We start from the raw sequence: 72,089 nt of genomic DNA on the forward strand, positions 1-72,089 counted from the left end.
AAAAGATATTAAATTATTAAGAGTTTTGAAATTGCATAAAGTATGCATGAGATTAAAATATAACAAATTAAATTAAAAAGTGAAACGAAATTAATTTATTAAAAGTTTCATGGTTGCATGATGCGTGCATGAGATTAAATTTAGTAAATTAATTAAAAGAGAAGTCAAGTAAAAAATAAATAAAATTATTTTATAATTCAATAAACATGCATGGGAAAAGAAAAAGAAAAGATTAAGAAAAGTTAATAAGACTTGAAGTCTGTGAGTAGAGAGTTCTCTCGGGTGATCAAACAATTAGTGCCCCAATTTTAGGAGAGAACTCCATATCACCAATTGAGAGTTCATTTTTTAGGAACCACGAATTTTGGAAGAGGAAGGAATTTTCAGAAAGAAGAAGGTTCTGAGAGGAGGAACTTCTATACAATTTTTTTGGGCGTAGCGATAGCATCAGTGCCCAAGTAGACGCTTGTGATTCTTCGCCAAAATTTATTACGCTCTTTCTTTCTTGTCTTCTTCGTGTCTATTGAATGTCTATCTAAATACTTCTTGTGACGGGTGCTTTCAATTCTGTTAATTTCTAGTATGCATGTTTAATCCTCTGTATACAAAAGATTAAAAGATTAATGCAACTCTTTTCCAATAGTTTTAAAATGGGAAATTAATCAAAGAAGGGTTTGGATTAAAATAGAAATTTTAAATTAGAAATTTGAATGGTTGTCTATATTTTTCCTATCAGACTAGAATTGCAAATGTTTATAAAAAAAATATTTTTTAAAATATTATTGGGGGTACCGTTTTGAAGCGAATGCTATTATTTTAAATTTTAAAAAATATATATATAATAAAAAAAATTAAGAAATTTTGATTGGGGGGGAGGCAGGCTCCATGCACCACCTCCCAAGCCCTCGCAGCTTTAAAGGCTGCGGTTGCTACTCGTGGTAGTGTTGCGGCAATAGCAGTAATAACTGCTACTGTCGCAGCACGGCCACAGTAGTAGCCATGACTCATATGGTCAGCGGGCCTTAAAATGCGATATGTTATTAAGTTTTTTTTATTTTTAATTTAATTTAAATAAAGTTTTAATTATTATTTAGTATTAATTTTTAATATTATTTTTAATAAAATTTATTAAATAATTAATTAAAATATAATTATTTTATATATATTTATAATAATTAATTAATTTAATTTAATTTAATTAATTAATTTAATAATGGAATTCATCTAATAGAAAAAGGAGATTTATTTAATTATTTTTAATCTTGATTTCAATAAAATTGTAAATGATTTTATTTTAAATCAATGCGAATTAGTTTAATAATTTAAATAAATAAATAATTATCCTTTGATTATTTTTAAAAAATTGATTTAAACTATAGTGGGGGGTAATTCTATATTTGAATAAATGAATGGGTTAACTTGTAGGATAAACTAAGAATCTTTTACTTGAAAACGTACATTGAAATGCAAAGACTGAAACCTCACATTTAACTCATCAATATGTTTTCAAATCAAACCAAACTATTAGACTACTCTGTTTGTGTGTGTGTCTGTGTTTTGGGGTTTGGGTTGACTAGAGTGTTAACTAGTTTAGGACATCTACCAAAGGCTTGGGAGTTATGTGATTGTGATGATATGATGAGTTGTTCTCAATCTTTTCAAACCCAACCATCATAATGTGATTAAGTACGCTCTATGATGGGATGTATTTACTATTTGTTATTGTTTTCCAGTCTTCTTCTGTGAAGCTGAGGTGTATGTTTATGAGATACTTGACTTAACCATTTTGAGTCTACGATCAGTTATTTTTGGGATGCTTTCCAATTGCTCGTAGAGAACGAATGCGATTATTGTGAATTATCTTTTGATTCTTTCTAGTCACTTGTATAGGACTAAGGTGATTTTATGTGATTCTTGATTTACATTTTTATGAGCCTAGGGTAGTTAATCTATATGTAATGTCGAGAAGTGGCTTGCAATGGAGGTTGAGGCCCTAAGTGGCTGCCAAGGTAACCCATTGTAAGTTGTTTAATAAGTGAAAATACTATACTAAATGGGAATAAAATGAACCTAATAAGAGTCTTTGTGTGTTCTTGCCCATGCCTCGAGTGCTAGTACAGACTAGGATGGGAGTAGATAGAATGTTTGGTTGTGACCTTGCATCCGTAGTATGCCTTGTCAGTACGAGAGGATACTAGTGGCCACATAGGGATCAATAGGGGGTCAGGGTCCTGAGAGACTGCCAGGGTAACTGTAGTGTGATTCGTGCAATGACACTTACCCGCTTACATAGTAAGTTTCCTACGTGTCTTTGTGTGCCTCTGGGTTTAGATGTCGATCTATCTTAGAACCTTTGAGTTAGATTGCTTTTAGGGTTTCCTGGACTTAGAGAGTACTTTTGATATTTGGTTTGATATCTTGTTTGGGACTTGAGACTATCTCCTCAGCGCAATGGGAGTGGGCCATTTAGATTCCACGCAGTCGAGTGGTAGTGCTTTTTACTCTTACCATTGAGATTCGTCTATTGCTACCATGGTTGGAGCTTCCTTGTCTACATTTCCTTTTTATTCTACCTTTGTATCACTATGATAGATGGTTATATCTTATGATGGATGTTTATATCTTTTATGGTGGATGCTTTCATTTATTGTATTGTACTTTGTATTATGGATCCGAGGAGGATGATGTATTTCTAGTTCTACATATGTATATTTGTAAGAAATGATAATGTTGAGCAAGGAACGAGAAACAATCCAAGTAAGTTAAGTGTGAAACAATGTTACCATAAGATAAGCAACTCCAAGAGCATACACCAAGATGGTTCAACAATGGAGACAAGGATTTATAAGGGGAAAGAAAAGAAAACCCCTTGTGAGTATTATGAATGAAGGCAAATGCCTAGAGAAGAGAGAGAGAGAGTGTTGGAGCAAAAGTAGCTCAATACAATAACATCAAGTGCTAAGAGTGTTGTGAAGAAAGAAGGAGGAGCATCTCTTATATAGAGATGAGAGAGGAGTTGCATTTGTAACTCCCATTTCTATGAATGCCACATTCATAATAGGTGTGTGCAAAGTGTCACAATCCTCTTAAGGAGGATAAACTAAATAAAGAAATAAACAAGAGTTGTCCTTACATGTGGAATAAAGGACAAACAATGACATGTCCTCCACATGTGTACAAGTGGACAAACTACATGTAGGGACCCTTGGAATATCCCAATTAAAATATATATCCAAGGAAAGATTAACCTTTCTAACACCCCCCCTTAATCTTTACTTGGGGAGTTTACTTCAACGGGTTGTAAACCCAAATTTTTACAATGGAACTGAAACTCTCTTTAGAAAGTGGTTTGGTTAAAATATCAGCCACTTGATCTTCTCCTTTACAATAAAGAAGAATAATTTGATTGTCTTCAACTTGTTCTCGAATGAAGTGATGTTGAAGTGAAATATGTTTGGTGCGTGCATGATAAACTGGATTCTTTGCCAAGGCAATAGCACTTTGATTGTCACAATGTATAGGTGTAGGTGATTGTTGAGGTAGACCCAAATCGTCAAGAAGTCTTCGAATCCACAAAGATTCCTTAGCTGCATTGGTACAACCTTTGTATTCAGCTTCAGTTGAGCATAGGGAAATAGAGTGTTCTTTTTTGCTTTTCCAAGAAATTAGACCTGAACCAACAAAGAAAAAATAACCACAAGTGGATTTCCCATCATTGGGATCTCCACCTAGATCGGAATCAGTATAACCATGTAAAATAAATTCAAAGTTTGCATCATAAAATAATCCCATATTAATAGTTCCTTTAATGTACCTTAAGATGCGTTTAGCAACTTTAAAATGAGTTTGTTGAGGTTTAGACATAAATCAAGAAACTAAACCAACACTATAAGCAATATCAGGTCTAGTAAGAGTTAAATAATTTAAACTTCCTACCAACTGTCTATACAAAGTTTCATCAACAAAATGAGTATTCATATCATTCATTAATTTAGTTCCTAATTCACATGGAATTGAAACATGGTTAGAGTCATTCATCTTAATTTTTTCTAAAAGATCATAAGCATACTTGCTTTGAGAAACAAAGATACCTTTAGGAGTTTGAAAAATTTGCATACCTAAGAAATAATGTAAGATACCTAAGTCTGTCATTTGAAATTTTTGTTTACGTTGGAATTTAATATCAGAAATCAAAGTGTCTAAACTAGAAGTGAGTATTAGATCATCTACATAAACAATAACAATGATAATATCATCGTTAGTATGTTTAATATACAAATTAGGATCATTTTTACTTCTAGTAAAACCTTGAGAAATAAAGAAAGAATTAATTTTAGAATACCATTCTCTAGGTGATTATTTAAGACCATAAATAGATTTGTTCAATTTGCAAACTAGATTTTCACTACCTTTCTTAACAAATCCAGGAGGTTGAGCCATATAGATTTCGTCATGTAAATCACCATTTAAGAAGGCACTTTTAACATCCATTTGATGAATGGGCCAATTCATTTTAGATGCTAAAGCAAGAACTAATTTGATAGTAGGCATTTTAGCAACAGGAGCAAAAGTTTCATTATAGTCTAATCCTTCAATTTGGGAAAAACCTCTAGCAACTAGTCTAGCCTTGAATTTACTAATTTCATTATTATTATTCAATTTTTTTTTGTATAACCATTTACATGAAACTAGATTCTTGCCAGGAGGTAATTGGACTAAGTCCCAAGTTTGATTAGCAAGTAAAGAATCATATTCCTCTTGCATGGCTTTCTACCAATGAGGTTGAGAGTTAGCTTGATCAAAAGACTTAGGATCGTTAGAATTCATAATAGTAGTCATCAAAGCATAATTACAATAATTAATCCTTCTATGTTTAATTCCACCAGATTTAGAAATATAATCATCAGCTTCATTGATTAGGTTTTGAGCCCATTTAGGTTTACGTTTAGTTGTAATGGAATTATCACTAGAGGAAGAATCATGAGTAATAAAAGTATCATTAGTATCTACTTGAGTATCATGAGATGTAGGAGGAGAAATAATCGGTGGTACTTGATTTGAAGGATTAAGAGAAAGAGTAGGGTTAAGAGAAGGAGGTTGGTCCTCCACCAGCACAATTTTAATGCCACTGAATTCTTCATCCTGTGTAGTAGAGCAATCATGAACTCCATTTTCTGCAATACAAACATCTCTAGCAACTTGAACTTTTTTAGTAGTGGAATCATAAACACGATAACCCTTAGTTTTTTCATCATACCCAACAAACATATAAGGAGATAACTTAGCATCTAATTTATGCCTTTTCTGTTTAGGCGTATGAACATAAGCAATAGAACCAAATATCCGTAAATGATGTAAATTCGGTTTCCTACCAGACCAAGCCTCTTCTGGAGTGATAGCCTTGAGAGCTTTGGTAGGAGTCCGATTAAGAATATAAGTTGCACAAAACATGGCTTCAGCCCAAAATTTATAATGCAGATTCTTAGCATGCAACATGCTTCTAGCCATTTCAACAATGGTGCGATGCTTTCTTTCCGCCACACCATTTTGTTGTGGTGTATAAGGAATAGTAAGCTCGTGCTTAATTCCACATGATTTCAAATAAGAATGAAAAGCATTATTCACATATTCCTTCCCATTATCAGTTCTAAGAATTTTAAGTTTATACCCAGATTGCCTTTCAACATATAACTGAAATTCAATAAATATATCAAGAACTTGATCCTTGAAATGCAAAAAATAGATCCAAGTTCGTCTAGAAAAATCATCAACAAAGGTAAGTGCATACCGAGAACCTTGGATGGAGGTATTCTCCATGGGGCCCAAAAGATCACTATGGACAAGATGCAACTTATGAGTTGCTCGCCATGATTTTCCACTTGGAAAGGGCTCCCTATGCATCTTACCACTCATACAACCTGTACAGGCAATCTTGGAAGGAATAATGTGAGGCAAGCCATCAACCATATTATGCTTTTGCATGAAAGTAATATAATCGGAATTTAAATGACCAAGTCTTTCATGCCATATATTGAAATCAATAGAAGTATGTAAAGAATATCGTGAACTAGCAAATTCATGGAATTTAAACAAATTGTCATTATCCATTTTAGCATGAGCAATCACTTTGAGAGTTTGAGGATCTATGATATAACATGTATCTTTGTAGAATTCAACTTTATAGTTCTGACATAACTGTGAAACAGAAAGCAGATTAGTTTTCAAGTCAGGTACATATAAAACATCATGCAATTTACCATTAGGAATAGTAACATCACCTAGTCCTTCAACTTTACAAGTCTGATTATTAGCTAACTGAATAGGAATGTTAGCAATATCAGGTTGTAAAGAATCAAAAATTTCTTTATGAGAAGTGACATGTTGTGATGCACCACTATCAACAATCCATTCTAAAGGTCTACAAAGATTAAAGCTACAAGTAAAAGCATGACGAGGATTAGAACTAGTCGAATTACCTTTTTTATGGTTTGAGGTTTGATGATTGTTACTATGATTCATAGGTTTTTTATCATTTTGCTTTTTAAAACAGTTATTGACAAGATGACCATCTTTGCCACAATAAGAACAATGAGGTTTGGAATTGGAATGATTCCTTTGATTATTAGTATTACGAGTATTATTAGGATGATTGGTATTATTATTATATTTGGCATGAAATTTATTGTTGGAGTTATTTGAATTAGAATTTGATTGTTTGTAATTATTATTAGTGGAATGAAAAGTATTAGTTGAATTTCTAGACACAAATGCATGTTCAGTTGATTTGAGGGTACCAAACTGAATTACTTAGCTTCTTCCTATCTTAATAAAGTTTGAAAAATAACATAAGTTAACTGAGAAGTTAAAGTAGGAATAGCAAGCTGTGCATGAATATTAGTTATAAATTGTTGAAACTGTCTAGGAAGACATTTTTTAAGAATAAGATGAATTAAACGAATGTCCTCTAATTGAACACCTAAAGCCATAATTTGACTTTTAAGAGAATCAAATTTTAAGAGGAATTCATCCATACTTTTAAAATCTGCATAACTGAGATCTTCGAGTTGATCTTGCAATTGTATTTTGCGGTATTCATCACCACTGTCATACTTGGTTTTCAAGATGGACCATGCATCATGAGCTTTAGAATAGTGAGCAATTAAGACATATAAATCTGGAATAATGGAAATACCAATTAACCCTAAAGCTTCTTCGTTTTTAGCTTTCCAAGTATCTTTCTCGTCTTGAGTAGCCGCTGAACCGGGCTCAAGAGAAGGGTCAGTGGCTATTTCGAAGAGATGTTTAAAACGAAAAATAAATGAGATATGAGTTTTCCAAGAATGATAATTAGAATAATTAAGTTTGATTTCTGGAATTAATGTTGACATGATTAAGAAAAAACTGTTCTTTTTTTTTTGGAAAAAAAATTTCCTTAATTTGAAAATCAGATTAATTGAAAAAAAATGATGTTAAATGAGAAAAAAAAAAAAAAAATTAATTTTATTAATTGAAAAAAATTTGGTTTTTTTGGTTTTTTTTTTTTATATAAGATTAAGAATATTTTTTAATTTCAACTATTTGTGTGAGAGAAAATTAAAAATTTTATTTGTTAAACAAATAAAAACAGTAATATAAAACAGGTTTTATGAGTTTGATTTTTTAATAAATAAAACAAAATTTGAAAAACATAAAAAAGTGGGCAAAGAGGGGGAAAATTTAAAAATAGTTTAGAAGGGGGAGCGGAGCTCAGGCGGTGGCTGCCACGTGGCCAAAGGGCGGCCCTGGTCGGTGGTTAGAGAAATTTTTTAAAAAAATGCGTTTTGGATGAGGATGCGGGCTCTGCCCGCGCAAGCGGCAGTTGCCGCGTGGCCTGGACGCGGGCCGCGCGGAAAGGTTTGCGCTTAGAGTTATGGGGGCGGCGGAAGCGGTGGTCAGGGGTTATATTGCGAGCGGCGTTGCAAACTGGTGGCGCAGAGGGCAGAGTTGCAGATCTGGGGCAGAGTTGCAGAGGGCGTGAGGGTAGAGTTCGCGCAGACTTCGCCGGGAAGAGGGCGTCGCCCTCTTCATTGCCGCGCAGACTGGTAGCGCGCGGCAGAATGACGTCTCTGCAGTCTGCGGCGGTTGCGCGCAGCGGCGCGGGATCTTTGCAGTCGGCGGCGGTTGGCGCGACGGCGCGAGGGTGGCGCGGGCGCCCGACAAAATTCAAAATTTATTTTTTTATTTTTATAAAATGAAGCTTTACAATATTTTTATAAAAAACACAATATAGTGAAATTTATTTTTTTTTTTAAAGAGTAAAAAAAAATTTATTTTTTTTATAAATGAAGTAAGAAAAAGTAGAGAGTTATATAAAACTTTACTAATGTAATACTTTTTGTTTTGGCGGCATGCCGTCCAAAACAAAAAAAATTGAAATTTACCAAGAAAACCCTTTGGCGGCAAGCCTTCCAAAGAGGGTTAGTAAAAAAAATATGAAGCTTTACAAGAAAACCCTTTGGCGGCAAGCCTTCCAAAGAGGGTTAGTAAAAAATATGAAACTTTACAAGAAAACCCTTTGGCGGCAAGCCTTTCAAAGAGGGTTAGTATAAAAAATATGAAACCTGCATACACAAGATTTGTTAAAAAGAGCTAAAATCACAGCACAAACTTCTTCTCTCAATAACGTCTCCAAATAAGGTGTGCTCCAATGAATGGCAAACTTCACCACAAAACTTAAAACAAGGATTAGATAACCAAGCTCTGATACCATGTAAGAAATGATAATGTTGAGCAAGGAACGAGAAACAATCCAAGTAAGTTAAGTGTGAAACAATGTTACCATAAGATAAGCAACTCCAAGAGCATACACCAAGATGGTTCAACAATGGAGACAAGGATTTATAAGGGGAAAGCAAAGAAAACCCCTTGTGAGTATTATGAATGAAGGCAAATGCCTAGAGAAGAGAGAGAGAGAGAGAGTGTGTTGGAGCAAAAGTAGCTCAATACAATAACATCAAGTGCTAAGAGTGTTGTGAAGAAAGAAGGAGGAGCATCTCTTATATAGAGATGAGAGAGGAGTTGCATTTGTAACTCCCATTTCTATGAATGCCACATTCATAATAGGTGTGTGCAAAGTGTCGCAATCCTCTTAAGGAGGATAAACTAAATAAAGAAATAAACAAGAGTTGTCCTTACATGTGGAATAAAGGACAAACAATGACATGTCCTCCACATGTGTACAAGTGGACAAACTACATGTAGGGACCCTTGGAATATCCCAATTAAAATATATATCCAAGGAAAGATTAACCTTTCTAACAATATTCTTTTAGCCTTTCATACCCTGTGACATGTACAGTGGATGATTGAGCATTCCAAATTTTATTGCCAAGTGGCATTCAGAACAAATGTATATTATTTAAATGGACTTTCGACTTTTAATTATTCTTTCATATGGATATGGTAGTTGTTAGAGTTAGTATTAATTAAATTTAAATGTGATTCAATGTCATGGGATCCTTAAGGAATGTAACCTACTATGAATGCTTATAGATGATTGTATGTTATTGCTTCTGCTACTTTATGTTTGACATGTATGATTATTCTTTCTTTTAAAAAAAAATGTTTCGCAAACTTAGTAAAACATTAGGTTAATTCTTTTGGATCCCTTGGCGAGGCGTTACAACATAAGACATACGAACAACTAAATTGATTACTCTTCTTATACTGCTTGATGTCATCAACAATTTCATCCAAAATAGATTTGGAATAGGACACACCAAGACATTATTGTTGTGGCAAGGAATATATTTCACCTCGACAATACAACTCACCTCGTACATGCCAACATGCAACACCATCTCCAAAGCCATCAATTTCAATAAACATGATGAACATGTTACATGATAACTACTAGGACCAAACCATAAACAAACACACTCCAACTAACACAAACCCCAAATAATTGATCCACCATATGTTTCACACAAAGTAAAACCATTGTTGAAAAGGACAAGGATAAACATATGAAGCATGCCTTTCAGTGAACATTTCTACCAATACACACATACTAAGGTACACATCAACTAATACAACCAAAATGTGAACATGCACATGATATGTTGGCATCAATGACAACAACATGAATACCATCAACTTTCATTCTAACAATTATATTGGTGAAAAATGATTAAAACTTTGGTAAATTCAAAAAATGGCACTAATTAATTGGGTAATTCTATTGGTTTTGAGTTTATGAGCATTGTACATTTGTAAAATAGAATGGAGTGATGTTTAAGTCTAGTGATACCCAAGCAAACAACACTCTAGAAATTCTTTATATCGAAGTATTTGATCTTTTGTTTCTACCTTTTGTTGGTAAATTTGGTATCCTATTTCATTTATTGATTGCTACATTTAATATAGCAAAAGTAATTTCAAGAACATATTTTTTACAAGTTTAAGGATTTCCAAGATTTTTGTGGAAAAATAAATGGATAATAACATAAAATTCTTTAAGTTTAGACAATGAAGGTGAATATTGTTTTAGAAGATTTGATAGTTTTTATAAACATGTGAGTATTATTAGATAGAAAACTACTCCACATGACTCAACAAAATAGACTTGCAAGAATGATTATTAAAATAGTGACACGTAGAGTTAATGGTCATCTTTTTTATTCATTAAAGTATATGGTTGTTTATTATCAAGTGTATATGGTTGTTTATTATCAAGTTACTAAAGAGAAATGAAACTAATTTAGATTCTATGGATAAAAAGTGTTTTATTAGTTAGGTGAAAATAAAAAAGTTCACAAACATGGTTAAAAAATGAATAAGGAGAGTTTATAGTCATTTTTTTTCACACATTAAAGTACTTGGTTAAGTGATTTATGGTCATTTGTCTAAAGGAAAAATGAAATTAATTTAGATTCTAAGAGAGAGAAATTGTTAGTTATTTTGAAAATAGAAAATATTATAGATTTTGTAGTCCTCTAGTGTTGAAAATAGTCTATTTAGAATAAAGAAAAATAAACCACTAAAAAGGATATTTTCAAACTAAAAATATAAATCAAGATATGCATTATATACTTTTTGATATTGCTATCAAGATTTAACTGTGTAGTTTTTGAGTCAAACTCATCAACCCATGTTTCATGAGTAGTGATTCAACATGAATCCATCTCTCATGATAATAAATGGAACACTTAGCACTCATTGGATCTAGGTGATGCTCACAGAGGTGAAGCATCGAACCATTCATTAGAAAGCCCCCTAAGCTCACCAATTGATAAGTAGGAAATAATTTCCACAGCAAGTCAAATTATGATTTTGCTATCAAGATTTAACTGTGTAGTTCTTTAGTCAAACTGCTCGACCTAGAGTAGTACTAGGATGGGTGACCTCCCGGGAAGTCTCAGTGCTTCACCTTTGTGAGCATCACCTAGATCCAATGAGAGCTAAGTGTTCCATTTATTATCATGAGAGATGGATTCATGTTGAATCACTACTCACGAAACATAGGTTGATGAGTTTGACTCAAAAACTACACAGTTAAATCCTGATAGCAATATCACAATTTGACTTGTTGTGGAAATTATCCCCTACTTATCAATTATATACATTGTTAAAAGAATAAATTAGACAAGACATCTTGTAAAGAGAAAAAAGATTTAGAGTATATCACTAACAAGAGTCTCTTGCTCCACTCATAGAAATTTGACAAAACAATATTGCAAGAGTTTATTGCTCCACCATTAGGAGTTCCACAAGACAATAGGTTATGTTTAGTATATGTTTTATCTTATACTAATGGCAAACATGTAGATGTAAAGAAATTTCTCTCCAAAATAGAGAAAGTCTTGGAAGGAAGCTATGAAGAAGGATTGGTGGTTTTAGATAGATGTGAGACTTAGAATGTAGTTGACTTGCGTGAAAGAACAAACCTGCAAAATGCAAATGCAAGTGAATGTTTTAAAAAAATGAGAGGTAAGTTGGTAAGATACAAGGTTAAATAATTGCAAAAAAATATTTGCAAGTTGAAAAAGTATATTTTGATGAGAAAAAAGTCTTCTTGTTAAATGAATGTAATTAGATTCATATTTTCAATTGTTAATGTTTATGATTTGAAGTAAATGGATGTTACAATTGTACTTTGCATAGAGATCTTGAAGAAAAAAATTATATGAAACATGTTGACTTTGTAGTTAAAGGAGAAAAAATCAAGTTAAAAATTTGTTGTAATGATTTGAAGCAATCACCTCAAATGTATTACCAAAGTTTTATATTTCATTTTGAACCTAGTTTATTAGAAATAAAGTTGAGTGTTGTATTTATTGTAAATAAGTTGATATTTGTGTATGTATGTATGTTTATAATCATTTGTTACTTGTCTTAATGGTACAATTAATTGATAAATTTATTGTAAATAAGTTAATAATTATTCGTTACGCAATTTAATGTTAATGATATGGTGTCCACTAGAAACAATATGAAAATGATTAAGGAACTTAAAATTGAGTGTTCAAATAACTTGATATGAAAGGTTTAGGAGTCAAAATGCATTGAATATAAAACTCAACTAGGATGGAGTTAAAATATTTTAGTTAAATTAGAAAAAAAAAAAGTATTTTACAATATAGAAAAGTAGTGAATAACACTTTACAAATGATGTTAATCCTTATTCAGAACAATGTCCTAAATAGAGTTGTAGAACACGCAATTTATGCTAATATGACAAACAATAGACTAAATGTTGTCCATGTAGTGGAAGTTCATGTTTATGTTTGTTAATCCTCATAAGGAGCATTGAAACTATGTGGTGAAGATGTTTAGAAATTTATATTATTTTTTATTGTTGTTATTATAATAAAATTCTTTGTAGATTTAGATTTGATTGGCGGTTCAAAATAGAGAGAGGTCTACATGCAAATTTTCTTTTTGGTAATGTAGCTAGACAATAAGAGAGAAACTATAATTATTCCTTGTATATAAACAAAGAATATGTGGTTGCAACACATGCTACAAAGATTGTGTGTTGCAAGGAGAATAGTGAGGATTGATTGTGAAAGTCAAAGTGTTGTCTAATTAGCAAGGAATTCAATGCACCATACTAAAGGTAAGCATATAGATATTTAGTACCACTTTGTTCATAAGATTGTCAAAAATAGAAGGGTCCAAACAAAATTGATCCTCCAAAGAAATTAATTTATATTTTAGTGAGATACTATTTGTTGGCAAAAAACACTACAAGTATTTGAACTCTTTGACACTTAGTAGTTTGATGCTTTTCTATTACACTTACAATTCAAATAAGGTGGTATGATAGTTACCTTGTAGGATTACCTTGTAGGACAATCATCTTGTTGCAACTTTGTTGTTCATAAATGGTTACTTAATTATGCATCTCCATGCTTATGGAAAAGCATATAATGAGACGTGCATATGAATGTGGAGATGTACATGACTATTTAATTATTCACAAGGACGAAAAAATATTTTGTTAATGGATCGTTAAAAAGAGGATTACCTTTTAGATAAAAAAACAAACTTTGTAGTTACTGAAGCATCTTTATTATCAATGGTTGTATATTGCATTAATGCTTGGAAGCTTCATTTGCCAACTATGACTGATGATAGTGACCAAATATGCTTATGCGATAACTCACATTCTATTTTATAGGCCACTCTCTTTTGATGAGTTGTTTTTCACACTATTGTATCTTGCGACTATTTTAAGGCCCATATTATTGTCTCTACCGGTTTTGGAGCCTTCTTAAGCCTATATATTTAAGGATTAGAACGAATATTGGATGTAGGTTGAAAGGCTACTCTAAACAATGTTATTGGATTGAAGAATGGACGTAAATGTATTGATGAACCTTGCATGTGTTTGAAATTAATACAAAACCCTCTCTCTTTGCAGGTGGAGTTTTAACACAAGATTTTATCTCTCTTTGGAGGCGGAGTTTTAACACACAAGATTTTTCCGTATATCAATGTCATTGTTTTTGCTAATAAAATTGCAATTTGTACATGATCGTGTTTTTGTTCATGGCTTTTGTAGATTTGTGATATATCACAGTGGTCTAAACAGATCGTTAGTACTAAATGAATGATTTAGTGTACCATGAACCTTAGTATTCTTACTGGTGGTTAAAAAGTGGCACGTAGATTAGTGCGAGGATGGTGCACGCTATTACAAGTATCATGCAGGCTTCTATAAGCTATAATGTTGTAGATGTCATATATTCCGCCTTAGTTGAGGAGTTTTCTTCCATCCCATGAAAAAAATTTAAGTGCATTGTTTTTTGCTTGGGTCGTCATTGGGAAGACTGCCGTTGTTTCCAACAATAGGGAGAAATTGCAAACATCCTTGACACTGGTTTGTAACATTATTGGGAAATTTGTGGTGTCAGTTAGACATAATTTCATTTGTTTTGGCACTTAATATTGTTAAGTCGTATCTCAGAAAAACACAAGGATGAGGATTTTGTTCCTTAATACACATTTAATTTTTGAAAGGTTGTATCTGTAGTCCTCCCACATGGGGCAATATTAGGGTATCAAACATAAATTAAATGGAACATTATTATTCCCCGAACATGGCTATTTGCATTCCATGGAGCCATGGAGGCTCATGTCAGCTTGGCAAGCAACAATCTTTCGATATTTTTTGTTGGAAGTTCTTAGGGTTGTATTTGGTTGGGTTCTAATTTGGATAATTGGATGGTTTAGCAAGGTTGGAGTTGCCAGCGTAGGACAGTCGATCTAGTTCCCATCAATCCAAGACACAAAAAGATTGATGGGATTAAATGCTGTGTTCATTATTTCAATTGAGAATTGATTACTCTTATTGTCATCTGAGGAGACAGAAAATGAGTTCCAGAGTTAAAGGTATGAAAAGCACACATATATACCAGGATGATGAATCTATATATTAACAAAGTTTTTGCTCTTCAAAACTTGATTAGCCACTAAAGCAATACTTTGGAAACTCAATCAACCGCAAATGCAAGATCTAGCAATAAGGAACACATAATCAATATTATATTTACACCAACTCTGAGACCATGTGATGTGATTAATACACCTTTTTTTTTAAAACAATGGACTTTCTAGTGATGCAAAGAAATTAGATCTTCACATCAATATTATTGATTTTCAAATAATGTTTCTTCTAACACCTAGAATCTCAGGTTAACATCATAGCACTTTGATAGGACTTGAATTTATTTCAATTAAAACATTAATTTTAGTATATTATAAAAAATGTCTAGGCTAAGCACAAATCAAGGAACAAAAGAAGAGCTACTACCATTCCGTTTAATGCAATTTGCAACCCTCCTTGCAGTGACCATGGCTTCAGTCACATAACTATGACATGGATTAGTTATCAAAAGTTACCTAAGACCTCTGTTTCTCAAACTCTGGCTCCTACAAGTCACTGAACGAGATATCATGTAGCGACATCTGTAAATTTTGACTTATTTCAGAGCTCAATGATTTATGTTACACAGCACTTCAAACTGCTGATATCAACTGTGTACAGTTAAAGTGGCTGCTCTATGGCCTTGTCATAAAATGACCCATAATACAACAATTGTAAGACAAATGACAACTGCTTCACGACACTGTTGTTGGAGATACAACGTGTAGATGCCTGTATTGCTTTAGTTTTGAAATGGCTTCATGGGTTTTCCCTTGTAAAAGTTCCACATAAACTACTGCCAACATAGCCATAGTACTTGTAGGCATCAGTGACACAGCCTGTGTTGAATATTGGTGTGCTTGTTGAAAATCACCTTGCATTGCAGATACAACGGCTAAATTTACATAAAGATTGCTGCGTGCTCGTCCTCCCGTAATATGTGTGATATTTTGAGATTCAATTAAATTTCCAGCTGAAGATGAATGGTAGGCTACAGCATTATCTTCACCATCTCCACTGGCTTCACTATTTTCACCACTTCTCCACTTATGGCCATCTTCATTGGCATTAACAGCTAAATCAATATTGTTGCTTTCTTCCATGCAAACTGACAATTGCTCAGCTGCTTCTTTGATGCGGTTTAGATGGCACAGAGCTTCAGCTGCATAGATGCGAGCAAGATGGATGTATTCCCGTGAGCACACCGGCTGCTGTAAAAGCAACTCTGCAGTAGTTAATGCTTTCAAAGGATTATCAAGGGACAGTTCAACATATGCAAGGCTTGCCAAAACAGCTTGAGTTGCCAACATGTTTTCCTTCCTTTGCATTTCTTCATAAGTATCAACAGAGGAAGATATTACATTCCCTGAACCAGTATTGCCTTTTGATTCTTTGGTATCACCATTTGCATTCACTTGGTTTGTCAATGCTGCAGTTGTACTTGATGCCCCTTTTGAATCGTCATCTAAGGACTTTTCACTTGATAAGACACTTTCCATAAGCCTATCATCATTTCGCTTAAGAAGCCATAATGACATCTGCAAACACTGCCGTGCAAATAACATAGAAAGTTTAACTGGTTGATCAGGCTGGAAAAATGTTTCCTCCGCTGGAATAAATGAATTCAAATTATCAACACCTTCCTCTGAATCTAATTTGCCCTCTTCTGAAAAGGGTGTGGTGATTCCTTCCTTTAACGCAATATGACGCCACCTCCCATCACCAAAAACATGTACTTTCAGGCGATCCTCTCTAACACTTGAATCAGATTTAGATATTTTTAAAAGACCTTTTTCTTGGGCAGAAATGCAGCACTCTGCAAGACGTAACCAAAGTAGAGGTTGATTGTAATAAAGGTAGGAAGCAAGTTGAAAACATTGAGCTGCTACAGTTGGATTTCCACGCATCAAGTGTAGCATACCACAGTTGTACATGATAGATTGAGATTTATCCTGAGAAAATTTTGACAGTTTGAGGGGTTGTTCCGCACCAGGAGATGAAATACTCTGATATGCCTTCTTGAAATATATAGCTGCTATATTGTCCTTCCTCAATTTGTGATGTATACAACCAAGATTGTTCCAGAGCATACATGACATCCCTTGCTCTGCTCTGCTACTGGAAGTTGTCAAGAGTTTTATGGCTTTACGGTGATTACCACGAGAATACTCCAGCTGAGCCTTCAAGAGCAATGCTGTTGATGAATCCCTCCCGCGGGCAATATTCACTGCCAATTTCACTTCTCGCTTTGTTGCCTTTAGATTTCTAGTTAGGAGGAGAAGCCGAACCTTGTAAAGATGCAATTGCAGTTTCAAGTCATTTGCAGGTGCTGGCCTTTCTACTGTTGGTCTTGCTAAATCACTCGATATCGACAATGGAGCAGAAGATCTTCCTAAATTTTGACTATCACTGTCAAAAGTTGACAAAAGAGCCTCATAGTCACAGGCTTCATCCGATAATGACCGTGTAAGACTGCTCTCATTATTGATGATAGCAACAGGTGCACTGGAGGTATTCATAATTGCTGCACCACTGGCAGCTTCAGCTACTACCAAATTCACTGGGGTTGAAGAAGAGGACTTCAATGGTTGATTTGTTGACTGATACTGCACATTACCCCCACTCTCTGCTGCATAACCAAAAACAAATGCTTTTTCCAGGTATTGCACCACATCCTGCACACAGAAATAATTGTGTAAAATACTAAAATATCTCTGTTTAATTAAGTTTTCAAGTAACATGTAAGGCAGACTACTCACAGAAATCTGTGAATAAAACAACAATTAACATCACTGGCACATCTGTTAGCACTTTTAGAGTTTGTAAAGTACAAGAAGTTCTTAAAGTATTATGTGGAGACTCTTTCATAATAAAAGATTGTCTCTTAAAAAAATTGCATTTCCAGTTAAAATAAAACATACTGCTGGGCTTATCCTGCTTAGCAATGATAAGTTGATAAATACAGATGTCAGACACTGAGTGGTCATGAAAACATAATTGCTACAGAACCACTACAAAATTTGTGAAACTGGAATGTCATTATCTTTAAATGAAAGCAGTGTATGAATCTTGAACAAAACATAAACAAATGCATACCGCAGCTTTCGCTGCTTCATGTGAAGCTAATGCAATATCCAGCATAAGAAGGCATATACGTAAAGCTGTTGTCTGCAAACAAAAAAATTTACTTGTCAAATAAGAATAGAAATATTTTCAAAACCAATTGATGTAGCATTGGGAGTAGTACTTAAGACATAAATAGGCATAAGCAGTGCACACAACATACTTCGTCAATTGGCTCTATATTCTGATATACTGGTTCCAACACTGACATGGCATTTTCATAATGTTGGAGATTATATAAGATAACTGCCTGCAGACAAACAAAAATGAGGGTGCTATAAAACAATAGCAGATATCTAGAATGTAAAACTGAAAGTTCAATTGAAAAGTTGCCTAAACATATAGTAGAGTACTTCCAACAAATAAGTACACACAAATATCAGTTCACGAAACTTACAGTATTAAGTGTGGCAATGGATGTATCATATTCCTCCAAGTATGTAACACCATCTGAATTAGAAGACATGGATGCTTGTTGGGCACTAGTCATGCTGCTGCTGGATTTTGTCCCTGATGCACTGCTATTGTTCAAAGAGCTGCTTAAACCTTCAACCTGATCCCCAACTGCACGGACAAGTTCCTCGTTCCTCTTCTGCACAGACATGCATATAATTTAAAATGATCCAATATATTTAATGAAAATCGTTTTCAAGTCTCACTTGATCATTGTAACTGAGATCACAATTTTATCAATCGCCATAAATAACCAGAAATTTAAAATACTAAATTGTAAAGAAAAACATTATAGAAAGCAAAAAGGAGAGAGATTTTCAACAGCAAGTCAAATTGTAATATTGCTACCAGGATTTAACTGTGTAGTTTTTAAGTCAAACTTATCGACCCATGTTTCATGAGTAGTGATTCACATGAATCCATCGCTTATGAGAATAAAATTAATAAATAGAACACTTAGCACTCATTAGATCTAGGTGATGCTCACAGAGGTGAAGCACCAGGACTTCCCGAGCACCAAGTGGGGTTGCAAGCAGAGTAGGTTTAACCATGGAGAAAACTCCGTAGTTATGCGCGCTCAAGCTGGAGTAGTACTAGGATGGGTGACCTCCCAAGAAGTCCTAGTACTTCACCTCTATGAGCTTCACAATTATAGAGAGCATCAAATAGTAAAATTTATGCAGGTAACTTGGTTCTTGTTAAATTATTACAAGGCTTAACAAATAGTCATGTTCAAGAAGCAAAAAGCTTCACCGAATGCTGAAATTTCATGCATATTTGAAAGTGTGTAACATTAAAACTTTAGTAACAAATTAAATGAAAAATGGAGTATAAAAGATATTCCACTAACAAGATAAACAATATTTTTATATTGGATATGTTATGGTAAATCGATATTGTCGTAGTTCTATCAAACAAAGAAGATGAAAGCTCCTTATATAGATTTACAAAGACAATGTTTCTAAAAGAAATAATCGTAAACTAAAGACGGAAATAGACTATTTAATAAACTAAACACTAACTAAGATGACCATTTAAAAAACATTGTAATATTCTAATACCCTCTCTTAATGATCATTGTCTAGCTAATGTCTTTTGGTCACAAATTCTTCAAAACATTTTGCTATGGTTGACACTGAGACCCTCCCTGGATCTACAAAATGTTAATGACCAAGAAGCCAAAATCCATCCAAAAAATCAAAACAGAAAAGGTTTCCCCTTTCTTCAGAATGCTCTGCAACAAGGGACAAGAGCCTGCCACTGACTTTGCCGTCGAGTTGAGTCTACCACTAACCCTCCTAGAATCAGCAAAACATCTAATCAAAAATCATCATAAAATATCCAACCTGACATTGGATAACAAAGTTGCTCTTCCCTAAAGATGGAGACAAACACTGAGAACAACTAGCACAATTTTGAAGAAAATTTGACAAACCCTCCAAATTTGCAACTAGCACGATTTTGAAGAAAACTTGACAAACCCTCCAAACTTACAACTAGAATAATTTTGAAGAAGATTTGACAAACCCTCCAAAGTTTGCAGATGAGCATGATGCCCCATAAAGGCACAATTTTTTGGGGGAAAATTGGAAAATCCGAATACAATTTTTGAGGTGAAAAATTGATCAAAACTTGGGATGAATTTTGCGGTGAAAAATCAATCAAAACAATACAATATAAAGCTTTGCTTTTTAGGAAAAACACATAAACCCACCAAATAATTATTGAGGAACAAATTCTAAACCCACAAAGGAATCTCACGCAACTTTGTGAATTACAAAACCAGAAATGTTTTCGAGGGAAAATTATGAAAACCCATTAGAAAAAATTTTGAAAGGAAAAAATTATGAAAACCCCTCTGAAGTTTTGATGGCCCATAAAGACGCAATTTTTTTAGGAGGAAAATCGGAAAATCCGAATACAATTTGAGGTGAAAAACAATAAAAACTTGGCATGAATTTTGCGGTGAAAAATCAATCAAAACCATACAATACAAAGCTTTGCCTTTTAGGAAAAATAGATTAACCCACCAAATAATTATTTAGGAACAAATTATAAACCCACAAAGGAATCTCACGCAACTTTGTGAATTACAAAACCAAAAATGTTTTCGAGGGAAAATTATGAAAACCCATCAGAAAAATTTTTGAAGGGAAAAAATTATGAAAACCCCTCTGAAGATTTCAAGGGCAGAAAAACACAAGACTTTGCATGGTAAACCAGCACATGTAAGTACATGCAACCCTCAAAAATCAGAAACTTTTTCTGTGACCAAGAAATCGGGTGGATCCGAACCCTTAACCAAGCTTGTGATTTCCAACAAAAATCCTCGAAGACGAACCACAAAAGTTTCATAAAACACCTCTAACAAATTTAATTTCTAAGAATTGAAAAGCAAATTTCTAGAAAAAAATTCCAGATCCAAAGAGGCTGGATCTTTTCTTACAAAACCCACCAGATTTTATGAAATCCCATCGACCTACTCTGATACCATGTTATGGTAAATCAATATTGTTGTAGTTGTATTAAACAAAGTTATATAGATTTACAAAGACGATGTTTCTAAAAGAAATAATCATGAACTAAAGATGGAAATACTAACTACCTAATAAACTAAAGACTAACTAAGATGACCATTAAAGGAACATTATATTATTCTAATCGATACATCGTGCTCTATGTATAGGTATAGAGAATAATGTTAGCACTTGAGTTTCTTTTTATAGGCATTCAAGCCTGTAGGATCTACATGACAAGTTAAACATCTTAAATGCCAATATTTGCTACACAAAGGAGTTGACAATGACAAATACAATCAGTACCACCACCCTGGTATGCTGGATTTGCAGTACTAACACAGTAATATATTCTAAAGCACACTTGCTGATGATGAGTATAAAGAAGAGATGGCATGCACATGAGCTTGAGAAAGGTGTTTGTGAAGCAAAAAGTAGGGCCAACATGTCCAGTGTGTTGACCAGACATTAGCATAGTCGGTAACACAGATTTGGTACTCCATAAAAAAGTTTTCAGGATTGAGAATCCCTACTTGTGCTTAGGTGTAGTCAATTATGCACATACTACATACTGGTACTAAACAATCTGAATTTCACAAACAAAATTAGGAATCTGAAGGAAGCTCCCTCCTCCAATTGAACTAGTTTGATATCTTTAATTAGGACTACTTATGGCAAGAAGTTGAACAAATTCATTCACAATTTTGTAACAAACTAACAAGCAGCGCAATCTTATCTCTATTCAAAATAGAGAGGATATCCCTAGCTGCCCCATCTGCCTCCATCCCTAGGAAGAAATAGTTAATAGAGCTGTCAACAAGGATATAAAATGGCAGTCCATTCATAGCACTTGAACTTCGCTAATCCAAAATTTATTCGAGTTGCTCAGATCAAGAATATTCAATAATCAGGCACATGTGGGAAGTAAACCACACAGTTGCAGGTTTTCAGAAACATGTTGCAAGCATCCAGTAAGCCACTGCAAGAATTATGCTTGCACTCTAAATGGCGTGGGGCCTCTTAAGGAGTTGTTCAGAATTTTTTTCCTGTTGGAAGCATTATTAGATGAATGTAGTGAGTACCAAAAAGGATGGATAGAAAATGCCTACAACTAAACAAGTCTGTTGCAGGTTTTCAAAAATATGCTGCAGGTGTTATGCTTGCATTCTAATGGCATGGGGCCTCTTAAGGATTTGTTACTGATTATGTGCAGGTTGCTACAGCAACTTTTTTCTATTGAAACCACAGTTCCCAGACTAGCCAGGACTTGGCAAGTCTAGGCAAGTCATGCCACCCATGCTAAGTGACACAGACTCAGCTGAGACAGGCAGGTGACTAGCCAAGTCATGGCAAGTCACAAGACTCATTGTGACTCGCTGAACCCGATGACTCGGCCAGCAGCAGTCTTCTTTTTACAAATATTAATAAAAAATTAATGATATTGATTGTTTTTATCAAGCCATACATCATACCACTGCATGAACACCACCCTTCCCTGTGGCAGCTGCAATTTCTTGAGCTCTTGTGCTTTGTTCAACAAGTAGAAGATTTGGAAAATGCATTTCTGGGCTTTCATAGTACTGTTTTTGGCATCTTAAAAATTCAAGAAAATGATGCACGCTATGGAGTTTTATGTGGTTATGAAGGTGCTGCACCCAAACCCCGCATGGGGCACTGTCACCAGACCCCTGCAAGGAACGCTGCCCCTCAACCACACTGGGGATGCTATCCCTAGACCCCTCCAAGGGGCAGTGCCCAGTGACCCTGCTAGTGGTGTTGCCCCCAGACCCCCATTTTATTTTTGAAGTACACTACTGCTTTGAATTTGCACAGAACAAGTCATTATCTACACTCTTGTCATTAGTCTTCCTACACATATACTTGTTGTCTGGCAGACAACTTTTTTTTTGGGAGGATGATGTAGTCGGCATAAAATGCATATTGTTGTGTTTGATAATATTAGTTATCTGTCAGTGTATAAATTATCATTAATGTATTAATTTGTGTTTGTACTTATGTGATTGATGGATATTAATGTATGTAATCAAATTAGCTTCTATTTGATGTGTCCTTCACCTTTATTAAATAATGAGTGCATGAAACAAGTTTTAAATCCTTTAAAATCTCTAACTTTCGAGGTTTTTTTTCACTTTGCTGAGTTTATGCCCTGTCACAAGTCTGAAAACTTGGATAGGAACATTTATTGGACCAAACGCTATGATGCCATAAAGTATGAATGGCAAATGTGTGAGTGGAGAACAGTTTTATAGGCCTCTTGGCAGTGCTCCAATAGATCATGATGGCATGTGAGGCCAAAAGCAACAGCTGGAAGTTGAGTCCTATGATTATGAGAAGTGACAGTTTGAAGTCTTAAAATGCAGTTGTTTGATGGCTTTGACCTTTCTTTGGCCACATTTATTTTCTCAATCTTGACAGTCTCAATTAGGGTGTCAGCTTATTTGTGCACTGTTGGAAGCCTATTTCTTGGCCTAGAACATGCAATGGTTTATTCCTATGGAAAGGCAACTGGCCATGTATCGCCGGTGGTTGTTATGGCCAAGGCATCATCTGGCTTGCCCACACAGGATTTTGGCAGACAGCTGATTACTCATGGGCAACAGTCAGCATGCCAAGGACCCACTTACCTCCACTTGATAAGCAGACACAGAAGGATTTAAGGCAATCATAGAGTCTTCGGCACAGCTTGGTTGGCTCAGGATGTACTCATATGTGGTTTTCAAAGACGGAGAGAAGGTGTTTAGGGTTCTCATGACATACAGAAGCAACTTGAGACAGAGAAGGTTATAGGGTTAATGTACAGCTCTATTAAGACCAATATGGAAAATCTCCAGGCATTGCAACTGATTAGCGCATAGGATATGGGAAGCATACCCATCTTGGATTTATTCAACCATGTGAATTTTCTCTAGATGAAAATCTCTATTGTGTATGTTTTGTCCATTGTCTGGACTCTGCCTTGCTATCTCCTTTACGTTATTTGACATTTAAATACTTCTACAAGTTGATTAAATTCTTTGGGGCAGGTAGCTAAGTCTTGTAGGTGAAGAGATGGCTTACAAGAAATTGTTTCGTATTTTATCATTTAAGGCTGAAGAGCTGGCTGAGGCATCATTTGGCTTGCCAGCACAGGATTTTGGCAGACAGTTGACAATTACTCATGGGAAACAATTGGCATGCCAAGGAACCACTTACTTCCGCTTGCTAAGAGACCACAAAAGGATTTAAGAAGATCAAAGAGTCTTCCGCACAGCTTGGTTGGCTCAGTATATACACTCATGATGTTTTCAAGAAGGATAGAAGGTGTTTAGAGTTCTCATTACATACAGAAGCGCGTTGAGACAGAGGAGGTTGTAGAGTTAATGTACAGCTTCATTAAGATCAATATGTCGAGTCTCCAGGTATTGCCACTGATTACTGAATGGGGTATGGATAGGATATCCAAATTGGACTTATTCACCTATTTAAATTTTCTCTAGATGAAAAGATCTATTGTCTGTATTTTGCCCATTTTCTGCCTACCTATTCCCCTTACATTATTTAACATTTAAATACTTTTTGAAGTTGATTAAATCCTTCAGGGCAGGTTGCTACGGCTTTTTGGTGAAGAGCTGGCTTAAGAGAAATTGTGTCTTATTTATCTCAATGGTTGTAAACACACTAATTACTGAATACTTCCACAACAGCTCAACCCTGAGTTGGCTTTCTATCCCGAGTATATCTCATAGAATCATCATATTCATAGCCATTATACAAACGTCTTGAGGATTTCCTTGGCCAACTAATAATATACACTCCAAACATCTTAAAAGTAGATTTGATATCCCTACACAAAGAAAAAGAGAGTAGAAAGCACCTTAATACAAGTCTCCTATCTCTGTACCATCAGACCCAAATCATGGTCTGTGCCAAGATAATGGTTCTTAGGGAACTTATCACTCTTGGAGATAGACCTTACAACAGCCCCAGAAGCTGCTCCAAGCTGATACATCCTTCTTTCAAACCCATATTAAGCACCCTGCTATTGTTTTCAATCCTCACACATAGGTTATTAAGTCAATGTCCTTCTTTGAATGCCTTGCTAAAGCATTCCAACCCCCTCCATTTCATTCTAGACAACATCAATCCAATTTTACCCAGTCTACAAGGTCATCCTACTACTACTACAGTGTCACCTACTTCCTTTCTATTACTTGGTATTCAGAATCCATGGACTGTAGGAGTCTCCAAGAGACATTGATGAATCTCCTATAGATAACCCAGTCAAGCCCACATAGCGTTGGCCACTCTCACATGAATATCATCAGAGTTTTTTAATTTGCTCTGATAGTGGACAATGATGATAGTGTAAGTTTCACATCGAAACTCAGATTTTAGAAAATCTTTGCCTTTATCTTACTGAGTTTCTTGCATACAAGTGCTGTTGTACAGCCAAGCAAGAGTGTGATCAAAAGTGTGAACAGAGGGCTCTGCCCAGCCTCACCCAACTGATGCCACAAGCATAGTCAATTAATACTGCACAAATTAGCAAATTTTTCACATTAACAACTGCATCTTAATATAATAAAATAGCCTAAAATGTGATTAAAAACCCTAAATCAAACCAAAAACACTTGTGTGTCATTCACTTCACGATCAGAATGCAGACAATATCCAATATTATTCGAAGTTGTCATTTTTGTGTTTTTTGAAGCTTGCTAAACAAAAATTGAAGAAGAAGAATTGCAAAGGTGCCAAACACCCACTTGCTGGTCTTCCTGTTTTTTTATAAACTTGTGCACTACAGGGTTATATTTTCAATTTGTGTTTTCTTCCTAAGCTCATCCACTATAGGTTTACATTTTTGTTTGTTATTTATAATAGACAATTCAAATATGATCAAAAAACACCTCTATGGAAATGTATTAAAGTCACATATAGCCACCAATTTATTACGATAATAGAAAAGCTTCTATTATTAGTTAATGGTTATCTATTTGTAATCCATTGTAAATATTATAATGTTTCTAATATTTAGTTAGTTGCAGTTATCTGTTAGCTTTCTTTAGCTTTCTTTTAGCTAAAATAGATTATTTCTATTCTTTACGATTGTTTCCTAAGGAAACATCACTTTATTCTTTTGTATATATAGACCTCTTTGTCTCTGTTCATAACAAGCAGGTATTTTACCAATTACTTCTGTAATATGGTATCAAAGCCATTTCTTTAAAAAAAAAATTGAAAATCATAATTTCTTTTCTGAAATTATCACACCCTACTTTTGAAATTATTTTTCTAAAACATTTGCTTCGAACTAGGGTTTCTCTCAAAATATTGACGATCAATATTCACATTTTTTTTGGCTACTTTTGAAAAACGTATTTTTTTGGGCATTTTCGTCCATTTTTTCTGCAAATCTAGGGCTAGGAGCGACGCCAAAGGTTTCTTAAAACTCTCAATAACAGATTCACATCCGGAAATTGTGTTTTTTTCTGTAGATTCGCCATTGATTTCAAACTTTTTTCAGCCCAAGACTTTTTTGTTCGAAACTCTAGTTTTTGGGCTCGAAAAAAAAATTAATTACAGATTCTTGGTGGGTTTTTCAAGAGCTCAACTGGGTTGTTTGATTTTATTGAGTGTCTCAATTTTCAAGCCAGCAGATCCAAAAACCGACAACATATTCTTTTTGGGTTTTTTAAGCTCTCTTTCGAATCACCTCTTAGATTTTTTGAGTCTTCCATTTTTTTGCCTCAAAGAACACACCTTAACAGATTTTTGTGCTTTTTCATTAAAAAACATGCTATGGCATCATTGACTAATATTTTGCTCGAAAGCAATTCCAAATTCAATGATCGAAATTATGGCATTTGGAAGCAATGAATAATAGCAATTTTTGAATATCGAAATACTGATCAGATTGTTCTGGGTGTTACACAGCGTCCAATTGCCCTTGGTACTTATTAAGAGATACAACATATTCTTTTTGGATTTTTCAAGCTCTCTTTTGGGTCACCTTTTAGATTTTTTGGGTCTTTCATTTTTTTGCCTCAAAGAATGCGCCTCAATAGATTTTCGTGTTTTTTCATTAAAAAACATGCTATGGCATCATTGACTAATATTTTGCTCAAGAGCAATTCCAAATTCAATGATCGAAATTATGGCATTTGGAAGCAACAAATAATAGCAATTTTTGAATATCGAAATACCGATCAGATTGTTCTGGGTGTTGCACAGCGTCCAATTGCCCCTGGTACTTATCAGGATACATGGGATTTGAATCATCGGGAGGCGGTAATGCTTCTCAAGTTATCCATAGCTGATGATCAGCTCTCTCAAATTCCATCTAACAAGACAGCTATCGAGATATAGACACGTCTCAAAAATCCTCATGAGACTTCTGACAAAAGCAAGGCTTTCTTCTTGAAGAACACTCTATTTTCTATTATCATGGATGAGCGAACATCGCTCCAGGCTCACCTAAAGAGGATTCAGGAAATCCATGATCAATTGCTTGTCATATGTCGCAAGATGGAGGAAGAGGACATTGTGCGTATCCCTCTCTGAAGTTTACCAAAGTCCTACGAGCATTTTATCGAGACTCTCAACATCACATCTTCTAGTGTTGATATGAAGTTCACAGATCTCTACACACTTCTGCTTCAGCAAGATCAATGGAAACAACAATTTTGTAGTAATTCCACCTCCACCTCCATAGAGCAAGCCTTTGCTACTAAATCCTTTCAAAAGGATAAAGGCAAGTCTCACTAGTCTTCTCAGCAAAAGTCCTTTGCTCCAACTTCAAAGGCTCCTAAAAGAAGAACATTCAATGCCACTATTGCCACAAGTTTGGTCACATGAAGGTTGAATGTTGGAAATGCTTAGCTGCCCAATCTAAGCAATTTGGTTTGTTGCCCAAAGCACACTCAGCAAATGGAATCTGCCTTTTACGCCTTCATGGCTAAAAGACCTGCAAACCATGTGAAGTTGTCTACCTGGTACATTGACTCGGGTGCCTCTCGTCATTTCACCCACTATAGAGACTGGTTCACTGACTACCAACCTTACACAGATTTTGTTATTTTTGTTGGCAGAGAAGAGTACACCGTTGTCAGTAAAGGCAACATTCAGATTCGGTCTGCTAGGAGCAATCTCATTTTCCTCAATGTGTACTATGTTCCAAAAAGAACTAAATCTACTCTCAGTCAGTCAGTTATTGTGACATTCTCCACACTTGAATGTCACCTTCAGTTCACATCAATGTACCATCACTAATAGGGCAACTCAGTCAATTGTTGCAGTGGGTCTTGAGGATCATGGCTTTTCCAACTTATTGATTTGGGTGAATCTCGGGACTTAGCTATCACTACTTGGCGGTCTTCTGTTAGCACACTTTGGCATCAACGGTATGGGCACTAAAACGTGCATTATCTCTCTCAACTTGCTCAGGAAGAGCTTATCCTCGATTTGCCAAAGATTTAAACTCAAAAGCTTAGAGTTTGTGATGCATGCCAAGCTGGGAAGCAACATCGCACACCTTTCACCAATGGCAATTCATGGAGAAACTCCTCAGGTACTTCAACTTGTTCATGTCGATATCTACGGCCCTATGGCCACTCTTTTTGTTCTTGGGTCCAAGTATTTTCTATTGTTTGTTGATGATTTCAGTAAAAAAATGTGGGTGCATTTTCTTAAAAAGAAATCAGATGCATTTCTTGTATTTCAAAAGTTTAAACCTTTAGTTGAAAAAGAGTCTGGAAAATCTATTATTACTCTTAGATCAGACAATGGGGGGAATTTTGTTCTAATGAATTCTCTAGCTTCTTGGATACTCATAGCACCAAACGCCAGTTAACCACACCGCACACACCACAACAAAACAATGTAGTTGAATGTCGCAATAGAACAATCACCAAGATGGCTCGATTCATGCTTGACTAAGTCTGGGTAGAAGCAGTCAACACTACAGTTTATTTTTTGAACCAATCACCCATAGTGGCGATCAAAGGTAAGACTCCGGAAAAGGCATGGCCAGGTCGCAAGCCTAGAATCAGTCACTAGAAGGTTTTTGGCCCAGAATTTGTGTTTTCTTCCTAAGCTCATCCACTATAGGTTTACATTTTCATTTTTTTATTTATAATAAACAACTCAAATATGATCAAAAAACCCTTCTATGGAAATGTGTTAAAGTCACATAGAGCCAACAATTCACCAAAAGCTTGAGTTGTCAATGAGCATGCACCATGTGAACCAAACATAGACGAAGCAACCATCCCAAAAGTACGAGTTGAGCCTCTTTATAGGCCCAATTCAGACCCCACAAAACCTCAAAACAGGCCTAGAAGGGTTGTTTGCCTGACCCTTATATAATTCTCCTCTTCTCTAGACTGCAATCTCATAAATCTACAGTTAGTTTCGAGCAACTTGCTAACACCACTTGGAAATCAACTCTTTTTAAGACATATAATTATATTAAACAAGGCTGTGGTGCAGTTTAGTTCCTGCCAAGTTATTTTGAAGTTGGTAGGACTGGTCTACTCTTTGAGTTGTAGGTAAATTGAGAATAGCAACAGTTGTTTAAAATTAGGACTGTTATTCCTGTGATTCCTTTACTCTCAATGGCATACCTTAGGATCCCATCGAAAGTTATAAAAGTTAACGAGCAGAAAATGAGAAGATTTATGTGGAATGGTATGATGGACTGTAGCAAAATTCTGCTTTGAACTTGGGAGCATGTATATAAGCCTAAGGATTCGGGTGAGGCAGGATTAAGAGGATAGAAACATATGAATGAAGCCACGGGGGTAAAATTGATATGGATGATGATTAGAAATCTCAATGACAAATGGGTTCAAATACTAAGAGCTAAATTTTTGGATACTGGGGACAACTATAGAATTCTAACTTGTGAGAATCCACCAAAAGGATCGACTCTTTGGATAGTCTTCAGCTGGGGAAGATAAAAAACAGCTTCTGCACAATGTACTTGCCAAAAGACTGCTAATAATAACAGGGGAGGAGGATGATGTTATTTGGTGTCACTCAAAGAATGGAGATATACCATGATCAAAAGAGAAGATAGACTTGAGGGCTGGCCAGGACATATTTGTTGGAATAAGAATATACAGACAAACACAGGGGAGTTTTCCTACTTGGCGTTCAGAGGAAGAGTTTAACCTGGAGAATGAGTGAAAAAAATTTGAATTGCAGGCCCCTTTAAATGCTTCTATTCAAAAAAAATGATGAAACGTCATATTTTTCTAAATTGTAAGTATGTGCAGGAGTGTTGGAATTTTATGAAGAGCATATTGGGTTTTCAGTGTCCTCTTCCAAGGACATCGCACGTATGGGGATTATGCTCACATATTCCTAAAAGCAAATTGGTTTTCAGCAGGGTGTGGAACATTTGTCCATCCACCATCCTGTGGGAACTCTGGAAGGAAAGAAACAGGTGGTACTTACAGTTGACGTAGCCTCATTTCGAATTTGGGCCCAATAAGGGGCTTCAGAGGGATTCTTCCTAAGGTTTCGGAGGTCATTAAAAGGGATCCTCCTGATTGTGGTGGGATAAAAGCAAATTTTGGGGCCTTCAAAAGAAAACCCAGGTCCAAGTGGAGCTGGTTGCATAATTCGAGACAGCAATAGTAATACCCTGGCAATTAGTGCCAAGAGAGTACAAGAAGGGATGAATAATGAAGCCGAAGTGAAAGCTGCATTGTTTGCAATAAGGCTAAGGAGTTTGATGTAAGGAAGCTGCATCCTGAAGGAGACTCGTTGATCGCTATCACAACAATCATGAATAGTGCATATCAGGCACGGTACCTTAACAAATATATCAAGATAATTAGCGCATTACAGGAGAAATTCGAGGATTTTAGAATCACTCTATTAGGAGAGAAGCCAACTCAAAGGTGGGCGTCATGTCTAAAATGGGTATTCAGATGGTAAAAGGAAGAGACAATTTTTTGGAGGATTATCAAGACATAGAAGGTGAATAATTTGATTGGAAGGAAGGAGTATAGGATAGGGTGTTTGTATGTGCATAGTCATCAAGCTGTAGACTTGGCAATGCTTCATAATGAAATCAAAGTAATAGTATGAGTATCAATCAATAATTATAGGGCATACTCATTCCTTCCCAAGGCTGATGGATTAATAATATTGGCATCAATTGGTGGCAAGGACAATCTGGGCATTATGAAAGCCTGAATGTGGGGAGTACAGAAAACATTATGGGGCAAGTAGAACTTGCTACAGCCGTAGAAAAAGCAAGGTGTGAAGAGGGAAAACTTTGATGCAAGCAGAGGCTTTGGTGTAGGGCATGGAAAGAATAGAAGCTAACTTTCCCTCAAAACATTGCGATCTCAGAGACCTTTCCGCAGCAACATATCCCAATGCAGATTGAAGGGGATGTTTTATTTTAAGGATGCTAGGTTCCATGAGATCATAGAGAATTTTTTGGATGTAGTGTTTTTAAAAGCAGATTACAGGGATCTATATGGAGGGAGTTAGGATCTAAAGGCAATTAGAACTTGCTAGAGCCATGGAAAATTTCGATGTGAGCAGAAGCTTTGGCTACTTTATACAGCTTCTTGGTCATTCTTATAATCTCTTAGACACAGAGCTTCATCTTGATCGTTTTCACACTCTCTTGGCTCTCATATCCATATTGTTGCAGGTTTTCCACTATCAAACCACTCAAGCTCTCCTATTTGGCTCTACTTCACTCGTTTAAGCCCCTTGCTCTCATAGAGGATTCTTCTTTATCTCTTCTTTGTGTCTTTGCAAGCATTTTATCGTTCTTATATACTTCTTCACTCAAATACCGATACTTGTCTGAAAACACTGGATCCAAAAGCAGATGCACGGGAATGCTTAGAGGTGGACAGGTGCCCTGTGGGTGCCAACCGGATGCCACTCATAGGCACCCGAATGCAGGCAGATACCTGTTTCAAGCATCCAGATGCTTGTGAGTGGTATTTAGGTGGCACCTACAGGGCACCCAGGCGCTTCCAGGAGCATCCACAGGCTGACGCCCAGAAAAAGTCCAAAAAAATGCATTTTTCAATTAAAAGTCATTTAAGACGTGTTTATTTGCACATTTTATTATATTTTTTGTGTCAAACCCTAAAATGGCCCTAATAGAGACCTTTCAACCATTCAATCACCATTTTGTTTGCAGCTGGTTTTACTCTTCTCATTTGGCTTCCATTTTGGCATCTTGAAGGCAACTTCATTATTTTCAAATGATATTAACCTTGCAGCAGTTGGAGATAATGAGGATCCTGATTTTCTTGAGTCCTTATGATTCTGATTAATGAGCACTGAATCATGAACCATGTTTTTTATTTTGCAGTTTGGACATGGAGTCTAGTACATAAATATTTGTGCCTATGAAGTTTGAATTTGAAGTTTGAATTATTTAATTGACATATGAAATATCTTGAATCTTACCAATGGTGAAGTATCATACGATACTATCAAATGATGTATGTTTGTAGATTTCTAAGTTTCTAATTAAGTTCTTGTATTTATAAGTTTCGTAAATTCTTTGCATATATATATAGACGTTTCCAAATGCATCTATACCAAAACAAAAACCTACATCCGCTGCCGGATCCACATCCAATTCGGTAACTTAGCTTCTTTATTTACATTATTGTTCATCTATCCTATCTACTCGGTTATCTATCCGCGATTCTTTGTGTCTAAATGGCTTTTGTGGAGGTGGAGACACCAAAACAAGGACTTAACTAAGGCATGTCTTCAAACAGTCACCCTAACATCTCTCTCCTTTTTGTTTGTGTGTAGGTTTTTTTTGTGGGTTCATGAACTTCAACTCAGATCGCATAATCAACCTTCGAATCAAGTTTCATTCCTCTCTCTTTCCATTCGACCATTTGAAACACGTTTAGTTTAATAAGCATTTCGTTTCCTTAGATCATTTTTACTTACTATTTGTAATCTGTCATCCTATTACATTTTCCTTCATTTCAAATGTTTAGATTAGTTTTATTCAGTTGGTTTAAATTTTGCTTCTCTCTCTTCATCGTGCATTTGTAGCTTGGAATCTTGTTATTTCATTCTACACTTTTGTTTTGCACGTTTGTACCATGTCCGTACAAGATGCTAGCACGACACACTGGGATTTGGCAGATGCGTTGACATCCTTGGACTACACTATTGTCCGTAACAGTGTGCTTATGAATGATCACAAATCAACAAAAAGTCTCAACAACACAGAACTCATAACCACTCTTTAGAATGACAAGCAGTTGCACAAGTGATTACTTCATGATGGATTCAATGGCACTTTTCAACCATTTCCTTCAGTAACACTTCATCTTCCAAACATTGTGAGACAACGCAAGGTAGGAGAATCCCCAGAGGAGATGTCCTAGCCCCCAGCTATATAACCACGCAGCGGAAACACAACAGCAAGAAGCAACAATGCAAGATCTGATATCAAATCACAATTCCTTATTCATAAAATAACTGTTACATCCAATGTGTCGGGATGTAAGGCCTTTCCGGTTACGGCCAAATACAATAGCAATTAGAATAACTGTTCTTCAAGATCCCTCAAGATCCAATCCAAACACTAGCTAGTCTAGATCCACACTCTGGTAGAAACCTCCAAGATCTCAACTTATGCTCGCAAGCCACCAAGCAACCTCCTTGTTTCTAAACCGCAGCCACTAGCGCTTCTCAAACTTTATCCAAGCTACAAGTGTAAACTACCTCACATTCGGCGCTCTGTCCACACACTCACAACTCCACCATAATCCTGTTGTAAACTGCCTTACATTCGGCGCTCTATCCACAAACTCAAGAAAACTCACCCTTTGCTTCCTCCCTCTCTCCAAGCTTCTACTAAGAAGAGACCACACCTTCAAGCTTCACACCTTGAAGCTCCCAAAGCTTGATTAGAAATGCTCATATGCCTTGCTTAAATAGGCACTTACCACCCAATGCATGATTTATCCACAACCTTCTAGAATTCCACCTACACATCTCGATAAATGGAACGACAACCATTTTTATTTTATTTTTCTATTACGCCACCTATGCAACTCGAAAATAGAAATTCCTCTTTTATTCTTCTTTTTTCCTTTTTCCCTTATTTTATTTTTATTTTTTTATTATTTTTCCTTCTATTTTATTTTCGTCACTTTCTCTCTCCTCCACAATTTTTTTTTTTTATTTTTTTATAAATTTTCTCATGCAAGATGCTTCTGCATCAGACTCCCCAGATAGATAGAAAAGTGTGCCCCACACTTTGACGCCAAAAGAAAGATCTCCAACCATCTTCATCTTTATCACAGGTTTCCACCTCAACAGGAACAAGAAAACCAACATGCAAATCTTCCACATCTGCATCACTCTATTAAAGACCATATTCTCAACCATCCAATCAGCATGCTCATTCCCAGGAACAAATTGAACATAATGCTTCATCGACAAAACCTCATTTGCATCAGCAACTAGTGAATCCACACCAGTAGCAACAAACTCCACATCAACAACAATATGTAGATCTCCATCAACACATGCCAAACTCACAACAGCAGCAGTCTCATTGTTAACATACAAATCATCACCAACAACAACTAGATCATCCACGACCGAGTGCTCCACAATCTCCATCTTAGACTCAACTAGCTGATCATGAAAACCAATCTCCATCCCAACATCAACAAGGTTAGGACTATCTTCAACAACAACCTCCAACTGCTCTGCAAGTTCTGTATCAGACTCCACAATCTGATCAACAAAACCAACTTCTTCCACCTCAACCTTGCGATGTCGTCTTCTCTCTCGAACAAGTCTCTTAACTGGCCAAACAACTCTCTTCTGGATCGGTAAACTCCAACTCCACAAACATTCACGAAATTCCTTCCTCACCTCGTTCTTAACTCTATCAGCCAAGCTAGCTTCCAACCGAGTAGACATTTTAGAAAAAATACTCTCCACTATATCATGGATATTCGCAATCATCTTAGGGTCCAATCCTCTCAAGGCCATCTCCTAAGATCTTCGTAAACCCTCTGCAACAAATCCTTCCCACGCTCCTTGTGACAACCTCGAATTGTTTGCAAGTCAGATCGCAACCTGCCACCTCACATGAACAATCAGGAACCACATCACAAGTCTAGGACCACGGATTTGTAATCCACAAGCTCTCTACAATCATGCCTCAACAAGACCAGTATTCCATCCATCGATCCATCTGTAATTCCTCTGCAATTGCAAGTCAGAACCACGATCTGCCACCTCGCAACCAAGAGCTCTAGGACTCCAGAAAGAATATCCACCAACAGATCAAGACCAACTCATATCTACTTCTCCAACCCAAGTCCTGGTGCAAACTGCCTTAGCTTCGGCGATCTACCTACACGCTTAGGAGCTCCCGCTCTAATACCATCTAACGCAGCGCAAAGCAGGAGAATCCCCAGAGGAGATGTCCTAACCCCTAGCTATATAACCACGCAGCAAAAACACAACAGCAAAAAGCAACAATGCAAGATCTAATATCAAATCACAATTCTTTATTCATAAAATAACTGTTACATGCAATGTGCCGGGCTGTAAGGCCTTTCCAGTTACGGCCAAATACAATAGCAATTACAATAACAATTCTTCAAGATCCCTCAAGATCCAATCCAAACACTAGATAGTACAGATCCACACTCTAGTAGAAACCTCCAAGATCTCAACTTGTGCTCGCAAGCCACCAAGCAACCTCCTTGTTTCTAAACTGCAGCCACTAGCTCTTCTCAAACTTTATCCAAGATCCAAGTGTAAACTACCTCATATTCGGCACTCTGTCCACACAGTCACAACTCCACCATAATCCTGTTGTAAACCATCTCACATTCGGCACTCTATCCAAAGACTCAGCAAAACTCACCATTTGCTTCCTCCCTCTCTCCAAGCTTATACTAAGAAGAGACCACACCTTCAAGCTTCACACCTTGAAGCTCCCAAAGCTTGATTAGAAATGCTCATATGCCTTGCTTAAATAGGCACTTACCACCCAATGCATGATTTATCCACAACCTTCTAGAATTCCATCTACACAATATCCACAACCTTATAGGATTCCACCTACACAATATCCACAACCTTCTAGAATTCCACTTACACACCTCGATAAATGGAATGACAACCATTTTTATTTTATTTTTCTATTACACCACCTATGCACCTCGAAAATAGAAATTCCTTTTTATTCTTCTTTTTTCTTTTTTCCCTTATTTTATTTTTTTATTATTTTTCCTTCTATTTCCGTCACTTTCTCTCTCCTCCACAATTTTATTTTTTTTAAGTAAATTTTCTCATGCAAGATGCTCCTGCATCACATTGAGATAATTGATGGAAGCATTCATGGAAACATTCCTATGTTAACCAGAGTCCTCAAACTCACCCGCGAGTTATGCCAACTCGGCAACTCGACTTGCCAAGTTTGGGGCATGACTCACCCAACTCAACGAGTTGACATAACTCGTCGGGTCCCAGCATATGCTTGCAAGTTTACTTTGCAATTCAACTTGGCTCAAGAGTCCGGAGGATTTTACAAATCGTATACTTTAAGTTATAAACTTATATTTGTATAAATACTATCATGATGTTTGAGATAGGTTTCAGCTTCATAAGAGTTAAGATGCAAAATCTAGATTTTGGGGTTTTCCAAAAAATTCCAGACTAAACCAAAAACTATCCTAGCTTTCTAAAGTCAAACTGAAACTAGAACAAGGATTGCCTAAATGTTTTAAGTTTTTAACTCATTTGATCCAAAATCCCTTTGGTTTCGATTCAATATTCGTGACAGATTTAGCTACAATTTACATTTTACGTATATGATGGATTTATTGTTTATGTACATTTCACGTATATGATGGATTTATTGTTTATGTTCCTTGTTCATGTATATGATGACAAATTATATTCTACTTGATGATGTTATAGTGTCTTTAAGTTTTATTCAATAAAGGGTGCATGAAACAAGTTTAAAATCGTTAAAAATCTCTAAATTTCAAGATTTTTCATTTTGCCAAGTTTTTGTCGAGTCACGAATCAAGTCGGCCTTGCCGAGTATGAGTTGGGGAACCAAGGTTGTATTCTTCAATAACCATGCAGAGCCCTGTTCAAAGATTTGAAAGGCTTTTACCTGCCTAATCTGACAAATCAGCCTTTGTCTATGGTGGGATTTGAAGCCTTGAAACACTTTATTAGTCATCACGTATTTGAAGCTAGCACTGGCAATGTCTGTGCATGCATCAGAATAATGATGAAAGATATCCTTTCTTCAATGGCATCAAGCACCAAAGCAATAACAGGGCTACTAAAGATAAATTAGATTAAGATCCTATAGTAGAATTGGACTCGTCCACATTCAAAGATTGTCAGACAATGTCAGCTCTTTCTTCCCCTAGCTTATTCTACTCCAGTAGGGGATTATTTTCCATAATTTGTTCTCTGCAATAACTATTGCTCCTTTTCTGTTATATGTAATAGCAGAAGATGTTCCTTTATCACTGAATTAGAACTTATTTTGGTGGTCCCCGTGGATAAAATAACCTATGGATGTCAAAGGCATATGCAATCATTCTGCCAAAGTTTTTCATTTTTTAACCTTTATTTTGGAAAGAAAAAGAAAAGTAAGAATCCCAGCTGCTTACCTTAACGTTGTCAAGAACCTCGAGCAGTTTCTGCGGATCTGTACACGCATGAGAATAATATTCTGCCAGTGCGATATTATGTAGGACCTGCCATTCCATCAAATCAAGAATATTAATCATTAATTGACAACATTTGACATAATTCAGAGCCACTTTACACCACACTCTAAAAAGAAAAAAGCCTGAATTCTATTACTTAGAAATACCATAAATGGAAAGAGTACCGTTAGTGACTTCTGATTGAAAAATTTCATACTAACAATACAAATTTATGCCAGTAAAAAGGTCAGCATCCAGAGTGAAAATAAAAATTCATACAGTCAATTGTACAGTCTCGATGAGGTGTCAGACTGTAGAAGAAATCTGCAATGAAATAGTGGACAGTGAGAATTTAGACATTACAATAAAATTTGTAAAACAATGTAAGGAGGTGTTGAGCAACTCCTGCAGAGGAGAAGCCATTCATAGTAACAGTTATCATCAATTTACCAGAAACTGGTAGAGAATTTATTATGAAGAAGGGTTTATCATTGCAGGGATACTGTTGCAATGTGTAACCTGATTAAATATAAGTTATAGTTACTTCTAAGTGCTTGTCAATGGAGGGACACTGTTGCAATGTACAAAGTAATCTGATCCAGCATCAGTAATGGGTACTTACTGTGTCTCATTAACAATTTTCACAGCCTTTTATTTTTGTCAGTTCATGAATATTATGTTTCAGTTAGTTGTGCTTTTTCATTGCTAAAAGTGTTTTACATAAATTCTACTGAGCCCATATTCTGAAGTCAAAAGAACTGAGCTGCAAACAATAGCTACTAAATTAGATATCTTATACAACTATACTGTTAAAAACCAAGAGTTGTCAAATTAGATATGCAAAAATGTCTGTTTTCAATTGTCATTAAGGATGTTAAAAAAATATTATACAATATAGAGGCTCAGCAAATATTCTAGTGGTGGTATCCTCTCTCCACTTCTTTCTATTTCCAAGGGTCTTCACCAAGGAAATCACTGTACCTTAACTTTATCTTAATGGTGAAAAGCTTGAGCAGGTTTATTGGGCCAAAGATTTGGTGGTTGATATATTACAAAAATAGATAGTTTCTATTATCTCGGTTTAGTATCTAATGATTATCTATTGTAATTTTCTATAAATATTAGAATGTGTCTAATATTTAGTTGTTTGTTTCTAGAATAGAATGTTTCTATTCTTTACAATTGTTTCCTAAGGAAACCTCGTTCAGCCTCTTGTATAAATTGACCTCTCGGTTTCTATTAATATTAAGAAAATATTTTCCAATTACTTAGTAATATGGTATCAGCCAATACTCAGAATTCTTTTCAAAAATAATTATAATTTCTTGGTTGAAATTATTTGCCTTTTATTTTCGAAATTATTTACATGCATATTTGCTTCCAACTCTCTCTATAATCCAACTAGGGTTTCTATTTTGAGAGATCTGAATCCGCTAACTACTAGTTCAGTTCAGCAACCCATTTCTGTCCAGATCAGTCTGTTTTTTCTGAAAATTTGTGGGTTATTTGCAGAAGTACCGTTTTTGTTCAAAGCCCTAATTTTCTATACCGGATCAAAAAAAAATTACAGATTCTTGATGGATTTTCGAGATCTCAAATGGGTTCGGCAACCCATTTCTGTCCAGATCAGTCTGTTTTTCCTGCACACATTTGTGGGTTTTTTGCAGAAGGATCGTTTTTGTTCAAAGCCCTAATTTGCTATACCGGATCAAAAAAATTTACAGATCCTTGATGAGTTTTTGAGATCTAAATTGGGTTGTATGTTTTTCCTAGTGCCTCGTTTTTTGTGCCTCAATTTTTGAGCCAACCAATCCAAAAACCGGCAACATATTCTTTTGGGGTTTTTCAAGCTCTCTTCTAGGCCACCCTTCAAATTTTATGGTTCTCTACTTTTTGAGGGTTGCAGGTTTGTTGCATGTACTTGCATGTTTTTGCAAAGTCTCATGTTTTGCCTCTCTTAAAAATTCTGGTTGGTTTTCATTATTTATTTTTCTCAAAAGAAGAAAACAAAATTCTGATGAGTTTTCATTTTTTTCCCCAAAAAAAATCTCATGTTTCCATAAATTTTCCCTTAAAAATTTATGATTCTGTAATTCACAAAGTTGTGTGGATTCCTCTGTAAGGTTTATAATTTTTTCTTCAAATATTATCTGTTGGGTTTTACCAATTTTCCAAAAAAAATTGAAGCTTTGTATTGTCAGGTTTTGGTTGTATTTTCACCTCAAAAATCATGTTGGGTTTTGATTGATTTTTCACCACAAAAATCATGTTCGATTTTTTTTATTATTTCCTAAAAATCATGGCTTTTTGTGGTTTGGTTTGGAGCATTATGCTCATCTACAAAATTTTGAAGCGTTATCCAAAGTAACGTCAGCAGTCTTCTTAGCAGATATCCTCTACTACATATTTAAAAGGCTCCTAGAAAAAGTACATTCAGTGCAACTATTGCCACAAGTATGGATACGTGAAGGTTGAATATAGGAAGCATTTAGCTGCCCTATCTAAGCAATCTAATTTGCAGCCCACAAGGAACAATACAGAGCCCCTTGAGCAGACAAAATCTCTTTTACACTTTTTGACAGCTTTGTGCTCTAGATAGATTAACCATTAAGATAGGGTATTACGATAATAGATAGTTTCTATTATCTCTGTTTGGTATCTAATGGTTATCTATTGTAATATTTTGTAAATATTTAGTTTTCTATTTCTAGAATAGAATGTTTCTATTCTTTACAATTGTTTCCTAAGGAAACATCGATCAGCCTCATGTATAAATTGACCTCCCAGTCTCTGTTAATATTAAGCAAATATTTTCCAATTACTTCGTAATAGCATAAAGGGATTGTCTTGGATGAATACCTTGGCTCTCAACCCCAACTCCAATCTATGAATGCATTGATGCACCTTTGATGGAGGTTACAAAAATTAGTGAGGTGATCAACTTCAACAAAGTCTTGGATGTATATGTGTTTGCTTTGGGTCCCTATGCTTATCTAGAAAAGAACTGTGCACATTCTTCATTTTCGAATTGAAAGTCTCCCTCTAGATTACTTGGGTATCTCCTTATCTATAGGCAATCTCAAAAGAGATCCACGGATGAGAATCTTGGACAGATTTTATAATGATTAGTCACTTTACCTTTAGGCGGTTATATTTTGTTGGTCAATTAATGCTTCAAAAATCTATTCTACAGGCTCTCCCTATTGTCAAAGCTTTAACTACCATATTATAATTGAGATGATGAGAGCACCTAAAGCTTGGTGATAATTCTTAATTTTAAATATTTGGGGCGAGTTGCAAGTACACACCAAATAGATCTAGATGGAAAAGGTTCTATGGTTTGAAACAAATCTTAACAAAAAAGCCTCCATTAATTGGCAAGGTCTTTTTTCCCAAACTATCAAAAAAGAAGAAAGAGCAGGTGCAAGCTACAATAGAGTCTAAAATTATAGGTTTATAGTTGAACAATTCCTAGATATATCATTGGAAAGACCAAATAGTTGGTCAAGAGGAAGAATGTTTGATGCTCAGGATACACTTGCTTCCATTTTGATTAATCAGCCCTATTGTCCCTAGAGGGAAGGGGCATTCTTGCATGGGGCCATGATCTTGAAGGAACCTATGCAATTACTCTGGGTTATCAATTTTTAGGGTATAAGAAAGGTAAGTATAGATTTTCCCTCATTGAAAAAAAAATGGAATAAGTTGAGGAAGCCCAAGTGTAATTTGTTGAGGTTTTCCATATTTGTTTATTGTGTCAAAACAATTGCCAAGACTAGGCTTAGAAAGTAAAGATTTCAAAGTCCAAAATGTGTTTTGTGAGGCACTAATGAAGGAAATATTGCTTCCCTCTTCTTTCTATGCTTCTTCTCTATGGACATCTAGATGCAATGGTGGAAGAGATGGAATAGACCTATCATTCACACTTCTTTAACCAACTTTTGGACAAGCATGGGTCCTCTTGTGTCAACTTCATTTTACCTGTGTTGCATTAGATCTCCACCCTAGTTTTATTCTTTAGTAGATCTAGCTATGGTGGAATCCTTAGATATTCCAAGAGCAAGAGCATTATGTTAAGTTTTATAACAAAATAGCAAAAATTAGAGAGCAAATAACTTATAGAAAGCATAAGAATAAATAGACACACAGATTTACCTTGGGAAAGCCCTTCCTACTCAAGGGAAAAAAAAAAACCCAAAAAATGGTCCCTTTATTGAATGATCAAAACCAATACAATGATCTCAAGCATATGGTTGATAACTCTTATCAGTCAATCAATAAATGTCTCATTCACAGTTCAAATACACTAACTCTGCCATATATAACACATATATTGATTTCAGTAACTCACAGATACTGCTCATAATGATATGATTTTTACACCATAAAATTGTTTATCCTCGAATTATATATCGAATAGTTCTAGATGCTCTCTATCACACACACCTATAGAAAATACGATATATTCATCAAATACAAAACTCACTAACTTTGCATCACTAAAGTCCCATCCAAATCAAAACTTGGCAACTAATCACACAGTCAACTCTCGAATACCCAACCACACTCTAAAAACAAACTCTCAATCAGCTCTTAAAAGGCAATTTATACATACTTGTGAACAATAATCAACATCCACTGTATTACTGCCACCAAGAGCGATCATAATTTCTCCTTCTCACAAACCGACAGGAGAGATGCCTGTGGAAGATCAATTGTCCACCATTATGAATGTCAACCATTAATGTTAAACGGCACATTCAACCCAACAAAACCTCCATCATCGAAACAAGCAAAGGAATCCAAGGAGTCCACAATGACATGGCCTAGTAAATGCAGCAGTTACAAAACAATTAGGGCACATTTGGTTACCGGAATAAGTGACGCTATAATCATCCAAATTCAGAATTTGAACAAATTTGGAATTTGAAATCCCCATTGCAGTTTTTGGAATATGGTTTAAGACCATTTGATTGCAATTTCGAGAATCGAAATACCACCAGAATAAGCAGAGAAAATCAATTGCCTTGGCCCAGTTGAGCACAAACATAGATGCTGAAGAAATCCCTTGAAAATTGCTCTACCAAACAATTACATCTAAATCAATTACACCCACCAAACGATTCTCAATTCATCCATACCCACGAAAAAACTAATCTCAAGAACAATTCTTCCATATGCACTTCAAATCTCTGACAAATTGATACTATTACAACAATCTGGAAAATGTCCCAATTTGATATCTCCCTTCCTTCCTCGAAAAAGAAAAGTGAAAGAAAGAAAATGTGGATGGAAGTAGCTAAACAAAAACGGAATCATTGCGAACTAGAATGGAACAAATAGCTACCACTTGTTAAATTAATAGGTTGTTCCCCACCAAAACCAAAGTTGTGAATCTCTCCCAAATCCACCCATCTAACCTATTCACAAAATTGAAGAATAAAGACAAGGCTCATCTACCAGTGAATCAATTTGCCCCCCTCCGCAAGATCCAATCGACAACACCAGAGATGCTCAGGCAAAGAAGAAACATTGATCAGTGCAATGATATCGACTTCTATGGCCGAACAAGATGAAAGTGATCCCTTTCCTATTGAAAGTCTTTATATACTTTCCAATCAAATTTAGGATTGATAAACTTTGTGTGGCATTTCAAATTTTTACATTTTGGAATAGAAGTTGTTACATGTTTAAAAGAGGAGAATATGACATGCTTACTTGTGTCAACAAAAAAACATAGAAGAACCACCTTCCAAACAATATAGAGAACAAGAATGTAGAGTGAAAAGGATTTAAGAGGGTTGGAAAGCTTCATTTCTACTCCAGAATAAGTATAGGACAGTAGAGCTACGAGACTAAAAAACCAAGAAGGTTCTCTTTGGTTTGCTGGTCACGTCTCTTTGGTTTGTTGGTCACATCGGTGGTCCTTTACGGCTGTGAGGTGTAGAGGGGAGCATGTCAAAATGTAGGTGGAGACAACTACAGCGAATTCAAAAATAATTAATCACAAGCAATCTCAAAGTCAAAACTTATGTTCCGTATGAAATTATTTTAGCGGAGGCTGAGGCTTTTCTGTTAGAGGCTTCAGCAATAATTCAATTATTTAGTTACTTAGAGAATATTGAAAACATGTAGGACCATTGCTGGCCAAAAATTGCGAAAGAAGAGATTCTTGAGCATAGAAAGGATAACTAGATAAAACGAAACATTAAATGGATGGATAAATGGATCAGTGCAATCATACCAACTTCTATGGTTGAACAGGATGAAAGTGATCCCTTTCCTATTGACAATCTTTACATACTTTCCAATCAAATTTATGATTGATAAACTTTGTGTGGCATTTCAAATTTACACATTTTGGAATGTAAGTTGTTACATGTTTAAAAGAGGAGAATACAACACGCATACTTGTGTCGACAAAAAAATAGGCAATGAACAAAGTAGAAAGCAGCAATCTCAACTGGGTGGACTTGAAGAACTTAAGTTTCATTTTATTCTCCAATGCTCAATTTCTTGGAATTGGAATTAGAATGGAAATTTGTCCAATTCCACCTATTTAGATGAAAGATTGAATTCCAATTTTGGGGGGTAAATGGGGATACAAATTCCAATTCCAATTTAGCGCATCCAAACTGCACATTACATATTTTCCAAAATTAGTGATGCTAATTCTTGTCCAATTCTAGCAACCAAAAGGGCCCTAAGGTAGAATGAATGAGATAATCAAACAGAGGATGACTCATGATGCCAACACGTCACCAGACAACTTACCATAATAAAGTAACAACAGCAGCTCCCAAACAGAGGCTTTTGAACGAAACAAGTGGAAACAATGAAACATAGAAGAAGCACCTTCCAAACAATATAGAGAACAATAATATAGAGCGAAAAGGATTCAAGGGGGTTGGGAAGCTTCATTTCTACTCTAGAATAGGTGTAGGATGGTAGAGCTACGAGACTGAAAAATCAAGAAGACTCTCTTTAGTTTGTTGGTTACATCTCTTTGGTTTGTTGGTCACGTCGATGGTCCTTTATGGCTGTAAGGTGTGGGGAGGAGCATGTCAATATGTGGGTGGAGACAACTAGAGAAAATTCATAAACAATTAATCACAAGCAATCTCAAAGTCAAAACTAATGTTCCGTATGACATTCTTTTAGCGGAAGCCAAGGCTTTTCTGTTAGAGGCTTTAGCAATAATTCGATTATTTAGTTACTTAGAGAAGATTGAAAACATGTAGGACCACCGCTGGCCGAAAATTGCGAAAGAAGAGATTCTTGACCATAGAAAGGAAAATTGGATAAAGCAAAACATTAAATGGATGGATAAATGGAACATCAAGTTACTAGAGTGTCAGAACACAAATGTGGGCATAAAGAAGTTTGTCAAAAAGAAGTTCTAGAGTGCCATGTGTTATAATAACATTGATAGAAAAAAGGCTTATTACATTAAAGAATTCAACCCAACCAAGGAAAATGGAGAGAAAGTGTATCTTGGGGCTGCTATTAAAGGTTAAGCAAGGTTGCTAGTGGCACAATTGAGAATGGGGATCTCATCATCTCAGGTGCGTGAGGAGTAGATGGAGGCCCAAAGAAGCTTGGGAGGAGAGAACTTGCATGTTTTATAATGCGGAAGCAATTAAAACGGAATGGCATTTTATCTCAAAATGCACAACATATGACATCCGAACGTACTATGATGTCATCCTGAAGGCGGAAAACTTGCAAATCAGGCAAATTACTGGATTTTTGGTTAAGATTCATATCAGAAGATTGGAATTGAAAAGGACTACGAATGTCAATCACTTTATGCCAAGTTCCTCTTTGGATGTCAATCGCTGCTCTTTGGATGAATACTTCTGCTGATTGGATCGATCAATATGCTTGACTTTTGGTATGATTTCTTGATATCCTTGATTGCTTTAAATAATTTCTCTTTTATAGAGTACTAATGGAAGTGTCACCGCCTTCCATAGAATTGAGTCCACCACTTTTCATTTTTGTCTTTGCCAATAATATATTATTCCCCAAATTTATCTCCCTTCGATGTCTTCCTCAAATGAAGCATTCTCCCCCTTATATCTTCCAATGTGAGGGAGGATCCCACCTCTTTGTCGTGTCTGCCCTTTGCAATGGAGGCAACTTTTCACAATTACAATCCTTTGGAAGAGTCACAAATCTTCATCATTGTTGCCCTTTGGAAGAGTTGCAAATGCAACCTTTCAGAATTACCACCCGTTGAAAGAGTCACAGCCCTTCATCGTTGTTGCCACTTTCAAAATCACCTTTTTATTCTCTTCCCCTTCCTTTCTTCTTCCAAAAATCCTTCCATAATTCCTATGTTCCTTTATTTCTTCGTCCCTATCAAATGCACTCTTCTCCCTTTTATATCTCATGTTTGGAAGAGTCGCAACTCTTCATGGCATGCCCCTTGACCTTTCATGAAACTTTATTAACTTGTAATTATATTGTATTTTATTTTATCAATATTTTTATATTTTAATTTTATTACTAGTAGTAGTTAATGGCAAGGTTCTTGTCCACCAGTTACTGAAACGAGATAATTGTGGAGCAGGAAGTGTCCCGTCATAAAGTATGCCTCAGCTGCCAGCATTTGAAACTCCACTTCATTCAAGAACTAAAAGAGCAGCCTTATCACTAGACTACAGCTCTCCCACTTTAAAATATTTCTTACCTGGAACATTTTGAAACTGGACTGTCGTGGTGCTCATAAATGACCTAATTTATCATTATCCATCAGCGCTCTGACTATGTAAGAGTCACCAGGAAGCTTGGGTATTAGTATGTCATTCCACCCCATAGCTATACCTACATTTCATTATGACTACATTTAAATGTGAAATAGTTACAACCTTGTTCATCTAATTCCATTCTCTTTCAAAACGTCATCCCAGTCACCATGCCCACATCTTCAAGTAATGGTTCACCATCCACCGGATTTTAGAACCAGGACATTAAATCGATTATTTCCCAACAGTACCACAAAACCCTAGCACAGGACATATTGAGTTTTAAGACTTTTTTTGGCAGTTTTAAGGCATTTTATTTTTGCAAAATCTCTACTTTTTAACAGCTAAAGAGTGATCTCTTTGAAGATCTTTTCCAAAAAATAGTCATTTCTTCAATAACCTTTTAACTCATACATACAGATAAATTGTACCACATACACAGCGAAGTTTGCACTCAAATGTCAAGCTTCCAGTTCCGATTGCTTAGTATACTGGGCAATTTCTCAAAGTTGTCATTACTTTGACATTTGTCATCATACAAATTAAGAGATTCGAAGAAAAATATTTTGCACAATAGACTAAAAAGCATTTGGCCTGCAAATCAATGCTTCAACAGTTAAGCGTTGAGTATGAAATTTGAATGTTTCTGCTCTCTTTTTTTGTAACAGAGTAAGTGAAAAATGTCATGTAATTGAGTACCAAGAGTCAATCTTAACAGAAAGAAAGCAAACAAATACAAACCCTCCCAAGAACCAAATCGTTCCTAACTTAACACAAAAACGACAAATACTCAACAAAGGTAAGACCAACCTTAGGATCGTCCTCCTTCTTCTGCAATAGCTGATTCAAAACACCAATGCACTCGTGGTAGTGCCCAGATTGAAATAAACCGGCAGCGTCCCTTGCTAGGGCTGCACTAGCCGATAAATTGCCATCATCTTCAGGCGAACCTTCTCTCTGCACGGGCTCCAAGCTTTCCATCACCGGATCAAACAAACACCCAGGCGGCTATATCAAAAAATGGGGGGAAAAATCGAAAACGATTCGAACCCTCGACTTCCACAGCAACCCTACCAATACTTTCTTCTTTTCCCTTAATCTTTAGTTATCTGTTTCTCCCTTTCCTTAGACGCTGCGGCTTCACTAGCTGGGTTAAATGTAGCTACTTCAAATTTTCTGGAGTAAATTATCTCCACTACTTATTGCGAAGTTGTCTCCAGGTATTTAGCAGGAGAGATTTGTGATTCCAACAGCCAAAGGCTTCACTCCATTATTGTGTAATTTTTTCCCTATTTGTCCGTGTTTTTGTGCAAATCTAGAAACGAGGCTACTTTTGCCTCTATATTTCTGGCTTGACATTTTTATAATCGCCTGTAAATGCAATTGCCATCGCCCGGCTCCTCCGCTTCATGTGACCCTGGGATTGTTGTTTGGGAATTCTTTATTTAAGTTGGTAATGCCATTGCATTGACTTCCCTTTTTTTTTCCTCGCAGTTCCATATTTTTTCATTTCTTGGGATAAATCGAAATTACAATCACTCAAAAAAGATTTATTAATATTATTATAATATTTAAAAAATTATCACATAGTACTTTACCTGCAAATAAACTTCTAGTTTAGGGTTGTGGGCTTTACCTCCTTTTCAACTCTTTTATCTTTTCATTTTTTAAAATTTAATAAATAAAAAAATTATGCGTATAATTTTTTCATTTCATCTTTTTTTAATATGAAATTAATCTATTTAAATTCTAATTATATTTAGACTAAGTAAAATTTAAGAGATTTAGATTAAAAATATTTTTTTTGTAAATAATTATTATAAGTATTTTTTCTCATTTAAATTAGTCTATTTAATTTTTTAAAAATGTATATTTTTAACCAAACTTAAGGTGTAATCCCTTTACGATTAGTTGAGAAGGCACCAGAAGCATGCTAACATTGTTAACAATATTAAAAACCATTCAAACAAAAAGTAGAGCAAAGAATATTTGATCATACCATTTAACCAACATAGCTACTAATAGTCTTCAAACTATTATAAAAAACTAGTGTGACTATACTTAGTCTTATATGTATCTCATGTAGGGGCAAACCTTAAAAAAATAAAGTTAAATAAAAGGTCGCTACAACTACCATTAGTCGAGAACCAAAAAGCACCAAGGCAACACATCAATCAAGCTCATTTAATTTTGCACTTAAATTGTTGCAAAATATTAACCTGATATTTAGTTAATAACTTAAACATTTCCTTATAATTCCCCTCATTATTTGAGTTTGCTCCAAGCATCTTCTTCTAAAACAGGCATAATTTTCATGGTCAAGTTATGCATCACCCTTAAACCAAAGTTTGAAAAGCTACCAATCTTCTTGTCCAACTCCTCCACTTTGGTCTTCAACTTGCCTAGTTCCTTAGCCATTGTATTATAACTAGTACAAATCCTATGTTGAATGGTTTTACAGGTCCTTGTTGCAACCTCCTCCTCAACAAACATATCCTTAGTGAACTCGAAAGCTCCATACCTCGAGCTTTCATCTACGTGGATAGAATAATTGGTCATCTTAGAACTACTATCAATCTTTATGTCTCCACCCTTCTCAATCTCCTCACCTATGCTCTTCTCCTCATTCTCTTCACTCCCCTAGTCCCCCATATCATTGGAGTCAAACTCCATGACCTCTTTAATATTACCCTTGAGAATAGACCAAATGGAAATTCTTGATGGCAGTGGAGTTGCATCCCTCATTGTATTTGTGACATAGGTTAATAGTGTCATGTGTCTTTTATAAGTCTAGTGGTTGTATCAATCATTAACAGGTTGATCTTTTGCTACAATAGCAACCCTAGTGGTTAACAAGTCGTGTCAAAGCTTAGTCATGAGTTCGAATCCTTTTAGGTCATGATGAGTAACACTAAGAGAGGGATTGTTGGTAGTGGGTCAACAATATTCCTTGTTAGATTCTTGAAATAGTTTAACAACTTTGCGTGTCTTCTATAAGTCTAGTGGTTGTATCAAGCATTGACAAGTTGATCTTGCAATGGAAACCCTGGTAGTTAACAATTCTACAGGAGTGTCTACAAGTACTTGCCTCCTTTATGGCATCATCTTCAAACCCCACCTCTTGAATTATAATTTTGACTTTTTTAGCCTTGGCTTTACCTTCTTTTATTTGATAGGCCCTAGCTTGTCGTTATCTTTTATTTGTTAGCATAAATTATATGATTTACTATTTGAAAGTTAATATATTAAGTTAGTAGATCGGTGGTAAAAGTGTTTTATTATCAATTAGTATTGATTCACCCACCCCTCTCAATACTTAAAAATCATTGGAATTGGTATCAGAGCACTGGTCCTCTAGACAATAAGCTTAACAACTTGAGAGAAAGATCTGCAGTCATGGAACGTTACATGTATGAGAAGCAAATTTAAAGTGTTAACCAAATGATTCAAGAGCTACAAGAAAAGCTAAGAAAATCCATAGTTGTAAGAAGAGAACCCATTGACGAGTTAAATGAAATCCATGACTACATTGATCAACTATCTGAAGGATCCATATTTGAACAATCTGAAGATGCAATTATAGAATTGATGAAAAAGATTGAGAAGCTCAACCATAAGGTGGAAAACTTGGAAAGAGAACTTGAAAGTCAATCAGTTGGGATGTGTGAAGATCTTGAAGGAAAGATGACAATTAAAGAAGATGGGAATTTTCTTGAAGATGTAAAGAGAACTAATAAAAATGCATTTAAAGAAAAGGATGAGCAACTTTTGAGTATATCGTAAGAGAATTCTATCATGCATGAACGTCTACATGCAAAGACTATGGAGAATCAATAGATTGTGATTAAGAATCAAAGGTTGAAAGAAGAGAATGATATATTGAAGAATAAATTGCAAATTGAGAAAGATGCAAATACAAAGCTAAAGGAATACATTGCAAGATTGTAATAGCTAGATGAACAATTGAAGAACCAAATGAGACACAATGGAGCAACTGTTATTAGTTGTACAAACAAAGGAATATTTGTGATCGATGAGTCATCCAAGGATAATCCAAGAAGCAAAAACATAGCTCAAAATGAGCCACAAACAAACTAGGTAAGAGGTCTAACAAACCTACTTATATTAATTATGGAAAGATTGGTCATATTGCAAATCTATGTAAAAGAAAATCGATGAATAAGTCAAATTCATTTGAAGGTTGTTGCTACAATTATCATAAATATGGCCATGTTGCATATTAGTGTAGATCCATACCAAATAATGGATTAAGTAATAGTAGTTTCAATGGATACTATTACACATGCAACAAGTATGGACACAGATTTGAGGAATGTAGATGATGTAGTGCAAGGCAAGAGAATCCCCAAAAAAGATGTCCTAGCCCCTAGCAAATAACTACACAACGTAATATAAAAATAACATGGAGATTTAGATCTGAAATAATGCCAACTCTCTTTAAACGTTAGGAAAGCTCTTAGCAAAATGGAAAAGGAAATAATTCCATAAAAATCCTACATGAATAGGGTAATATTTTCTCTACAATCCCTACAAAATCACATAACTTTTCAATACTGCTCACCCATGTGGCCACCCTATACATGAAAAATAAGAACTCAATGGATTACAAAATCTTTCCCAAAATAAATGTTAAAAACAGAATCCTCGCAATCATGCAAAGTTGATGACAAACATCATTCTTCACGTACTTAACCTTGATCATGTGGCCACAACAACAATTGTACCACCTCAACATGTCACTTAACTAACCAACTATGTAGGTCACAATTTTGTTTATTATAAACAAGATGAGTGGAAAAATATTTGAAAAAGTGCATGTGATAAACCTTTTTAAATAAATCTTATTTTAACACCTCTTTCCATGTTACAAGAAGCAGTGATTGATCTTTGCAACATATTTGACTAGAAAGCCTTAGTCCAAGTGTATATAAAGCATCAACAATAACATTTCCTTCTATATAGGTATGGTAAATAACAAAATAATTAACTAACTAGGGGCCTTTTGATATCATCCATATCACTCGCAAAGGAATAATTAATTTTTATAAGGCCTCGAGAAACATCTGTGACAAAATTTGAGTCCCCCTCTAGAATAAGAGTAGGTTGTTACCAAGTTCCTCGAGAAGGTATGAATAAAGGGCCATTAAACAATTTACAAGAGCATCAAAAATTAACTTGTTATAGCCCTCGTGTGAAGGTTTCCATCTAATTTCTTTCAAATAAGCCCTTTGGAATTATCAACTTTAATAAATATTAGGTAAATCCCAATTTCTCGCCATTTTGTGATCTAAGGGGGTAGGCTAAAACTTAAGGTATCTACACTTGGTAATTGACAATTATCAAGTATGATATGGAAGAAGAATTTGAACACAATTTCCACATGATTCGCATCCTCCCTAGAAAACCTATTATTTAATTTACTTCCAAGGATTCCAATAAACATGAAGAAGGATTAATCACCATAATTATATAACTAATGGGTTCTTTTTTAGACCCATTCCATTCTTCAATAAACTGAATCAAACCACAATTAAAAACCAAATCTATGTTAAAGATGATAAGAGGTATCATTTTACAAACACTTATTCTAGTTGAGTAATAAATCCAACTAAAAATAAGTTCCTCTAATGTAATATTTCTTGACATATTTTTTTCATAATCACTAATATATCCAATCCAAAAAAGTATTTCAATCCATGTCAATGGGCAATGCATATTAGAGTAATAAGGTATTTCTCGTATTAATTAAATCATGTCGTTTTAATGACTAAGTCACCTTTTATCTCTTTTATTATTCAAGCTGAACTTTAAGCATATAATAATTAATTCTTTTAGTAATTATTATTATACAACCTAGCATTCCTTTTAGGGTTTTGATCACCTATATTAGTTTTGATCTCTTGTAATAAAACATTCTATGGCATTATTTCTTTTGCATAGCAAAATTTCTCCTCTTTTTTGGACCATGAACTTTTGGCCTCCATATCTTTTTTGGTTCCTTCTTTCTATGATAGGTTTGCATGCAAGTGATTCTTGGGAGTTGTGGAGTTATTTTTTCCTCAACCCTTACATGGTATCAATGCTCCACATCTATATGTCCCTATTCTTTTCATGAGGTCTTTTGGGCCCTTTCTCTTTAGATTTGTTGGAAAAAAATTTAAGCTTTGATGGTTTCAATTTTTAGAGCTTCTTGTTAGATCTAGGGGTGGACTTTTTTCTGGGCTGTTTGGGCTCAAACTGATCTCACAATTGTGCCTAGAGCATTCAAAAACCCCTATTTCCATAAAAAATAATTATGATTTGTCTCAAGCCCTTGGCACGCAAAAAAAGGAGCATATATATATATTTTAATTATTATTAAAAAATTAACCCAACTTTAAAGTATTTTAAAAGGTTTTTTCAATAGATTTGGATTAAAAATTTAAAAATCTTTATAATTTTGTAAGAAAGGTATGTTGACAACTGTAGGCTTGCATATAAAGGCGTTGATGTTAGCATTCACCAATGTAAATTTGATAGCATTGAAACCATCATGCACCTTGTTCTTTTGTCATAAAAAGTAGTTGATGGTTTTTTGGCCACATCTTGGGCATACAGAGCCATTTTTTGATGGATATTGTATCATTGAAAAGCTCTTTCTAAGCTCCATCCCTAGAGTGACCTCAAGTAAAGGCATAACTAGAAGATCTTTACATGTTGCAAAATAGGAAAAAAGATGTTGCAAAGATCATGGCAAGGTCAGGTCATTTAAATATGGTTCTACTTTCAACTTGGATATTATTTGAGGCATTTCATTTAACAACTTAGCAATTTTGGCAACTAGTATCAGGATTAAAATAAAGTCCCAATATTTGTGCATATACATGCCTCCCTTTCACTAGCTATCCATTGAAAAAGAATTAATTTTATGACCATCTTGATGACATTTCCAATATTTTTATTTGCATAGAAATTTTGTGGTAAATCTATATTTACATATATGGTTTATAACCTACGAATGCATTCTAACGAGCTTATCTGAATGAGATGTGTATTTGCAAATGATCATTGATGCGTGTTCATTGTTATGTATCCAATGTATTAGTAATAATGAGATGTTATAGGTTGAATGTGAATGCATTCCAATATGGATGTAAGATAAAGTCTCATCCTCTAAGAAATGAAGAGAGGAATACAAAATACAAGAGGTATTGTTTGAGCCTGTGCACATGTTGTTACATAGGTCAAGTTGCCTCATGGTCATGTTATAGTTATTTTATCTTGTGTCACCTTGTGTAATTGTCATTTGTCTTGTGTTGACAATGTTAGTCAAATCTAAACCCTTATGTTCGTAATTTTTTGCCTTTTTATTTATCAATTGGTCAACTTAAAACTAAGAACACGTCTTTTTTAAAGTGACAAAACTTTTATTAGTAATATTGTTGACATTATGATATAATATTGGTGTAACACAATGATGGTCTATGAAAACACACATTCACGTGTGTGTGTGTGTGTGTGTGTGTGTGTGTGTGTGTGTGTGTGTGTGTGTGTGTGTGTGTGTGTGTGTGTGTGTGTGTGTGTGTGTGTGTGTGTGTGTGTGTGTGTGTGTGTGTGTGTGTGTGTGTGTGTGTGTGTGTGTGTGTGTGTGTGTGTGTGTGTGTGTGTGTGTGTGTGTGTGTGTGTGTGAAGACTTGTGGTTGTCATTGATGAAAACTATGCTCTATGGTGGAAACTATGATAGAGAAATTAGCACAAGAACATGATCAGTGAAGATAGGAACATGATCAATAAAAGTATAACAACAGATGAATAAGCTTATGATCAATGACTACAAGAGAGTAACTAATATTTTACATGAATCATCACAATGGTTAAGGTGGAAGAGGAATCAGGATATGTGGTCATGTGCATAGACTCTAAGTGATTATCCCATTGCATATTTACAACCACAACCTAATTAGTTGATCAGTATAAATAGCTTGAATTAATCAAGAATCAAGCAAAGGAATAACACTTAAGAAAATTTAGAAGATTTGAGATCATTGAAAAGTATAGTATGTGTGATCCTATTGGATATTATGGTAATTGAGAGTAAAAGTTATGGGATGATGCGTTTACATCAATTAATTTATTGGATAAATACAAGGCAACACAAAAGTAGTGCATTGGGAAAGGCAATACATTTGAATAGTTCTAAGTAATCAACACAAAAATCTAGTTGAAGATTGATGCAGTCAGAATAAATCATATTGAGACATTAAGATAAGTGATATGCTCAAGAAGATTGGGTGAGAAGCTTAAGGTTTAAATGGATGGTTAGGATTAAGAGGGAAAAAGTTGTGCCTACCTAACAATTCTTAAAGAAGGTTTGTAAGAAATAAGGATGAGGAGAAGAGAGTGAATTGAGAAGATTGTGAAGTGTATGGAGATTGTGATCAAGATAGAGAGCAAAGAACAATTATAAAAGATAATAGAACTAATTGAATTTGACAGGCGAGGAGTGCCACATCAAGATCAATGATTTAGTTGTTTTCAAATAGTTACATAAGTTAAATCACTAAATCAAGTGAAATCTAAAAAGTTATAGTTTTAAATCCCTTAACTAAGTAAGCTCTTGACAGAGTGGTTGAAATCCTTTAGCAAGGTAGATTCGAGGAGATCTATTTGTACTTATAGCAAGGTTTCAATCACTCCTAATAGGGTGAACCCTCCAAAAGAGTAATTATGTGCTTCTAACGAGGAAACTCATTTACTACAGTAGTGAGCTTGTGGGTATCATCTGTACCATGGTTTTCATTCTCTAACAAGGGTTTCCATGATCATTGTGTTATGTGTGATGATTATTGGCATTGTTATCTTTTATTTTTTAGCATCAATTATATGATTTACTATTTGGAAGTTAATATTTTAAGTTATTAGATTGGTGGTAGAAGTTTTTTAATTATCTATTAGTATTGATTCACCCACCCCTCTTAATGCTTAAAAATACTAACAATTGGTATAAAAGCACTGGTCCTCTAGACAATAAGCCTAACAACTTAAGAGAAAGATCTACAGTCATGGAAAGTTACATGTATGAGAAGCAACTATAATTTAACCAAATTATTCAAGAGCTACAAGAAAAGATGAGAAAAACCATAGTTGTAAGAAGAGAACCCATTGACAGATTAAATAAATTCCATGACTACATTGATCAACTATCTGAGGGATCCATGTTTGAAAAATACGAAGACACAATTATAGAATTGTTGAAAAGGATTAAGAAGCCTACAAATAAGGTGGAAAACTTGGAAAGAGAACTTGAAAGTCAATCAGTTAGGATGTGTGAAGATCTTGAAGGAAAGATGACAATTGAGGAAGAAGGGAATTTTTTTTTGAAGATGGAAAGAGAATTGCTAAAAATGCATTGCAAGAATAGGATGGGAAACTTTTGAGTATATCCCAAGAGAATTCTATCATGCATGAGCATTTGCATGCAAAGACTATGGAGAATCAATAGATTGTGACTAAGAATCAAAGGTTGAAAGAAGATAATGATATATTGAAGAATGAATTGCAAATTGAGAAAGTGCAGATACAAAGCTAAAGGAATATAGTGAAAGATTATAATAGCTAGATGAACAATTAAAGAACCAAATGAGACATAGTGGTACAACTGTTATTGGTTACACAAACAAATGAACATTCATGATTGGTGAGTCATCCAAGGATAATCTAAGAAGCAAAAACATAGCTCAAAATGAGCCATAAACAAACTAGGTAAGAGGTCTAACAAACATACTTATTTTAATTATGGAAAGATTGGTCATATTACAAATGTATGCAAAATATTAGTGAATAAGTCAAATTCATTTGAAGGTCGTTGCTACAATTATCATTAATATGGTCGTGTTGCATATTAGTGTAGACCCATACCAAATAATGGATTCAGTAATAGTAGTTTCAATGGATACTATTACAGATGCAATAACTATGGACACAAAGTTGAGGAATGTAGATGACATAATGCAAGGCAGGAGAATCCCCAATGAGGATGTCCCAGTCCCCAACAAATAACCACACAACAAAAATATAACAATAACATAGAGATTTAGATCCGAAATAATGCCAACTCTCATAATAGAATCATAAGATTTACATCCAAAATGCTCAACTGTAAGGCCTTTTGGGTTATGGCCAAGTACATCAACAATTACAATATCAATTACGCAAGACCTCACAAGATCCAAGCACTAGCTAGCCCAAATCCAAAATCTGGTAGAGAACTCCAAGAAAAATCTAAACTTGTGCTCGCAAGCCACCAAGCAACCTCCTTGTTTCCCAAGCCCACACTTTAGCTACTAGCTTAATTCAACTTCCCTCCTCTCAATTACTCCATGTTGAATAATGATCCACTAATGATCAAGACAAGACAAGACCCCATACTTATACTAAACCAAGCCATAGGTCAACCTAGAAACCCTTAGATTAAATAAACACTCATGTATCAAATAAACCCTCAAGCCATAAGTCAGCTCTGCAACGAATATTAAATACATGAAATAACTAAATACTTAGGACAAGCCCCTTAGTTTCCAATGCATAACTACCTCAAAAGACCACATAAGAGTACGTACCCTTAGACATAGTTCTATGTGCCATCCAACTATCTAAATCCAAGAGTGAACATGCCAACTCCCTTGGATTGAAGCTCGTGAATACAATCTCCAAAGTGTGCCAAAAATATAGGAACACATGACCAACAATCACCAAAATAGCTCTAACTCCAAGATGATTAATCCAAACTTCATGCACACTTAGGAAAAGGTTCCTCAATATGCCTTTAACACATCCCCAACTATGCAAACCATAGGTCAAAAAAATTTGAACTAGATGCTCCTGCATCAGACTCCCCAATTAGATAGAAAAGTGTGTCTCATACTTTGATGTCAAAGAAATTTCTACAACCAACTTCATCATCACCAAAGGATTCCAATCCATCAAGGACAAGAGAACAAATTTTCTCATCAACCATATCTGCTTCATCCATTCAAACATCTAAATCAAATGAACCTTGACAACCCAATTAGCATGCTCACTCCTAGGAACAAGCTAGACATCATAATGTTTCATCAACAATTCCTGCAGCTGATACCATAATAACATCCTCAATCATGAAATCCCTGTCAAAAACATCATGTAAATTTAGAACCAAATCAACAACATATAAGCTAAAATACACAATCAGAGAAACATGTAAATCATCAGCCATGTCAACCACAAGCAAGTCCACATTAGGAACATACAAATCCAAATGAGGAGTATCATGTAGATCCTCACCCACATCAGCAACTAGTGAATCCGCATGAGCAACATCCAACTCCACATCACTAGGAACAATAGAGTCCTCAACCATATAAGCAACAACATGTGAACCAAAAACATATCCACATCAACAACAATATGGAAATTCAAATTGAAAATATCAACAATAATGTATACATCCTCGATCATCTCAGTAACAACATATGAATATCAACAACAATATACACATCCTTGTCCATATATAAATCATCACCAACATGTGCCAAAATTAAATCATCGATATCATTTCTCACAACAAGATTCTCTACAATGTGTAACTCATCAACCACAACAACTTGATTATCCATGACTAGGTGCTCTACATTTTTTATGTCAAATTCAACCAACTGACCATGAAAACAAATATCTTTTCTAGGCTCAACAAGGTTAGGATTTTTTTTATAAGATCAGGTATCTCAGCAACAACCACAAGTTTCTCTATAGGTTATATATCATATCCCATACCTCTCTAGCTTTAGCAAATTCACCCTTTACCTCTCTCTTAATAACAAGGTGTCTTCTTCTCTGAAAAATATTCTTAACTGACTAGATAACTCTCTTTCTGATCGATAAACACCAACTCTAGTGAAATAGAACTCTTTTTTTATCCTTATCTTTAACTTGTGTAGACAAACCAACATCCACTCAAGCAAACACCTTGGTTATCTTCTTCTCCACTTCATCACGAAGATCATTAATCGCCTTGGGGTCCAATCTTCTCAGAGGCATCTTCCAAGATCTTCACCAACATTCTGCAACAAATAGTGAACCATATCCAACCTTCACTTGACAATATTAACCTTCCATATTTGCAACCATCTCCCTATATCAAGATCCATCTGTGAGTCCCCTGTAATTAAAATTCAGAACCACAATTTGCCACCTTGCAACCAAGATATCTAGAACTCCAAAAAGAATAATCCACCACAAGTTTGAAATTTTTTCCAAATCCACAAGATCAACTCACTATGATACCACTTGACATATTTCAAGACAAAAGAATCCCCAAAGAAGAAGTCCTAATACCTAGAAAATAACCAGACAGTGGAATATAATAATAACATAGAGATTCAGATTTGAAATAATGCCAAATCTCATAATAGAATCATAAGATTTACATCCAACATGCCCAATTGTAAGGCCTTCTAGGTTAAGATCAAGTACATCAACAATTACAATAAAAATTATGCAAGACTTCTCAAGATCCAACCACTATCTAGCCTAAATCAACAATCTAGTAGAGAAATCCAAGAAGAATCTAAACTTGTTCTCACAAGCCACCAAGCAACCTCATTGTTTCCTAGGCCCACACTTAGCTACTAGCTCTGCTCAACTTCGCCACTCTCTACTACTCCATGCTGAATAATGATTCACTAATGATCAAGATAAGACAAAGCCCCTTACTTACACTAAACTAATCTATAGGTTGGCCTAGCAACCCTTACATTAAATAAACATTTGCATATTAAATAAACCCTTAATACACAAGTCAACTTAGCAACAAATATTAATAAATGAAATAACTAAATACTTAGGAAAAGGCCGTAAGTTTACAATGCATAACTAGTGCAGGAGCACCTAAGGGTTGCTTAGTCAACTCAAGTTTTTTTTTTTTTGTGTGTGTGTATGTGCCTTTAGGTGATTTTGGAATTATTTTGGTTTAAGGTCATTTGGACCACGGTAGGAGTGCAATAGGGTTTTGTTTGAAGGGTCTTAGGATACTTGTAGATGCAATTAGGGATCAACAAGTTGTAAAGCCTCCTAATTTAAACAAAGCTGATGATGATGTCCTCATGAGGTTAGTAGGGTCTAGGATGGGTTAGAAACATGTTTCAATCATGGTTAAGGTCTTTGGTAAGGTTTAATAAGCATTATAACTCATTTAGTTTCAAGAAATTGCCAAAAATATGTAAAAGTTGCATTGTGCAACTTTGAAATGTTGCTCAGACAACATTGTCCAAATGTCACAAATTGATGACAAGGATCCCTAAAGGATAAGTAAATATCTAACCACCCTACGTAATACATTCCCTAACCTAAGTGTAGGGTCAAATACTCATTGTACAGAGAGAAGTTTTGAGTATTGAAGTTTTCGTAGTAATTATGTGGGCAATTTCTATGTATTTCATGACAGCGGGTAGTTAGAGGATTTAAGTTGGCATTGTAACACATGTGTGGAGTAGTTTAGATGTTTTCTTGATTCGGTATTAATTAGGACTTTTGTGCATATGTGTTTCCCTTTTCGACATTGTTTTGTTGTGGCATTATCACATGCTTTTTTTAGTGTAAATAATTATTATTTACGCTTTACTTAAGTTTACTTGGGTTAAATGCATTATTTTATTATTTCTTAGGTTAGACACCTAGGAGTTTGCATACTAATTTGAGTTGTCATGTTGACAACAATGGAGTAAACAACTCCAATTTAGCACATGGTGTCTACGACACTGGAGTTTGCATAAACAATAGAGTCGTCATGAAGACAACACAGTTGTTTGCACTATTATTCTAGCACATGGTGTCTACAACATAATTGTACATGCTACACCTTTGTAGGCTTATCCTCTCATCATCACACTAACTCCTATGCTTAAGGGAGCATAATCCACACCTAGTGGACATGTGCCTAGTTGTATGACTTATCATATTGCTAACTCCTAGGCATTCTAGATGCATCATAGAGCCCTTTATATATAGGCACCTCTAGTGTACTATATAATTAATTCAATATCATATTGTTATTCTAATCATACTCTGTTGGTCTTTTGTGCTAGTTATTGTGCTTCTTGGTCTTGGGTGAATTTTTCCCTAAGGAAAATTCTTACATGGTATCAGAGCCACATAGGCTTCATTTCATAGCCATTGGAGATCGATCTTGCTTCACTCTTTGAGGACACCTCGACTTAGATCTAGAGAATCCACAAAAATTGGAAGCATCTAGAGCCAAAGCAGACTTCACCATTGCATCTGGAGCATTGATTTGGTGAAAATCGACTATAAATTTGCCTATGCTGGGCCAAATTCAATCTTGAGGCAAAATTTTTTTGCAAACTGGCACTCGAAGGCCTTGATTTGCAAATCTGGTATGATCTATTAGATCTACAATTTATTTTGTTTAGATCTATATTTAATTTTTCTCTACAATTATTTTTCAATTTATGTATTTTTCGAAAAAAAAATTGGTCAATAGGGCCTGCAGAGAATTTTTTTTCGTAGGAATTGGGTTGTGAAATCTCAGCCCCTGTAGCTGGAATATTTTCAGCATCACAAGTGGTTTAATTTGACAAATTCTAGCATATTCCTTATCAATATTCGACCGAGCCAAATAACGACCAAATATTTCAAATCCGATGAGCATCAACCAACACACATTGCTCACCGGTTGAATCTCTCAACTAGCGGCCAAAGCTCTTTGTATATAACTCCAGATAGTGTGTTTTTTCAAATATATATCACATTTCCCACAGTGGGCATGTGGGACTAAATAGTCCTATTGGTGACATCTTAACTACCGAACTTTGTTTTTTTTTGGCATCCAAATTGCTCGTGCTACGACATTAATTACTCGCTGACTTCTTCAAAACATCAATGCCAATCCTCTCATTTTCCAGCACCCACTATGACCACACTTCTCAAAGACTCCATTGCCTCTACGTGGACAATGTGTACCTATTTGTGGCCACATAAGCACATGCAACGTGCTACACAAGCCTTTTGCCATGAGACAGCTGCAAAGCCTAGTCAGCAAAAACTCCATGTCCAATATGACATCATACCTATCAAAGTCATGGCCAAATCAACAGTTTCCATATAGGCACATAGTCAGCTTGCCACATTAGATTTTGTGTACGGCCATACACAACAATGTCAAAGGTTCATATGACACGTCATCCAAGGAGATGTTTTGCTGACATTAACAATCCACTAAGTTAAAATTAATGGTCATTTAGAGGCCAAATAGAACTATTGTGATGGTCATTTGACCGTCAAATTTAACCTTGTGTTTTGTTGATCAAACCCCTCTCCAAATTTATTTTTTATTTGATAGTTTGACTTTGGGAGGCCATATCTCAGTCATCCAAACTCCAAATCAAGTGCAATTTTTTTTGCTTTTGGCTACAATTTACTAAAATTTTCTGTGGTATAGTTCTTTTCTAGTTTTGGTGCATGTATTTGTCAAAAAAAATAGTTTTTGGTCACTGTACCTATTCCTTCATGCATTTTGCAACTTCAAACACTCCGTACGGGCTCATCTAGACTCCAAATCAGGTTACTTTTTTTTGAAAGTGTGTAATTTTTTGTCTATTTTCTAGATTTGCAATTAGATTATAAGCTTGTGTGGGCAAAAATATCACTTTCAGAATTAGGTCCTTTTTTGCATTGCAATGCTTTGATATAACTTCAAAATTATTGTATATCTGAGATACATTGTAATGTTCTAGTTTTGAGCTCCAAAAGGAGGTTGTAAACAACAAATTAGAAGACCACTAAGACCAAAATTGGCAAGTGGCTATTGTAAACGCACTAAGTATAAAGTGCCAAAATCTTTCATTTGGGGTGGGGGGGCGGGGGGGAGTTTCTTGATTGTGTGAAAAGGGGGGTGTCCCTTGGTGTTGTGTTCCTCTTTTTCTGTTGTTATCTTTCATTTCTTGCATCATGGGAAATCTTAAGTTTCCAAAATTAACACCACATAACTATGCTACATGGTCAATTAATGAAAATGAAGTTTCTCAATATGTTGATAGTACCCTTCCTAAACCAATAGGTGATCAAGTATCTAAGAGTGAAATTACTGCTTGGGAAACAACAGATAGGAAAGCCTCAGGTGATATTATGTTGGGGGTTGAAGACAAAATCTTCTATTAGATCGAGAAGTATAAGACACCTAAGGATGCTTGGGATGCCCTCAAAAACCTATATGGTAAAGTGTTTGAGGAGGATGTTTACAAAATTGAAGATGAGCTTGTCTCCCTAGATCCTAAGACATTTGATTCTATACAGGATTTTATCATTAAGGTGAATGAATTAAGAACAAAGCTTGATGATTGTGGTAGTCTTATTAAAGATGACAGGTTAATCTATCTCATTCATAATAAGCTACCATCTGAGTACTCCACATTTGTTTCTTCTTACAACACCACAAAGGCTACATTAGGGGTTGCCTATCAAAAACTGTCTTTTGATTGCCATGCTCAACTATTGGATGATGAAGAAAAGAAGTTGAAATCAATGGGAATTCTCAAGTCATTTAAATCTAAGGCATTGGTGGCCAATAATGAGGGTTCTCAAAATTTAGCTACTCAAACTTCAAACAAAGGAAAGGGAAAGAAGAAGAGGTGGAAGAATAATGAACTAGAGGATGCAAAAAAGGCAACACCACCATCAAATAAATAAGGCAAGTCTTCCTCAAATACAAACAAGAAGGGAGACACTAATCAAGAGAAGAAAAAGTGTGCTTATTGCAAGAAGATGGGTCATGATGAACATGAGTGTTACCACAACCAGATTGATGAGTTGAAGAGCATCATGAAGAAACACAATGTTCCAGTGCCTAATGCTTATAAGGACAAAGGAAATTCATCCTCAGATTCTAAGGGCAAAGGGCATGCTTTACTCACAAACACTGTTAGTTAGGGAGAATGGATCATTGATTCAGGTGCCACACATCATATGTGTGCGTCAAAGCAAGATTTTTCTTTCATGACACATTCTGAGGTACCAAACATCTTTGTAGGTGATGATATTAAGGTGGAAGTTGAAGGTAAAGGTGAAGTTGAAATGAATAATGGAATGTTCAAGGATGTTCTATATGTTCCTAACCTTACCTCTAATATTCTTTTAGTCTACCAAATGACTCACTATGGAGGTGGTGATAAAGTGGAATTTCTTCCAAATTCAGTGGTAGTGAAAAGCATTAAGGATGAATCTATGATAGCAATTGGTGAAGCCAATCACGATTCAAAGCTTTACACTTTCTCCTCCTTTGTGCCCACATCAAATGCACAAGCCTTGTTATTACATTCAAATGCAGAAAGTAAACTGTGGCATGAGAGATATGGACATCTCAACTACAAATATCTTCAGTAGCTTAGCAACAAGAAAATGGTCAAAGGTGTACCTCAAATTCATTTTTTAGAAGGTGTTTGTTTAGGTTGCTCACTTGGAAAACATCCAAAAAAATTGTATGAAAAGGGGAAGTCTTGGAGAGCACAATGTGTTCTTGAATTGGTTCTTAATGATGTGGAACCATTTCTAGTGCCATCATTTGGCAAGTCACACTACGTACACACCTTCATAGATGACTAATCTCGCTTTACTTGGATTTTCTTCATGGCTCACAAGAGTGAAGTATATGAAAAATTTCTCAGTTTCAAGGCTCAAGTAGAAAAGCAGTCAAGGAAATTCATCAAAGTTATTCGAGCAGATAATGGGGGGGAGTATGTGATCACAAGATTAGTAGACATTTGCACTCAAGAGGGTATTGTTCTTCAACATTCACTACCATATACGCCACAACAAAATGGTGTTGCTGAAAGGAAAAATAGAACTCTCAAGGAGATGATTACTTGCATGCTCCTAATCAAGTCTCTTGATCATGTCTTTTGGGCTGAAGCTATGAATTATGCTAACTATATTTAGAGTAGAAGTCCTCACAAAGCTTTTGAAGGTGTAACTCCTTTTGAAGCATCGGCTAGTAGGAAACCTACGGTTAAGCACTTCAGAGTCTTTGGTTGTCTTGCATGGGCAAGAATTCCTCCACAAAAATGCAAGGCATTTGAAGCTCAAAGAAAACCTTGTATTTTTGTTGGATATATAGACTCACATAACCTATGAGTTAATGGATCTAGAGACATGATATGTTTTATGAGAGGAGTGTACATTTTGAAGGAAGTTGTCCAAGTTTTTTATCTTCAAATCCTCCTTCTTCCTCCTTCATTTATGAGAGTGATAGTGACAACAGTGACTTGGAAGTTGTAAGTCCCCGACCAAAACAAAGGCATCAAACAATTGAAGTTGAGGATACACCTACTACATCTTCTTCCACTAGACCTAGATGGGCTAAGTAGACATTGGATGTGGCAAGAACATTGGCAGGGAATCCTTCTAATTCAAGAAGGGCAAGATCATAGCACAATTCACTCTCACATGCTTGTATTGTAGTTGCTTTAGATCCACAATCATTTAAAGAAGCATTAGGTATTCCAAAATGGGATAAGGCAATGGAGGAAGAGTTAACTCTCTTATGAGAAATGATACATGGAACTTAGTCTCTCTTCCTAAGGGAAGAGAATTGGTTCAATGTAAGTGGATCTATTAGACCAAATTTGTAGTGGATGGAAGTGTTGATAAGCATAAAGCTCAGCTTGTTGCAAAAGGTTTTTCTCATGTACCTGACATTAATTACACCGAGACCTTTGCACCAGTGGCAAAGATGAATTCCATTCATTTGATAATAGCTATAGTAGCAACTCAGAGATGAGCTATTCATCATATGGATGTGAAGAGTGCATTTTTGAATGGTGATCTATATGAGGAGATATATATGGAGCAGCCACAGGGATTCACACAGGATGCTACCTTGGTTTGCAAATTGAAGAAGTCTATCTATGGACTTCAACAAGCTCCCAGAGCTTGGCACACTAATATGGATTCCTTTCTTCTCTCCAAAGGCGTCATTAGATGTCATTCCAATCCAAATGTCTACATTTTTCAAAGGGATGATTCACATTTGATCCTTATACTTTATGTGGATGAATTGATCATTGCAGGAAGTACCGCATCCATCATCAACAATGTTAAGGCTACTTTACAGGATAAGTTTTCAATGACAAACTTGGGACTACTTCACTATTTCCTTGGTATATAGATACACCAATCTTCATTAGGGATAACACTATCATAGCCCAAGTATGCTCTTGATCTTCTAGCTCAGTTTCACATGAGTGACTACAAGGCTACAACTACCCCATTCCTTTCAAGTGTTAAGTTAGAAACAAAGTGTTCCACTCCACTTGTTGATGCAACTCTATATAGACAGTTGGTAGGAAGCCTTATCTACTTGACATGTACACGCCTTGATATTTCATTTACAGTTAGCATGGTTTCTCACTTCATGCAAGAGCCACATGAACTTCATTGGAAGGCAGCCAAACACATCCTACATTACATCCAAGGTACACATATACATGGGATACACTATGCAGCTTGTACAAGACTTTAGTTAGTGGGATATATAGACTTAGACTATGCAAGAGACCGTGATTCTTGCAAGTCTACTTCAAGATATGTGTTTCATCTTGGTTCCAACCTCATTTGTTGGCAGAGTAAAAAGAAAAACACCATTTCTCTTTCATCGACTGAGGCTGAGTATCGAGAAGCTGTGAATGTAGTGACAAGGGCTATTTGCCTACAACAAATCTTGAAGGAATTTTTCTTTGATCTACCCCAACCCACAGTCATTCATTGTAATAACCAAAGTGTTATTGAAATCTCAAAGCATCCAGTGCAACATCAGCGCACCAAACATATTGAGGTTCATATGCACTACATCAGAGAGCTAATCCATGAGCAAGTCATCGCACTGTAGTATTGTCCTACTCAACAGTAAGTAGCCAACATCTTTACCAAGCCCTCCATAGAGGTCAAGTATATTCATTTGTGAGATCTCTTGGGGGTGATGAATTTTTCACCAAGGCGGTCACATGATCCTTCCCTCCTCTATTGTACATATCTCTCTTTTTGGGAGAGGGTTTTTCCCATGAGGTTTTCGCTCTTTCTCTGTTTGCAGAGAGATTTCATTGCATTATACTTGGGTACCTAACATGGCCTCATAGTCGGGACCCATTATGCATTTCATCATAGCTTTTGTGAGCTTGAGTGCATTCCCCTAAGTTGTACTTAAGAGGGGGTGTTAATGTAAATAATTATTATTTACACTTAAGTTTACTTAAGTTAAATGCATTATTTTATTATTTCTTAGGTTAGACACCTAGGAGTTTGCATACTCATTTGAGTTGTCATGTTGACAACAGTAGAGTAAGCAACTCTAATTTAGCACATGGTGTCTACAACACTGGAGTTTGCATAAACAACTAAGTCATCATGTAGACAACACACTTGTTTCCAATATTATTCTAGCACGTGGTGTCTACAACATAATTGTACGTGCTACACCTTTGTAGGCTTATCCTCTCATCATCTCACTAAATCATGTGCTTAATGGAGGATAATCCACACCTAGTGGACATGTGCTTGGTTGTATGACTTATCATGTTGCTAACTCCTAGGCATTTTAGATGCATCATAGAGTCGTTTATATATAGGCACCTCTAGCATACTATACAATGAATTCAATATCATATTGTTATTCTGATCATACTTTTTTGGTCCTTTGTGCTAGTTATTTTGCTTCTTGGTCTCAGGTGAATTTTTCCCTAAGGCAAATTCTTACAACTTTGTCTAGGTAGTTTGCAAATATGGGGTTCTAACTTACTTTCCCACTATTCATTTTGTACAGCCTATTGGGAATAGTTATTAGACTCCATGTACATGTATAATATAGAAGCTTAGTCCCTAAAATGTAGATAAGATTTTTTTAATGTCTTTCTTTTAGGCGAGCCAATGATGAGTCTAGCTAGGGAAGACTAGATTGTAGAGAACATAACTTGTAGAGGTGCAAAGCTAGTGCCAAAATTCCTTTAGTAGTTTGAATATAGGAATCTTGAAAAGATTTTATGAAGATGGAGTGGTTTCACTAATCCATTTACTATCTTAAAACTTGCCATCTTGCTGAGGAGCCAGTGAGATCCCCAAAACCCTTAATTTCACTCAATTTGAGTTAGGGTACTATATGGAAGGTGGTGACTCCAAGACCCCAAAAATCTTTGAGGGGTTAGCATATGATCCAAGAATCCAAAGAAAATTTATAGGGTTTCTTTAAAGGAATTAGGAGAAAATTCCTATTTTCTCAGAGTAGGAGACCTAATTGGGCTAGTAGCCTTTTAGGCTTGGTTTATGAAAATTGGTGAAATCGGATAAAGAGTGAACTAGGTGGGACTCCTAACACCCATAGTTGGTTGAATTGAAGAGATTGGAGACACCTCCATACCTTTTTAAGGATAAGCACAATATTTGGAGGTTAATAATCTTTGAGGTGGTTTAAGGGCTAAGACTAGTAAAGCAAGAATGGATCAAGTTTTGGCTTGATTGGTGAATCTTTCTTGGTAGTTGGGTTGGATAAAGAGACTTGGGGATCCATAGGCATTTAATATCCTATACGTGGCAAGTGCTGTGGTGAAATCACCCTAGAAGTCTTTCAGGAAGACTAGTAGCATGAACCTGTGATTGGTTCATCCAACCTCCCTATCAGATTGGTATTAGAGCCTCAAAAGATTAGGCTTGTCGATAAATGTATCATAATGAGGAATTGGTAGGAGAAACTACAATGGTGAAAAATGCAGAGTTAGCAAAGAAGGTGAATGAGCAAGAGGAAGAAAATAGATTGCTCAGAAATAGATTAACCCAATTAGAAGAAAAGTTGGATCAAGTGGAAGAAATGACTGAGGAAGTCAAGGGTAAGGTTGAAGGAAAGAAGAAAGGGGAATATATATAAGACAAAGAACCTACACCTAATCATTTTCTTACATAGGAATCATTCTTAAATGCATTGAAAGCCATGAGTGAGAAGGCACTTGAAGGAATACCACTATTCAGTGGGAAGATGGGGGCAAATCTAGTCATGGACTGGATAGAAGGAATGGAAAACCATGTGATGGAATCATTGAGGCACAAAAGGTGAGGGTAGAAAATTCAAGATTGAGAGGCTTTGCATTGATATGGTGGAATTTCATTCAAATATAGAGAGAAAAGGTAGGTAAGAAACCAATACCCACTTGGAAGGGAATGGTTCACAAAGTGAGAGAGGCATACATGCCAGAGGATTATGAAATTCAATTGCATCAAAAGAGGCAAAGTCTTAGATAGAGGGATCTTGATGTGATCTCCTATACTGAGGAATTTCAAAAGCTTTGCATGAGGTCAAATATCTCTGGAGATGAAAACCTTAAGGCGGCTATATACTTGAATGGGTTGAAATGGAGTATACAAGAGGAGATGACTCTTCTCAATCCCAAAATAATACATCAATGTTATCAATTGGCTATCAAGATTGAAGACAAGAGTAGAAGGAAACATGGTTAGATTTCCAAAGAAAGAGGAAGAGGAAGAGACCAAAGAGATCATAGAGGTACTATTCATAGATTCACCATCCGTAGATTCACCACTAAAGTTATGGCTAATTTATGGCCAACATGTTATAACCCTAAAGCAGTTTAATACTTGTATAAAAGGGTTTAGGGTTGGGTATTTTCTTTATGTTGTGATGTGAAATTGCTTCTTCTAGTGGTATTGAGCTATAAGGGATTATAGATTGTAATCAGGTTGTAATTACTGGATTGTAATAAGATCCTAACAATGGGAATGAGACCACTCCTAGAGGAGGCCATGGAAGAGGTAGAGGAACTGAAGGGGGTTCTAATAGGGGAAGAGGTGCAAGTAGAGGAAACTCATACTTTGCTAGGACGCAATGCTATAGTTGTGGATAGATGGGTCACCCTACCTATAGGTGCCCTAAGAAGGAATCTTCTTCAAACACTAAGAAGAGAGTAGCATATTGGTGCATGAGCACCCTGACCATACCCATGGAACTCTAAGTCATAATTAGTATGTTTGTGAGTCATGTTATATTAGAGGATTAGTTAATTCATTTCATGTTATTAAGTGTTCAATTAAGGTCATGTTGACCAAGTTCATGTGTTAAGCAATGTGGGTCAAAGTGAGTCAAAAGTGGAAAAATACCATACAATGCCATAAAGAGAGTATAATGTAGTATTAAAATGTCATGATAAACCTTTGGACCTATCTAAGGTGCCAAGAAAGCATATTAGAGCATAAAATGCAAAATGTGCAAAAAATGTAAAATTACCAAAAAGTTGTTGTCAACATCTTTTTTTTAAATGACAAGTTTTGGAAGATGGATAGTCATCCATCTTGGACAACCTCTTAGAGGAGGTGAAAGGTCATTTCTTTACATAAGACAATGTAATCTCTTGGGGAGATATAGAGAGGAAAGATGCGGAGATAAAAAAAAAAGGTGCAAATTATGGTGTATAATTTTGTATAATAATAAAATCTGCTTTGTGTTGTGAAAATTTGTTTTTACTTTGGTATTGGAATTGTAGTCCTTACGTCTCCTCTCTTATCTCGAGGTGGTGGTGATTATTAATTTATTTTTATATGGCAAGGAATGTCTAAGAATCACTGCTAATGTTAAACTTGTATATAGGATGATTGAGTTATTGTCCAATATCATTGATCCCTGTTTTAGAACAACAAACCTGTACTTTGTCAGAATGAAACACCACTTTAGCTGCATGTTATTACTGAATGGAGTTAATGGAAGATGTTAAGGATCTTATTGGTTGTATTAATAGACACCTCATGGGTTTGAAACATAATCACAACCCTTTGTGAAGAGTTGACCAAAAATCAACAAGTTACATGTTGTTGCAAGAAAAATGCAGAGAATCCACAATTAGTAACATGGCAGAAGTTTGTATATGATCAACACAAAGGTTTGGAAGATTGATTACATTCATAGAATGTTGAGGAACCTTTTTGAAGAGTAGGACAAGAAAAGTATTGGAGTTTGAAGGCCAATTACTATATTCAACATTGAAACCCTCATCAACTCAAGGGTTTGAAGTTTTCAATATCTCCTCCAGGACTAGGAGCTTGAAAGTCAGAAGTTGGAGAGGTCTTGGTAAGGTAATCATGAATTCAAGTTCATTTGATAGGGTTATTTTAGAGTGTTGATATTTATAGTGTGAATATGTTCTTTAGGCCTATTAGCCTAGATTAGGGCCTGTGAGTTATGTGCCTTAATGAACAAGTTAGAACCTAAGATTTTTGAATTGGAAAGAGTTCAGTAAAGGGTGTTTGAATCTGCATTTAGTTTTGGTAGATGTTTGAGATGTTTTGGTTTCTTGCCTAATTCCCAAGGTAGGGCTACAAGGAAGAGCCCTCATTAAGTCAATTTATTAGAAATGGTGTTTGGAGCCCACTAAAGTGTTTATAACCTTATGACAGTTGGAAACCACTTTATTTTGTGATGAATTAAGTCTTTGGCAGAAGTATGGGGTATGGTGTTGTGAAAGATCTTGGGGGGTGTAAGGTAGTGGAGGTGTTGTGAAGTGTGAAGGTTAGTTGTTCAAGTACTGTGGAGAATAAGGTAGAAATACTTGGTAGAGGTGAGTATGGCAAGAGGAAAAGGCCAATCACCTGGTTTCTAGCCTTGGGAGAGCCCTAAGGGACTGCAAGTAATATGTTCGAAAGGCTTGGAAGAAACCTAGTTAAATAGTTTTGATAATAAGTACAAGTTTTAACACCTCCTCCTTGTATCATAATTGGTATCAGAGTAGGATTACACCATATTGGAGAGTGTAGTTGTGTTGGTTGCAGAAGTTTGATATAAGCAGGCAAGATTTTGTTTTAGTTTTTTGTTGAAGTGGTATTTATTTTGTGTTTGAGAGGCACCAAGGATGACATCAGAGTAGGAAGAAATATGGAAGGCATGGGTATGTAGCAAGGATACCTTGAGAAGACAAAAGGAAGAAGGAAGGAGAAAGAGAAGACATAAAGAAGAGGATGAGAGCATGTTAGAGGAAATCAAATATTTCAAGGAGGCACTAACAAATAATGAAGAGAGAGGAAGGAGACTAGAGGTATTAATAATGTAGCAAGCAAAAGCTGAGAAGAAAGTTGACAATCAAGAAGATACATAGACTGAGGAACATGTTAAGACAAAGGATCCAACAGATGGAGAAAAAATGGTCACTAAGTTAGACCAGATGGAAAACCCAAAGGAAGAACAAGTGTTCAAAACAAAGGATAGTAAGGGTGAAGAGGAAATACAAGAAGCTATGGAAAATGATGTGGAAATGAAGTCCCTACAACATGAAGGAAAAATGAGGTAGACAGTCAGCACTATGACTGAAAATGTCAATGACAGTAATAAAGAGAAAGGCCATTTGAAGATTCAATTAGTGAAAGAGGTAGATAAGACCTTAGTTTATAAAGAAGATAGAACATAATTCTTGGAGAGACTAATTTTTTTTTGCTTATTGGTAAGTAAGTTTGGGATCAAACAATAAGCAATCAAAGGACTAAAGTTGTGAAAATAGTAAAGTTACTAATGAAGCCATCATTTTTGGCAAATGGC

At 35.5% G+C, this 72,089-nt stretch overlaps 1 protein-coding gene across 2 annotated transcripts; it reads right to left on the reverse strand.

Annotated features, from left to right (window-relative positions):
* Positions 1 to 15,208: 15,208 nt before the first annotated feature.
* Positions 15,209 to 47,884, reverse strand: LOC149565475 (Tetratricopeptide repeat (TPR)-like superfamily protein). 2 transcript variants are annotated; one of them, XM_089819013.1, is made up of 6 exons: positions 47,276 to 47,884; positions 37,677 to 37,763; positions 18,429 to 18,623; positions 18,195 to 18,277; positions 18,005 to 18,076; positions 15,209 to 17,583 (listed from the first exon to the last, which is right to left on the reverse strand). In XM_089819013.1, the coding sequence occupies exons 4-6, from the start codon at positions 18,240 to 18,242 to the stop codon at positions 15,604 to 15,606; spliced, it is 2,100 nt and encodes a 699-aa protein (XP_089675139.1). In that variant the 5' UTR covers positions 18,243 to 18,277; positions 18,429 to 18,623; positions 37,677 to 37,763; positions 47,276 to 47,884; the 3' UTR covers positions 15,209 to 15,603. The 2 variants fall into 2 exon arrangements, with proteins under 2 accessions (XP_089675139.1, XP_089675138.1); XM_089819012.1 differs by having other exon boundaries at positions 18,195 to 18,281.
* Positions 47,885 to 72,089: the final 24,205 nt, after the last annotated feature.

This window comes from Cupressus sempervirens, chromosome 3, assembly GCF_028749045.1.
Source record: "Cupressus sempervirens isolate cs-2001-9-10 chromosome 3, ASM2874904v1, whole genome shotgun sequence".
In the NCBI taxonomy this organism is placed as follows: Eukaryota; Viridiplantae; Streptophyta; class Pinopsida; order Cupressales; family Cupressaceae; genus Cupressus; species Cupressus sempervirens.

Excerpts from the sequence above, each read along its gene's own strand:
- LOC149565475 (XM_089819012.1), bottom strand. The coding sequence starts at position 47,446 with ATGGAAAGCTTGGAGCCCGTGCAGAGAGAAGGTTCGCCTGAAGATGAT. Across the intron at positions 18,282-18,428 it reads CCATTGCCACACTTAATACT|GCAGTTATCTTATATAATCT; the intron begins GTAAGTTTCGTG and ends GTTTGTCTGCAG. Across the intron at positions 17,584-18,004 it reads ATGAAGCAGCGAAAGCTGCG|GATGTGGTGCAATACCTGGA; the intron begins GTATGCATTTGT and ends TTCTGTGTGCAG.